The following is a 72,089-nucleotide window of genomic DNA, read 5'->3' on the forward strand; positions in this document are numbered from 1 at the left end:
TGAGATATTCAAGATGGCCACCAAAATGGCCGCCAAAACCGAAAATTCCCACGTATTTCCTTCTAAATGGTGAGATATTGAAAACAATTGATGAATTTACCCTATATCGAGGGTGCTGAATCCGAATCTGGATGATGCAACTCTTGCATCCTTGAGGATTTTGAGATATTCAAGATGGCCGCCATAATGGCCACCAAAACCGAAAACTCCCACGTATTTCCTTCTAAATGGTGTGAAATTGGAAATAATTGATGATTCTTCCTATTTGGAAGGTGCTGAATCCGAATCTGGATGATGCAACTCATGCATCCATGAAGTTTTTGAGATATTCAAGATGGCCGCCAAAATGGCTGTCAAAATGGCCGCCAATCAAAACCGGAAATTCCCATGTATTTCCTTCTGAATGGTGAGAAATTGAAAACAACTGATGGATCTACCCTATTTCTATTGTGTTGAATCCGAGTCTGGATGATGCAAACCTTGCATCCTTGAGGGTATTGAGATATTCAAGATGGCCGCCAAGATGGCCGCCAAAATGGCCGCCAATCAAAACCGGAAATTTCTATGTATTAGCTTTTAAATGGTGAGAAATAGAAAACAGTTGATGGTTTTACCCTATTTCGAGGGTGCTGAATCCGAATCTGGATGATGCACCTCGAGATAGTCAAGATGGCCGCCAAAATGGCCACCGAAACGGAAACTCTAATGTATTTCCTTCTTATAAATGGTGAAAAATTGATAACAATTGATGGTTTTCGTCAATGGCACAGTTTGACCTTGCTGTATATACAGTGAAACCATCTCTACTGGAGTCTTTGAGTTGGTACGATACAAGTGTGCCAGCAATTAACCTTTCAAGACTACAGATGCGGTTGAATAATTGCAAGATTACACTGTTTCCTCTACATATAATGGATAAGTTTTGAACACTAACAATTATGGACAAGACATGAAGAGTTTGTTTGCAAAAACCGATAAGTCCATTTTTGAAGATTTTAATAAGTACGGTCTCTGTCATAGAGTACAAAATAATACCTTTTAAATGATATATTGGTCACTACATATAAAGGTATAGTTTTGAAGTTATGGTCAAAAGAAGCAGAATTTTTCTTATTATTCCCGTTATTTTTCTTGACCTTTAATCGCAAATATCTCCATTTGACAAATATGGACTTATCGGTTTTTGCAAACAAACTCTTCACATGTTCATCTAAATCATATTGTGATAGTGATGTAGAGAAGTGTACTGAAATTACAGAACATTACCTGCCTTAATCCATGAGCAGTTTTAATCTCTTTATTCATGAACACTCAAATTGGTTATTTGGTTTATATTGGTTGTCTTAATGACATTGTTGAAGACACGAGTGGGACATTTTTATTGTTATGCTTCAATTTTTTCTTCAATATGATGTAACATTATGTATGTGTAATCTATTACAAACACACACGAGGGGACGGACAAATCACAGTTAACGCGCCGTGAAAAAAAACTAAATAAAAATCAAACGACAACATGGAAGGTAATAGTTGATAATGCAGTACTTACGAATATCATAGTCGCGCAGAGTGCTTTTGAAATTACCCTTATTGATATCTACTATAGTGGTCATGGATGCAACCATTTCCAATGACCTAATCGGAATATGCGACAAGTTTCACAAGAATACGAGGCGAGACTCGTCAGAATACAAGACAAAATTCAACACCAAATACCAACATGCCATAATTTAATTCTACTCTATTGATAGCCGAAAAGGATTAACTTTACATCTATGGAGCCATATTATTGGCGACCACAAGCATCCGACAAGCATTATTTCATAACAATTATGCATAAAGACATTTTCAGTCGTATCTTTCTTTACGTTTGTACGTTTCAGTATGATGTCAATATCACTTTTTTTTCCAGTACGTGTTAAGTTCCGTTTGAGACATATCGGAATATCGCAGTATATTACAATACCATTGTGACAGTCATTTTGACTGTCAATAAATTTTGGCTGATTTGACAAATTCGCTCAACTGAGTTGAATTCAAGAATACGAATTATTGCTTTTCACCCTGCATGGGTTTAATCTCCCGCTTCGCGTTGGAGCACAATACTTCACCATTTCAGTATAAGAACATGTTAAGGAGTTTCCATTCATACAGGACATTTATAGATGTCCGAAAACCTTCAAAGACCTTCAGCACCCTCGAAATAGGGTAAGACCATCAATATATTTTAAAATTTTTACCATTAAGAAAAAATATATTAACATTGGAATTTCTGCCACTTATTTTGGCTGTCATCTTGGACGTCTAAAAACCCTAAAGAATGGACGAATTTCAACAACCAAGTTTCGAGGGTGCTGAGGAATAGGGCCTAAAATTTACAAATTTTTGACAGTTATTTTGGCTGTCATCTTGGACATCTCAAAACCCTTAAAAAAGAACACGAAAGTTGCATCAACCAGGTTCGGATTCAGCACCCTCGAAATAGAGTAAAGCCGCCAATTGTTTTCAATTTTACACCATTTAGAAGGTAATATAGGGCTTACATGGAAATTTTCGTTTTCGACGGCCATTTAGGGGCCATTCTGGCGGCCATCTTTATTATCTCACAACCCTCAAGGAAGTAAGAGCTGTATACTGGAGCTTCAAATTCAGCAAACTGAAAATAGTGTAAAACCACCAACTGTTTTATATTTTACACCATTTACAAGGAAATAGGGGGTCTACATATGAATTTCCGTTTTTTCGCGGTCATTTTTGGCGACCATCTTTATCATCTCAAAACCCTTAAGGATGCAAGAGTTGTATCCTGAGCTTCGGATTCAGCACACTCAAAATAAGAGAAAAACCACCAATTGCTTTCAAATTGTCACCATTTGGAAGGAAATACATGGGAACTTCCGTTTTGGGCGGCCATTTTAACGGCCATATTGAATATCTCAAAATCTTCAACAATGCAGGAGTTGCATCATCTAGATTCTGATTCAGCACCCTCGAAATAGGGTAAAACCATCAATTGTTTTCAATTTCTCACCATTTAGAAGGAAATACGTGGGAATTTTCGGTTTTGGTGGCCATTTTGGCGGCCATATTAAATATCTCAAAATCTTCAAGGATGCAAGACTTGCATCATCCAGATTCGGATTCAGCACCCTCGAAATAGGGAGAATCATCAATTCTTTTCAATTTCACACCATTTAGAAAGAAATACGTGGGAATTTCGGTTTTGGCGGCCATTTTGGCGGCCATCTTGAATATCTCTAAAACTTCATGGATGCAAGAGTTGCATCATCCAGATTCGGATTCAGCACCCTCGAAATAGGGTAAAACCGTCAATTGTTTTTAATTTCTCAACATTTAGAAGGAAATACATGGGAATTTCCGGTTTTAATTGGCGGCCATTTTGGCGGCCATCTTAAATATCTGAAAAACTTCATGGATGCAAGAGTTGCATCATCCAGATTCGGATTCAGCACCTTCCAAATAGGGAGAATCATCAATTCTTTTCAATTTCACACCATTTAGAAAGAAATACGTGGGAATTTCGGTTTTGGCGGCCATTTTGGCGGCCATCTTGAATATCTCAAAAACTTCATGGATGCAAGAGTTGCATCATCCAGATTCGGATTCAGCACCTTCCAAATAGGGAGAATCATCAATTCTTTTCAATTTCACACCATTTAGAAAGAAATACGTGGGAATTTCGGTTTTGGCGGCCATCTTGGCGGCCATCTTGAATATCTCAAAACCCTCAAGGATGCAAGAGTTGCATCATCCGGATTCGGATTCAGCACCCCCGAAATAGGGTAAAACCATCAAAAAACATTGGGTGGACGGTAAAACAAGGTTCAGCCTCTGGCACCCAGACTAAAACAGATACAAGAAATTTCGTCTACATCGTTTTACGTGTATATGTATAGATGGTAGCTGTACATCAATGCCAGAAAGCGTGTGGGTATCTCCGCCCTTATTGCGGTATTTGTTCAATTCAATTAGATTTTAGTATTATTGAGAGTTTCTCCACAAAGAAACTGGCATTTGATAGATGTTTTGCTGGCCTTTTGACTATATTAGCGTATGTATATACAGTATACTCATGTGTGTGTGTGTGTGTCTGTGTGTAGAGCATCCGTAGTTCCCTAATTGCAGAGCCTTTCCCCATATAAGAGAAATATAAATAATCCGTTCTGTTAATTTCCGCACTTCATGTAGAGCCCTGTTAATCAAGAACTGATTTTCAAAGGAGCTGTATTACTAGAACAGCAAAGTTTTTATCTAATTAAGGCTACAGAATCAAGTCTGCCTGTTACTGGGGTATCTATAATTACTATAACTATGTTGTCGTTATACCTCTAGAACTGAATGTAAAACTGACTTACATAGTAGCTAAACAACGTAATCTGAACGTATATTCATGTATTTTAATTTTCTCGTCGCTCGACGTATCTAGTCACTCTTTGAATTCCATATTGATTGATTCGAGTCTTGCATGTCTTAGCGCGTACAAAAGAAATTTGTCTTCATTCTATCCCTCAATTCGAATTCTGTATAGCGACTGGCATCAAGCACATGTTCGTGGAACATAATTACACCATGTCTTTCAAATATGACGTCGGACATCCGCCGAAGCCATTGCTGCAAGTCGAGAGTCAGAACTCCTGCGGGGTTGGTCTAGTTTTCAACGCGGCGCGCGGCTTTAACCTCGTGGATATCATGACTAACCTTACGCACGTGGAACGAGTTATCAGCGGTAGTCAAACATCTTGGATAGAATCATACCATTTCGTGGAGAGCACAGTCTTTTGGGTAGACATTGTTACTTGGTTAAACGAAGAATTTTCAGGGGAGGATAGTGATGTGTCCGGGAATATGCACCTCTACAGTGATTGCGCAATAGGTAAGTCAACACTTTGAAGATTTCGACTTTAACATCTTAATAATTTCGCTATCTCCTCTCTCTTCTCTTTTTACAAATATGCCTCACAAATATATACAGTTATATGCCTGGTTTAGGGAAAGGTGCATTACAATATATTTTGTTATATACATTAGTTTCAATACTTTGGCAATAGTTTCACAAATGAAGTCGCATGTAGCATCTTGTTTTGGATTTTTTTTTTTTGTCTAGTGGGCATGTCAAAGTCATTTGAAGAAATAAAGTAGAAAAGTTGTAAAATATTTGAAACATATTTAGAAAATTGTTTCGGAAATTGTTTGTTTGAATCAACTTAAGTTAATGCATATTTTTACATAACTTTACATATGTACTTTAATTTTGTTTTGCTGATTTTGTACGTAGTGTCTTCTCTTCAATCATTCCGTATATATGTTGTAATCCGTCAATTTTTATCACCTCTTTTTCTCCGTTATGGTATCAGCATTTCACTTTGGTAAAACATTGTAACGATACAATTCCATGACCTATGAAGAATTTGTAAACATGTGCACACATAACATTCTTTAAAAAAATGAAACAGTAAACATACGTTAACAAGAAAATACAGGCAAGTGTATAACAAAACTATGCTTCTATTTGGAGCGAATAGCGAGAGCAATGGTAAAGATTAGTTTTCAGATAAAGAGAGAGAAAAAAAAAACATTCAAAAAACTGTTTTTTTTGTATTCATTTCCGTATAAAGTCAACATAAAAAATATACAAACGATAATCAAACAGTATTATTTGGAATACGGCTGGATTGCTCTGTTCAGCTGTGCCCATACAAGACACTGCTGTTCTACCGACGGGTCCAGAAAACACATAAATAGCAACATTATGCATAAAAAAAAAATGAATTTTAGTAAACGGTATTTCTGATTACGTTTTGCTGTACATTGTGTACAGGCAAGGAAGAAAAAATATTTTGTTAACATCTTATGTATATATGTATGGCACCATCAATGTATGAATATTAAGGAATACATGTACATTTAGAACATGCACAATGTTAACACAGGAGCCAAAAAATCAAATCAAATCAAATCATATCATATGATATATGCAGCCATAATCGCTAAAAGCAGGAAGGACATGCAATAAAAATGAATCAGATATACTACGCCCCCTCACCTATACCAAAGCTAACTTTGAACAAAAATGAAAATGCCATATGTTGTTTAATCATTGATGAAAATATGTTTCGATGTCGAATAATCACAGAAACATATGTTTCGATGTTGTCGAATAATCACAGAAACATAGGAATAAAATTATTGATCACTTTGTTCAGAACAGCAGACTGCTAAACTTGAACAAGACAGCATTGTGGCGGTGAATTATTGTAGCTGGTACTTCCCCTTTGCATAAAACATTCTTCTGCAGTATTCGGTGTTGGACTTGAATCATGAAAGATTTCCAATCGAACGAAGGGCGTATAGATATATGCGGAATAATTTTGAACGAGTCTTTCCGATGGGAGCATTTAAATCACGTAGACAGTTAGAATACCTGTGCCCATGGAATACCTGTGCTTGTGCGTCTTGTCTTTAAACACATCCAGTTCAACTTTTGCTGAATTTCCTTATTCGATTAATGTTAAAGTAAGGACTTATTTCAAGGATAATCCTACCTGCCCTATTTTGTAACTTTTGTAATTTCATGGTATATCTCGTATTTGAATCAAATCCGCCTAGTCCACAATATTGGATGGATCAAAAATATTGTACATCAATATTGTACATCATTGCACTGAAACATTTAATGATTTGTGTAATGCATACTTTGCATTTTATTTCACTAGAACTTGTTAATAATAGTAATAATACGAACACTTGTAATGCGCCGGTATCCATCATGGATAGATGCTCATGGCGCAAGAAAGAGAGGCAGAAAGAAAATATCAGTGAAGAAGAGGTTGTTGGATGTAACCAAATGATAACTGAATTTGAATAGGATACCAGTATTTGCAGAAACCAATAAATTATTGAGTAATTTATATGAAATTTCCCTCGCAAGTCACTGGCAATATAATCAACAATGCTATGGTATTTTTCTTACGAAACACTTCAGAGATTTCAAGGTGAATATTCAAAGAAATGTCTGTATATTAGTTTTGAAAGACTGGTCGTTCGGGTAAACCTACAGATAAACGCCAACTACTCTCGTCACTTTAAAAGAAATAGAAAATAGAATATTAGGTATAGTGGACTGAAAATACAGACTAGTAACACGACCGGCGAGGAAGGATTAGCGTCGACTTACTATATAGCCTGGTTTGTAACGGATATTATGCTAGATCAAGGTGAAATATGCGCCTAATTTACTTCACAAAATATTTTCCCTTATTGCATTGTCAAAAAAGCTCGGGAATGGTTTAAAATCGTTTTTGTTTTCATTGTCTACTCTCAATGGAGGACCCCCGTTCTGCACCCACAATCCATGTGGTCTGAGTGGACAATGCGAAGAGAGAGAAGGAGGATATGAATGCCATTGTCTCCCAGGATATGGCGGGAAAGCATGTTTGGGAGGTTTGTTATATAATATACATGCGATGTCTTGAAATGGATTAAACATAGAATATATAAACATAGAATATGTATATATATAATGTAATATGTTATATATTACATTAATGAGAATTCAAATATATTATGTATGAATTATATTATTACTATAATTATCATTATCATATTAACACATAATAAGTATATAAAAAATATGTATTATATATATATATATATATATATATATATATTTACAGTGTATAACATTTCACAACTTACTCGCAGCAAAAAAAAAAAAAAAAAAAAAAAAAACCTTGCTGAAACGTGGGGTTGCTTGATACCTTTCAGAGAAATTAGAGAATGTCTCCGAAAAATTACACGTGTGTTTATACAGTATGTATCTATGAAAGTGTTAAAGAGTATCACCAATAAACAAGGAAGCAAAAATATAACTCTGATGGTACATGGAAAAGAGCTCTCCGAACCCAACAATGTTGCAGAATGTTTTAATAATCATTTTATTGATTCTGTTAATGATTTAGTACAAGAAATTATTGATGATGAAACCTCTCCGTCAGTTGTATCATCACATTACAACAATTATGCAGAGAAAGATATCAAGTATGATTTACCCGTTGTTTCACAAGACTTTGTTGTAAAAATGATTAATGAATTTCCGTGCAAGAAAGTTACAGGATATGATATATCGGTCAAACTCCTTAAACGGTTAGTCAATGCTCCTTATGTTATAGGTACACTGGTGCATATATCAAATCTATCACTCACTGAAGGAGTGTATCCATCAGACTGGAAAATAGCAAGAGTTCAACCAATTCCAAAGTCAGCTGATAAACATTGTGTGGAAAATTATAGACCGATAGCGATTCTTTCCGTGCTCTCAAAAATTATTGAAAAAGCTGTTGCTTCGAGCTTCCTTGAATATTTGATAGCAAATGATATATTATCACATCAGTTTGGATTTCGTCCAAACCACTCCTGTGAGATTGCTTTACTTTGTATGGTTGACGAATGGTCCCACCACGTAGACCAAGGGAATATGAACGGAATTGCTTTCATTGATTTACGCCGTGCATTTGACACCGTAGATCACTCTATTTTGTTAGCTAAACTTAAAACATGCAGTTGTACTGCACACAGTGTGAAATGGTTTGCATCGTATCTAAGAAACCGCAAACAGTTTGTCTCAGTTGGTAAAGGAATATCCTCAACAAAGGAAGCAAACTTAGGTGTCCCACAGGGCTCAATTCTAGCCCCCACTTTGTTCTCATTATTTATAAATGACCTTCCCCATTATATCACAAGAGCCTCAATCTACATGTACTGTGTATGCCGATGACACAACCGTGTCAGGGCCAGGCAAATCTAAGGAAGAAGTAGAGAGTAAACTCACCAAGGCATTAAATGAAACCCAAGTATGGATAAGAAGAAACAGGCTAATTTTGAATTTAAAGAAAACAAAAGTAATGTTACGTGGGTCAAGGCAAAGATTGAATTCTATCCCTGATCAATATTTATCAATTGATATGAATGGGCATGTATTGGAATGTCTATGAAAAATGTCTTGGTGTAATGTGATTGATCATTATTAAGATTTTAAGAAACATATTGAGTTTGTAGCAACAGCAATGAAACAAAAATTAGGGCTTATCCGGAGAATTAAACACTGCCTTAATGATTCTCAACTGATGAGATTATACTGGGGATACATAATACCCCACATATTATATTGCTGCAATGTATGGTCTAAACAGGCTGCATAAAAGAGCAGCATATATGGTAGCGAATTGTTCATGGGAAACCCGCTCTGAGGAGGTCTTCAGAAAACTTAATTGGCCCCAGTTACATCAAATTTTTCGTAGGTCCTCCTGCTGTTTGCTGTATACAAATGTGTATATAAACTGTCTCCTGTTATACTAGTACTTTATGAGAAATTCTCATTTGTCGATAATGTGTCGTCAAGAGTAACCCGTAGAACAGATAAACTCCTTTTAAGACTACCAAAATGTCGTACATCCTTTTATCAGAAATCCTTTGTTTATGCAAGTCAGAAAACTGGAATAGGCTCCCCGAACCTGCCCGCTTCACAAATAGCATATATAGCATCATTTAAATACTACCTTAAACACACATAAAAGGGGTCGCTTAATCCCTGTCCCCGATCAATTGTTGAGCATCCATTGTTTGAGTATCTCATCACCTCTCTTCTCCCATCTCTTCTATAACGTACATGCGCTTCGGCCACAATATTGAAAGGAAGCAAATATTTTATCCCTGTAAGGAGCAGATGTTGCATGATTGAATTAACTGATTCTAAAGTGTGTTGATGGCAATTGAAAGCATTGTACTGATAATTAATGGGACCCCTGTTTATAACACACATTACCTCGCGGTAGAAGAGCGGTATGAGTTGCAGCCGCCTAGTAGGAGATATTGAATCATTTCCTCTCCTCTTTCTAGATGTTATTTTCTTTTATCGTATTTCCAGATATTTGTACATGTGCGTTCACTTCATTTTTATATTTGACTGTATTACGTGTCCCGTTGCTAATCTGCCACAATTATCTATTTTTAAACAAATCGTTTTCTTATTGTTGGTGTTGTTACCGTTGTTGATGTTGTTGTTCATGTTTCATGGATTTTTACGAAAACAGAGCCCTGAGGAAGACCGGCAGCTAGTCTATCTTAAATCTGCATGATTGTATGATATTATGTTATTTAAATACTTGATGTGTGTGATTACTTTATATTGTTTTGAAATGTAATATTTTATACTGTTATATATTTCATGCTGATCAGGCTACTCTGGATAAAGAATTGCAATAAATAAACAGATAAAATAAATAAATGTCCCAAAAGCATACAATTAGATTTCCGGATTGATGACTTTTCAGATGATTGAACTGTCTTTATGCTATTTCAGGGTGAAAAAGTCTGACGTCTTACCTATGTTTTGCAGAAAACCCCATTCAGTTTGGATAAGTGGCCACAGAGAAATTTGGATCATTGTAAAGCATGTCATGGATCTTTTTTTTTTCCAAATCGTTTAGCACTTGGATGTTTCTAAATCAATAAAACATTAAATGACAAGGATCTATTTTAGGTGTTATAATAAAACAAGTAATCAATGTTTTTCATTCGGTAAAAAATGAAATCTTAGATCCATTCAACACGGCTGCGCCTCGTTGAATGGATCATTTCATCTTTAACCTCATGAAATATTCTGTCCATTGCACTCATAAACATTCATTAGGCCCTATTTGTATGTTCTTCTACGCTTTCACCTCTGTGCACGATTTTTCGTAATTCTTTTCAGAAGTGAATGTCCAGCATTTGAGTTTAAACGAAACTCTTACGAAGTCTATTCCTGGAGAATTATCAGCAGCTGAAGGGGAAGGAATTGCATGGCGAATTGATGGAATACCTGACTGTGGGATCGGCGCGTTCATAGAAGTCGTTAACTACGAATACCGGCGACTCATGTTCAGGGACAATCTACATGGACCTAACTTAGCTCAATTTTTCAACGGCTCGGAAAGAATGTACCTTCATCGACCGAATCCCATTTTCTGGGTTCATTCAAAGACCGTGAACTTTCAAGTCGACTTTTCAGTATCCTGTGCGAAAGGTATTGTTATCTCCATGTTGGTTTGTTTTTTACAGAAATGTAGAGAAATGTATGACACATTAAAGTTTTATGTTATCCTAGAATTTGTCTGAATCTTGAACATTAAAACTTTTGTTTGCTTACGAAGGAAATAACTGATTGGGAAAGTTGATTTCAATATCCTAATTGTCAGTTAGGTTGTGATGATGGTAAAAAACGTTTTATATATTAGTACCTACAGATGACTTGATGTTCATAAGTTTTGTGAAACTCTTATTTCAAATTGGACCATGACTATTTGCTCGATAAATTCAAAAGATTCAAGGGGCCCTGTGTGTGACACGGTGTATTATAATTGATATTAGTATCAAAATAGTCACTTTGAGAGTAGCCATGAGAAAAAACAAAGAGTGGTGACATCATTGAGAAGTAATTACAAGCACTTTAAGCTACTACTATACTGCTGGATATCTTAATGAAATTCGAGGGATTTTATTGACTATTATTGTGATACAGGTAGGTGAACCACAGCAGCATGACCAATGAATACACTACTAAAACATTCCTGTTAGATTTAACACCATGGGTGTAAAGTCTAACACCGATCAAGAGTTCATAGAAGACCAGACCGACAGGTGTAAGAAGTTTTTGTAATGGTGTTGAGAAGTGTTCACTTGGCATTTTGTGGTATTAATTTGACACTGGCATGGTGACATTAATTAATTTGATATTGCTAGTGCTAATGTCAATGGTGTAACACCAATCCAGTGTCAATATAGAAGACTATACCAACTGGTGTCACTGTGGTGTAAATGTGTTCACACGCAATTTTTTCAAAAATCAAGTACTTACCTGAAAGCTCTTGATCGTCTTGTTGACGGTAAAAATCAACAAGAAGAACTATAACTAAATATCTATTCGAAAAACAGTTTTATATTTTGAAGTGACACCCGGAGGTGTTAATCTAACACCAAAAACAAGCACCGGAAAATTAACACCAGCAGTGTTTAATATCTAACACCGGACTTTTTGCAGTGTACGTACAGAACACATACACACACACATGAACACACACCCAGACATAATATACATTATATAAAGACAGGCTCGACATTTGCCGTGACCCGGAGCAACCAGAAAGAGAAGTCGGGGCACCACCCACTTTTTCTTCTCTCTTTTTTTAACGAAAAGACATGTTTTTACCCACAGACATGTTTCCGTGTATATTGTTTTTTTGTTTGTTTTTCTCATCCAGAAAATGGTGCACACAAAAATCACCCGAGTCAGTTGACTCATTTTAGGTCAAATCTACTGAGTCATTGCTGTTGTGACACACCTTTTAAGTTCTTCTGAGTAAAAAGACTCGTTTTACCGAATCTAACGAGTAAAATGACGCACATCGAATTACAATAATGAGCCACGAAATCGATGACTCATATTGCATCATCTCTATTTGACTCAGTAACTGTTATAAATGAGTCAACCGACTCATTTTATGTGACATGTGAGTCCATGTAACAACTTCAAGCAAAAGAATTAACTATTTTTCAGAAAATATTTTCTGAAATTTCTGATTTTGTCGCGGATGGTAAATTGCGTAATTTTTAAATATTTATGATTTCATATAATTTATGAAATATTCAGCTCTGTTATCAGAAGAGAAGTCTTGAATAAATGGATAGAAAATATATTTCAAAACAGTAACCACATACATAAATACAATTTTACGACATGGGTATATATTAGAAGCATTGTCTCGTGATGTGTAGTTAGGTGTTAGGAATAAGTTAAGAGTAGGTTAGGAATAGCTAGTTACGAGTAGGATTATAGGCTACCACAAGATATAGGATCTGATTCCTATACTCCGTCTACGGTCGTGCTGCATGCGTAGATCAGCGACTGGATCAGCATGCTGAACACAAGAGACGTTTCAATCATTTTGCGTTTCAATTCTCGCACAGTGAGTCGCTTGACTCCGCATACTGAGTCACTTGACTCATTTAGTGACATTACTGAGTAAAAAGACTCAATATTTGGCAAAAGTGTGTCACCACACGGACAAATTGAAGACTCAAGCAAAGGAGTCATTTGACTCAGCTGTTTGACTCAGCTGTTTCACTACTGAGTCAAGTGACTCAGTAAGCGTGAGTGAAAAGACTCAATAAACGGAAAAAGTGTGTCGCCTCACGGACAAACCTGAAAACTCACGCAAACGAGTCATTTGACTCAGATTTTTTTTTTTTTTTTTTTTTTTGTGAGTGTGGCATTATTTTCGCGACTCGGTGCTACATGACCGCGCACATTGTAATTGTGAATAGCTGCCGCAACTGGAGTTGGAAGATAGTCTTCACGCCAAAAAACAGTGATTTTATTTTACGGTCGAATTCGGCCAAACTATTTGTTTTTTTTTTTTTTATATTCCATCTAAATTCAATCAATCCAATTACGAAAAAGGGTATACCCCGGTAGTTAATTATAATAATGTCATGAATATATGGTGTAATGGAAACCATGTTGATACAGAAATGTATATGTAATGGAAACTTGATGACAGCAAGTAGCATTTCAAGCCCTTTATCTTTCCCGCCAATTTTTACATAATTAACAGAGTTTGTAATCATTTTAAATGTTTTATAAATTATCAAATTTTATACTGATGAGCTCAAGACGCATGTGCATTCAAAAAAATGTACAAATTTTCGGTTGTATCTTCATGTATTGTGTTCATTTGTGTGCGTACTTGTGGATGTTCTCCAAAAAAAAAAGACAAAACTCTTTCTGAGTTGATGTAAGTAGCATTTATGTCTTTCTCTTTTAAAATTCCTTTGAACAGAAGTAACTTGCGATGATAATCCTTGTCCATTCGCGAGTGTCTGCACTAATGTTTTTGGAGGATACGGGTGCTCCTGCCTACCAGGTTTTCTGGGTAAAAACTGTGCGGATGGTAAGCTGCCCTACGTGAAAGGAGCCTTTCTTATAGCAAAATCTACATGGCCAGAGTGGGAGAAAGAGAGAAGAAAAAGTTATCTGTTAGTTGTCACTAAATAAACCCCATGTGTGAAAGTGAACATTATACAAAATACAATTTTCAAGAAACTGCAATGTGTTATTCTCATCCACGCACAAATACACAGGCACACATAGACTCATACTATTATCTGCAAAGTGCTCCTCTCAGGGGCTGTGCATTTTTGCATATTTTCATTGAGTAATTGAATGATATATATTACGATTATTGTTTGCGTTTACTTTTGTAGACACTTAATTGGAAAATAATGTACATTTACATGAAAAATTTACTATATTTCAATGATGATATAATTCACCTTTTATCTTGGTTTGACTTTTAATATTAGGTCTTCCCGGCCAATTTCGAACTTTTGTCAGTCCATTGATAGAAGGTTCATTCAATTTAGCAAAACCCCTCGTTATCGCACAGTCTGTCTTTCAAAATTGCGACTTGTGCGGTCAATTTACCATTTCGATCAATTAAATCTGCGCATGTGGCTTTCGGATTCGTGAAAAGGGCATTCAAATTGGCTGGTACTCTACATTCATTTACATTCGCCACCACTCGCCGAAAAGGGTATTTGAGTCACTCAATTTCGCGAATAAGCAGTCAAATTCCAAATATTTTCATTGAAATTAATACTATGTCATTTTCTTTATTTTTTGAAAAGGCGAAAACATTCAAACGTGTGGATTGTGCTATATGAATTTTTGTTTCATCCACACACTGTTAAGCAGTAGAAGTATCATTTTTGACCCGATATAACTCGAGTTTGTTTTGTGACTCCCCTTTTCTTTCGTACATATAGGCGTACATGTACCAATACTACAGATTAACTTCATCTTCTTACATTCAGGACAGTACAGGTTAGATAAAGACGTACATCTCAAGAAGACAGAGAAAGAATTATAGGAACATTTGATGATCATAACCATGACTTCCTAGAACTGGCCGACACACTCGGAATAAAGCGTTCAACGGCCAGATAAGTTGTGGCCACATGTTGCACTATCTTAGGACTGATAGACTATTTTAAAAAAAAAAAACTGTTGCCAGAATCTCCAAAATAAATACGAAAATATGAATTGTAATGATGCTTACAAAACAATAACTATGTTGTATGAAATAAAGAAAGAATCAAAGCATAAACATGACTAAATTACTAAATTGACTGCAACAGATGTTAAATTGGATGCCCAAAAATGAAATCAAATGAATGAGCGCAGCATATACGTGATCACGTGACCATACCATTCTACATTGAATGAACGAATAACGAAATGGTGCTTGTTTTACGAATTTGAATATAAAAAGTGTTCATTAGAATGCGGTTAAATGTAATTTGAACGTTCCAAAATGAATTTGAACGTTCCAGAATGAATTTGAACGTTCCAAAATGAATTTGAATGAAGAGATGATAAAACTGAAATACCGAAGTCATCTACGCTAAATTTTGCTAAATTGAGTGTAGCAATATTGAATTGGACTGACAAAAGTGCGAAATTGGCTAGTAATAATAATAGTGGCAGCTATATTACTGGTGTTACTAAGCGCACTTGTGCTATTTATACAACAAGAAGTCTAGAAAACACATTTAGCATTAGGACAATGCAAAACCAAATAACACTAACCAAAGAAGAAGAAAAAACAATACATCCGGAATATATATATATATATATATATACATATATGTGTATGTATATATATATATATATATATATATATATATATATTATACATATATATATACACACTGTACTTATATTAGTTTTACGTGTGCATGTATATATACATATATATATATGTGTGTGTGTGTGTGTGTGTGTGTGTATGTGTTAGTGTGTGTGTCTGTATTTGTTTATTTGGTCTACTTATAGGCTGTGCGAGTTTAACCATACATTTCACTCTTTCATTCGTTTTTGTTTTTACATTATTCTTATGTAGGATCAGATGTTCAAGACATCTCGCTACCAGCGACGCCAAATATAATACCTCTGAACAAATGGGACTGGCCACTGATTTTCATTACAACTTCGAGGATTGTATGGAAAGTCAATGTTCCTCACGCCTGCGCAGTAGACGTTCGGGCCCTTCGAAGATTCCCGCCAGACACATTTGCCTACGTCACTCATTTCCGATCTGACGGAAGCGCGCATAGCTTGTTGGCCTCCATCGCCACACGAGCAAGCTTCTTTGCGCGTTTTAAGATGAGGACAATTTGGATAGAGCTTGAGCACCAACATAGTTTCGATGACTTCACAGTTTCTTCCATCTGCGAAAAAGGTGAATTTTCTTTTTATTTGTTTCAGTTTGAATAGTCTGTAGCTCATTGAATAATCTACCTTCTTTTTCTGCTTGAAGTTGCTTCTGCTATACTTTAGAATTAAAAAGAATCAAACATTGAAACCGTTGGCTTAAACTTACATGAAAACGATTGTGACCCCCCCCCCCAAAAAAAAGAAAGAAATTACACAAGCTCACACGAATTGCCTTGAGTTTGAGTTTGAGATTGAACCGATGACAAACCATTTCAAACCAGCTTGCTATGACACTCACTTGAGTTGGAATACGTTTAAATTTGAACTATTTACGAGCCGATGACACCTTGTTCACTATACAAACAAGCAATTTTCCAAGTAATCATCTTTGTTTTCCTTCTGAAACCTCACATGCTCTTCTGCAGAGCTACGGTCAGGCTGTTCTCAGGGATTGTGTGGAGTCTACAGCGTGTGTCTTGATTACCAGAACGGCTTCATTTGTGATTGCAGCTTTGGGTACTCTGGTACTTACTGTCTCCATGGTAAGATTAAATATATGCACTCACACACACACACACACACACACACACACTCACACAAGTACATACATACACATGCAGTTAGTATAGCCTTTATGCATATATCTATATCCGTCTATATAATGAATTAGAGCTTGCTTCCAGAAAGCGCTAAATCCATTGAAAATGATGGATTTAGCGCCTTTTGGAAGCAAGCTCTTCATATATAAATGTAGAAATGTAATTATAAAATATAATTATATTCATTATACTTCAAATCTGAGGTTTGACTTTCTTCAATTTGTCTCCCTCTAACAAATGCCACATAATCATAATGTGTGATATATCTCTGCATATGGAACTTCATTGCAATAATTATATCAAATATTATAATAGGCCCGTTACCTAATCGGACAATGTATTAAAGTCATGAGCAAAATGCTTTAACGCGTTCAAACTGTCGTCTTTGTGCGGGAAAAAAAACTTCGAACAAACAAAATCTCTATAGCAATGAGTTGCGTATGATTGGAAGAAATCAATTGTATTGCGAATGTTTGTTCCAACGAGATTAATTTACACTAATCCTTGCTTAACTCTTGTGCACTAAATTCATTTTGAGAATATGTTGACGCAGATGTCTACTTTCATTGTGTGATTTGATCCGGATGTCTGATGTCCATTACCTTTGCAGCTGACGAAGACACGCTAGCTACCATTCGAAATGTCAGTGACAGCAATTTGGACGTGATGGTTTGCAAGTCTTCGCAGTTATGCTCGCGGAAAGGTTGTGGAACTCAGGTCAGTCTTTATGACCATCTTGGGTCCTGCAGTTGCGACAAAGACTGTCAGGTTTTCAATGACTGCTGCTGGGACTATACCTCCGTATGCCAAAACTCTGATCACGATGATTCGGACCAGTCGGGTGGAACTGGCGCGTTTGGAATCGCATTTGGTATTGCAAGTGAGTTTGGAATTGCCGGCGGTTCGTCACTTTCTGCTCGTGACGTCGCTTTCTTAGAAGGATACGAAATTCCAGACACGGTAAAACCCGAATTCATATCCTGTTTGCCAGCCAAAATGTTCTCGTACTACTTTGTGAATCGTTGTCCCGCTGACTGGCCGTCTGCCGAAGAGAGAACTAAATGTGAGTTGCTCCCTGATGTTAATGACACGCTGACGATGGTACCTGTTTCTTTGGGAGGCGCTGTCACTTTCAAAAATGTTTACTGTGCTATATGTCACGGTGTGTCTCCCCCAGATCTCACAGGATGGAAAGTGAACATTCATTGTGGAACGGATGTTCATCAAGACGACACAGATGTAATGATGGAGCGTTACAGGCAAGGAAAGTGTACCTTAAGCTTTGATGACGACAGTGTACGTTGTGACACATGCTCTGCTCTTAGACACTGCTTCGCTGCTGAAGTACGCACGTGCCCCACACACTACGAAGGCCTGGCGGTCAAGGAAGGGTGCGAGCGATTCCGTGCGCCTTTCGCCGACTATAGAAACCAAGAAACATATGAGAATATTTACCGTAATATGTATTGCTTCGAGTGTAACAATCCCAATCATACAAGTTCAGGGGTCGAAACATGCATATCTCCTGCCGTGATCGCACGTGCGCCCATCGCAGGTTTTCCACTAACAATTCTGGTGAACTTTCAGGATAGGAACATAGTACGAGTAAACAATGGTGAAGGTTTCGTCCAAGACGATCATGAGTTGTGTGACGAAGGACAGGTGTTTGACGTGTTTAACGGTGTATGTCGCACAATCTCATGTTCTCCGGGATACCAACTTCTTAGAGGGCAGTGTGCGATGGAAGTCAACTGTGACACCGCCAGGTTCAACTTTGAAATCAGTTACAGAGTGCAAAATTTGACTCAGTGCGACTCGATGGTACACGTGGAAAGAGTTGCCGAGTGCTTGGCACACACAGTAAGGATTCCATTCGAGAATATTTCCTTCGTTCTACCATCCAGTAACGACTCCACTGCCAATTTCTGCTTTCCGCCACCTGCAGACGTGAGACCATCTCTTCGTTACAAAATTGAAACAGTGCTATCGGTTGCAGATTCTATCAAACGTATCGTCCGTTTAAACACTCAAAACGAGAGTGTATGCGAAGGACATGGCTTGCAGTACCACGTCATATGTTCGACAGCTCATGAGAATATACAATGCTATGGTGACTGGTCACCCTTGGCAACAGCCACCGATATGGCATTGAAAATGGTTGGTGATGGACAGTACTTGCTATACCGACGGAATGAAGACGGACGAATTCCTGCAAACATGGCAGTGCGACTGGTAGGAACTGTTGGGCCTGATATTGATGAAGATAGACAAAATTTTCACAGAGAAGCACTTGAAATCTGTACGAATACGACCACGATCGGGCGATTTCCTCAATCTTTATTTTGTCCCATTTTGACACTCAGTATGTCCGACTTTCTGGTGCTGATGATAGATAACAAGACATTGCTTTTACACGTGAAATCAGAGAGACTTTTCGACTCTTCGGAATTCAGACTTGTCGAGAATGAGACTGTCCAAGTGTGCTCCTTCATGTCCAGTGAGGGGCTTAGGAACGACTCCCTGACGACGAACTTCTTGGAGTACACCGACGGTCAGAGCATCATGAGTACTTTCTGCGTGACCGTATCCCTCGTTTCTGTCGCTGTAACACTGCTGACGTACGTCATGTTCCCATCGCTCCGTAGGCTCACAAGTGCTAAGTTGGTAATGTGCCTCTGTGTATTTCTCTTCACCGGGCAACTGCTGACGGTGGTTGGATCCTATGCACACTTCTCCCCAATTCTTTGCAAGACAGTGTCAGTCATCACACACTACTCGTGGATAGCTGTCTTTGCTCTTACCAACTCTCTGGCGTTTGACCTCCATCGGACATTCGGCGCCAGGAACAACTTTGCCTTTGCCCAAACGAGCTTGCAAGCGCTTTTGCGACACATGATTTACTTTCTTGGTGTGCCAATCTGCGTAATCGTCCCCTGTCTATACTTAGACGTGATCCACGACGGAGGATTCCTGCAGTACACCAGCGGGGAATTATGTTGGATTGGAGACCACTTTGGTCGGTTCATGGCCTTTGGTGTTCCCATGGCTATTCTGTTACTGATCAATGTCGCCTTCTTTTCCGTTACTGCTTTGGGAATATGGATGGGATATCAGAATTCGATAAAGGTTGGAAAAGAAACCTCGAGATCCAGCTATCGGCAGAGGGTAAATCTTCTGCAGATATATGTCAAGGTAATATCCGTTCGTCAACCCTAATCGATATATGGTCTGATTTTCTACATAAAGATATGTCGGGGTAGTGTCTGTTTGTAACCCCTCACCCCTTTTATGTGCACACAACAACAAAATATTATCCACACTTTGAAATCGGTCTACGGCCAGGATGTCCCCTAAACCAATTACTTACGAAGGAACGCATTACTATCGTAGACTCTCCCACCCAGTCCTGAAAGGTGAATATCTTTCCTTCTTCCTTCATCCCCTAGTGGTTCCATGACATTTGCTCCTTTGACAATTGCTCCCACGAAATATCTGCACGCTGAGCCAAACATAAATTGTACCAACAAACATAACCATAAACCCCAATCCTAATCATCACATCAAACTAAACCTGAAACCCTATCAAAACCCTAATCCTAACACTAACCCTAACCCAAAGTCCTTGGAGAACATAAGACCGGAGCAATCATCACAGGAGCAAATGCCGTGTCACCTCCCCCACTGAGCACATGGACAGATACGGCTTGTTGTCACTGACAAATCAAATAGCTTTGAAACAAGCCTTTAAGGAAGGACAAAGATTTATCAGTCAGTCTATCGATAAACATACAGCTCTATTGATAGAACACTCAATTTGATTTTGCTGGGCTGATTTAATTTGGTGTCTATATGCCTCTAAATAGTATTCTTCCTTGAAGTGACAAGTTAAAAGCAGTAAGTATAAACATGTATGAATGCAAGATTGGAACATAGGGCTATAGCACTTATAGCTCCATTCATTGGAAGACGCCATCTCATAATATGACTTTTTTTCTCTCTCTCTCTCATACAAAATGGTAAACTGCAGAAAGAGGAATGCACAAAATTGAGTAAGTTTACAGGATCATGACTATTAATTCTCAATCGTTGATTCAGATTTCTAGTCTGATGGGATTCACCTGGACCGTGGCACTGGTAGTCCCTTTCGTGGATGTTCCAGAACTCTGGTATCTCTTCATTCTCCTCAATGGTCTGCAAGGTAAGATCTCACAGGAATTGGCCTATACTCCTATCACTTTGTACATTAGTGAGCTATAGATCTGGGACGCAAACGCGGAGACGACGCAACCTCTCGGGTCAAACAATAGAAACAGCTATCTCTCACTGTCATGTACCCAAATGGTACATATGTATTACGCATCAGAAGGTGTCGGAAATTGAACAAACATAATTATGAAGGAATTTAGGATTAGAAGACGTCATTTCGACCAATTATCAGTTACATAGAATATTCGAGGACTTTCTGTTCGCTGTTTTGGTGTACATCGGCAAGTTCGAACAATTTTGATGAAAGGTGCAGAGGGCTTACAGTGTATAAGGACTATACGAATGATAAAATAAAGATTACATAGCAAAGCAAACAACCGATGTTTACAAACTGCTCTTCACAGAATATGACAATCTTTCTCGAAGAGTACAAAATATTCTGATACAAATATAGCTATCTCTTCTCGTTTTCAGGAACTTACATATTCCTGGCTTTCATGGTAAACGTGAGGGTGTGGAACCTGTGGAAGAGTCTCGTCACCCAGACTCAAGAGGACCGCACACAGAGTATCCGAAAATCTGGTTTTAGTTCTACCAGGGCGACCTAGTGATTTTTGTTAACCACTTGACGTGAGTTACACGCGTGTCGATTAACAATGGAAACCCCACTGCGTTATATTCACTCTCCATATTCATGATAGTCACTGGTACAAAACGGGAAATCTGCGTTCATATGCAATTATAGAGTCCCACCCACACGAGTGAATACAATGAATCCTTTCACACAAGCAGTTCTTAATGCACGTACTGTGGATGCTACAAGCAATTTACGAAATATCAAATGTATGTAATTGCAGATTCTATTTCAAGAACCAAACGGAAGCATGATACATGATAAAGACATTAATCAAAGATGTCAAAATCCACACGCAACATTATGATTTATTTAGTTACTTGGTTTAAAGTTGTGAAAAAAAAAACACCGGCCAGGTACTTTCGTCATTAGCCCAATCCCTGTTGTTTTTGCCCAAATCAGTAAAATAATTAATGAGTGTTTTTAAGCGCAAATACACCGTAAAGAAGGAGGTAGCAGAATTATGAATAAGTGACAGAAAGCTGACTTATTTCTTGCCAACTAAGTGTAGTACATGTCATTATAAACCTTATTTCGTCTCACTCTCTAACGACTGTATGGAACCTACACTATTTGTTTGCTATCATATAGTTTAGGTTGCTATTTATTGAATAATTCATATTTTGTTGAACTTGTGATTACTGTAAGGGTTAACTTATTTGAGTCAGCATTTAAGGATTATATTAAAGCGTTGCTATTGTAGTCAGGGTACTCTTGTGAAACCAGTTCAAAAAGCTTGTAAAATTATCAACCTTCATTCAAGAATTGCATTGTCGATAGAGCATTAATTTCACTGAACTGTTGGCATGTATCTAACTACTGATCTTATCATCTTGATAATAATAAAGAAATAATAATAAAAAAATAATAATAATAATAGACATTTATAGAGCGCCTTTTCCACCGGATTCAAAGCGCCAAGCGATGTCATCCCTGGTCGCCATAGGAGATAAATATATACAAATTACCAGGCAGTGACATTACAAGTCCAGTGCACATATAGGGAAGTCAAAATAAGTAGGTCTTCAAGTTTTGATGGAAGTGATCCAGTGTTGGTGATGATTTCAGAAGAGGAGGGAGCTTATTCCACAGCCTGGGAGCAGGCTGTGGAACAGTCTTATCTTTGCATTTTTCAATTACGATCACCTGTCTTATGTAAAAAAACCTTTCCTTTGATAACGAATGTATTAGCAAAGGAAATTTGAGACGTGACCACGAGTATTCGAGAACATTTTTTTTTCTTGCACAGACTACGTTGTAAAACTGAATAATGACATATAAAATAATAGTTTAGTGTTGAAAAAAATAATAATCGAAGCACTAAACTTTTTATTTGTCTGTTTTTTCTTGCACAGGTTACGTTGCAAAACTGTATAACAACACATGTTTAGTGTTGGACAAAAGTAACTCTATATTCTAGAGATCACACTCAAAGAAAATTTGAGACGTGACCACAACTTATTGAAGCATTAACTTTTTTCTTTGTTTTTCTTGCACAGGTTACGTGGTGAAAATGTATAATAACACAAGTTTAGTAAAGAACAAAAGTGACTCTATATTCTAGAGATCATACTCAAAGAAAATTTTAAGACGTGACCACAACTAATGGAAGCACTAAACGTTTTGATTTGCTTGTTTTTTTTTTCTTGGACAGGTTACGTTGTAAAACTGTATAATGACACAAGTTTAGTCTTGAACAAAAGTAACTCTATATTCTAGAGATCATACTCAAAGAATATTTCAGACGTGACCACAAGTAATTGAAGCATTAAACCTGTTTCTTTGTTTTTCTTGCACATGTTACGTGGTGAAAATGTATAATAGCACAAGTTTAGTGAAGAACAAAAGTGACTCTATATATTCTAGAGATCACACTCAAAGAAAATTTGAGACGTGACCACAACTAATTGAAGATTTAAACTTTTCTCTCTGTTTTTCTTCCACATGTTACGTGGATGAAATGTATAAAAGCACAAGTTTAGTGAAGAACAAAAGTGATTCTATATTCTAGAGATCACACTCAAAGAATATTTGAGACGTGATCACGACTAATCGCAGCACTAAACGTTTTGTTTTGCTTTTTTTTTTCTTGCACAGGTTACGTTGTAAAACTGTATAATGACACAAGTTTAGTCTTGAACAAAAGTAACTCTATATTCTAGAGATCATACTCAAAGAATATTTCAGACGTGACCACAAGTAATTGAAGCATTAAACTTGCTTCTTTGTTTTTCTTGCACATGTTACGTGGTGAAAATGTATAATAGCACAAGTTTAGTGAAGAACAAAAGTGACTCTATATATTCTAGAGATCACACTCAAAGAAAATTTGAGACGTGACCACAACTAATTGAAGATTTAAACTTTTCTCTCTGTTTTTCTTCCACATGTTACGTGGATAAAATGTATAATAGCACAAGTTTAGTGAAGAACAAAAGTGATTCTATATTCTAGAGATCACACTCAAAGAATATTTGAGACGTGATCACGACTAATCGCAGCACTAAACGTTTTGTTTTGCTTTTTTTTTCTTGCACAGGTTACGTTGTAATAATGTATAATGACACAAGTTTAGTGTTAAACAAAGGTGACTCTATATTCTAGAGATCATACTCAAAGAAAATTTGAGACGCGACCACAATTAATCGAAGCACTAAACGTTGTTATTTGTTTGTGTTTTTCTTGCACAGGTTACGTTGTAAAACTGTATATTGACACAATTTATGTGTTGAACAAAAGTAACTCTATATTATAAAGAATCACACTCAAAGAAAATTTGAGACGTGACCACAACTTATTGAAGCACTAAACTTTTTTCTTTGTTTTTCTTGCACAGGTTACTTGGTGAAAATGTATAATAGCACAAGTTTAGTGAAGAACAAAAGTGACTCTATATTCTAGAGATCACACTCAAATAATATTTGAGACGTGATCACAACTAATCGCAGCACTAAACGTTTTGTTTTGCTTGTTTGTTTTTTCTTGCACAGGTTACGTTGTAATACTGTATAATGACACAAGTTTAGTCTTGAACAAAAGTATTTCTAAATTCTAGAGATCATACTCAAAGAATATTTTAGACGTGACCACAAGTAATTGAAGCATTAAACTTGTTTCTTTGTTTTTCTTGCACATGTTACGCGGTGAAAATATATAATAGCACAAGTTTAGTGAAGAACAAAAGTGACACTGTGATATTATATTCTAGAGATCACACTCAAAGAAAATTTGAGACGTGACCCCAACTAATTGAAGCATTAAACTTTTTCCTTTGTTTTTTCTTGCACAGGTTACTTGGTGAAAATGTATAATAGCACAAGTTTAGTGAAGAACAAAAGTGACTCTATATTCTAGAGATCACACTCAAATAATATTTGAGACGTGATCACAACTAATCGCAGCACTAAACGTTTTGTTTTGCTTGTTTGTTTTTTCTTGCACAGGTTACGTTGTAATACTGTATAATGACACAAGTTTAGTCTTGAACAAAAGTATTTCTATATTCTAGAGATCATACTCAAAGAATATTGTAGACGTGACCACAAGTAATTGAAGCATTAAACTTGTTTCTTTGTTTTTCTTGCACATGTTACGTGGTGAAAATATATAATAGCACAAGTTTAGTGAAGAACAAAAGTGACACTGTGGGATTATATTCTAGAGATCACACTCAAAGAAAATTTGAGACGTGACCACAACTAATTGAAGCATTAAACTTTTTCCTTTGTTTTTTCTTGCACAGGTTACTTGGTGAAAATGTATAATAGCACAAGTTTAGTGAAGAACAAAAGTAACTCTATATTCTAGAGATCACACTCAAAGAAAATTTGAGACGTGACCACAACTAATTGAAGCATTAAACTTTTTTTTTCTTGCACAGGTTACGTGGTGAAAATGTATAATAGCACAAGTTTAGTGAAGAACAAAAGTGACTCTATATTCTAGAGATCATTCTCAAAGAAAATTTGAGACGTGACCACAATTAATTGACGCACTAACCTTTTTTTTGTTGTTGTCTCGCCCACCGGAGGTGAAGGCGAGACTAAGGGATCCAAATGGCGTCCGTCCGTCGTCCGTCGTCCGTTCGTCGTCCGTCGTCCGTCACAAATGTTAAAGTTTACCTGCAAGACTCTCCTATGATGAATAACTTGGCAACTGTTACAGCAATGGCAGCCACACTTGGGTGATAGAAGCACTAGGGGTATCTTCATGTTATGGTGTTGTCAGAGGTCATGTATTGAGGTCAAAGGTCATTTGAGGTCATATATTAAAGGGTATGTGCAAGACCCTCTTTTCTATGTTAAAGTTTACCTGCAAGACTCTCTTTTGACAAATAACTTCACATAAGTTGCTTGGATTACAACCTAACTTGGGTCATAGATGCACTGGGGGTACCTTCATGTTATGGTGCCGTTGGAGGTCACAGGATAAGGTCAAAGGTCATTTGAGGTCATACATTAAAGTTTACTTGCAAGACTCTCTTATCACTCGTATCTCGACACATGTTGCTACAATAGCAATCAAACTTGGGTGATGGATGCACTGGGGGTACCTTCATATTATGGTGCCGTAAGAGGTCACATGATAAGGTCAAAGGTCATTTGAGGTCATACATTAAAGTTTACTTGCAAGACTCTCTTATCACACATAACTCAGCACATGTTGCTACAATGGCAATCAAACTTGGGTGAAGGTAGATGTCTCTTGGGAAGTTGAAGGTAACCACAAGGTCAAAGCTTACAGACAGGGGTCAACGAACTTTTAGGGCCCAATGTTAAGTTTTTAGGGAGCATTTCGTTTATGGCTCATAACTTTTGATCCCTTTGTCCGTTTGTGACCAAACTTGGATGGAACATGGGGAGGTGAAGGTCGTCACAAGGTCAAAGGTCACAGACAGGGATCAATAAACTTTTAGGGCCCAATGTTATGTTTTTAGGGTGCGTTTTGATTGTGGCTCATAACTTTTGATCCCTATGTCCGTTTGTGACCAAACTTGGACGGTAGATGTCCCTTGGGGAGTTAAAGGTCATCACAAGGTCAGAGGTCACAGAAAGGGGTCAACAAATTTTTAGGGCCCAATGTTAAGTTTTTATGGCACGTTTCGATTATGGCTCATTACTTTTGATCCCTTTGTCCGTTTGTGACCAAACTTGGATGGTAAATGTCCCTTAGGGTATTGAAGGTCACCACAAGGTCAAAGGTCATAAGAAGGTCAATTAACTTCTGGGAGTTATAAAAAATATTAATTCCTTGTACGCGAATGGGCGAGACACAATTTGGCGATTGCCTTGTTTTTCTTGCAAAAGTTACGTTGTGAAAATGTATAATGACACAAGTTTAGTGTTGATTTAAAGTGACTCTCTATTCTAGAGATTACATTCTAAGATCACCAATGATTGTCACACTTAGCGTTGTACGGTCAAATTGCCTCATCACTTGAAAGTCAAATCACGTTAATTATTTGAATTTGCGTAGCAGCATCGCTGAGTGCGTCTTGAGCACTTCATTTAATAGATTTGATTTGATTTGATTTGATTCATTTCCGCATGCAATCAAATACAAATTGAATACAACTTTCAAAACACAAAAAACAAAGGAGGATAAATGCAATGATTCAAAACGATATATAGCATACACTTATTGTAGTGAGCAGCATACATTATACAGAAACATAAAATAAGGTACTTTATATAGTATCTTTCAGTAAATAAGAGAGATAACTGAATGCAAGAGACCGCAGTGTGCAGAATACATGATGCAGTACAAGTTGTAAGTATAATAATTATCTTTCTTTCATTTCTTTTTAATGCAAAGCATGGCCGACATTATATACAATGTAGAAGGGCCCACAGGTCTATCACGTTGCGTGCATTGCTGTGGCGACTCCGGATATTCTGTGATTTATAAGATCTTATATATTTGCGATTTGTGTTACTCTAGAAACTCGGCAATGCAGGGCTTTAATTTGGACGGGAATGTTTTGTTCGCGTACCACCGGGTACTTTTCTGTATGCTTAAATAGAAAATAAGATAAGGTGACTAAGTGAGAGAGATTAATACTTTATTTCACTGGATCAAAAAAAATATATATATATATATATTACCATCTATTTCATTTTTCACTTTTCTCATATGGAACTGAATAGCTAATTTTTTTTTCTTTTTTATGATGGATAGTTTACAGAAAGGGAGAGTTCACCGCAGAGCATGCTAATAAGTATTCACGCTCTTATTCATGGATTTTATAAAAAAAAACACCTAAAGTTATAACCACATGTTGCTCAACAAAGCCTTTCAAGAGTCTCCATGTGTGTTTGTGTGTGTGCGCGTGTCTGTACGTCAACTTATGAACCTAAAATACCCTTGCAGACTAAGTTTCAAAATAGTTTGGATTCTTTTTTTATTCATGAGAAATAGGACTACGATTTCTCAGATGTATGAAGGAAAAGAAACCCCGGACGGAAAACAATAATATATGCATATTATATCTAATAATCTGTAAAAAAAAAAAAAAAAAAAAAAAAAAAAAAAAAAAACGAGTGAATATATTCACTCTTTAAGGAGTGTGCTTTAAGGAATGAATACAAAAAAAGAGTGAAATTGGGGTGGATTTTGAGTGAAAATGTTAATTTTCACTCGTTTTAGAGTGACCTCGGAAATCACTCCAAAATAATCGAGTGATCCCTGAGGTCACTCCAAAATGAGTGAAAATATACATTTTCACTCAACATTCACTCCAATTTCACTCTAAATTCACTCTTTTTTTGTATTCACTCCTTCAAGAGTGAATATTTTCACTCCATATTATATATACATATATATATATATAATAGAGTATACTACCTTTGTACCTTTAAAGGGGATGGATAGTAACTGATCAGTGGGAATCAGTGGAAATGCTGGGGGATGATTGTTCCAATCCTTGTGGGATTCATTTAAAAGTATGTTATATATCTATTGTTGTGTGAAAATTATTTGCTTCAGAATGGTCTCATATTAAAGTAATGTTTCCAGGTTAGCATGCCTGTACAGTGACGGGGCGATCGTTAACGGGGCCGTTAACGATCGCCCCGATCCATCACATATATTTTCATTACAGTTTAGATCATTACGGTGTAGAAGTATCTTCTCTGCAACTCTGATGCAAAAACAACACCAACTAAAACTATCACTGATTACTTAAGAAACCTTTTTGTTCATTAATGTTACAAGCCTGGTAAAATTTATGCAACTCCAGAAAGGGACAACAATTCGATAGCAAAGATATTCTAATGAAAGGGAAAATGGCATCTGACGCAGAACATACAGGCGAAAGGTCTGTGTATCATTTGGAACAAGTCTTTCACAAAGAATCCATAACACCAATGACTTTTTTTAAAGTTTGGGCTTAAATATGTAGTGGAAATATCGCATTCATCTGGAGCCTTTAACTTTATTCCATGAAGTTGAAAAAACAGTACTTTATGCAATTGGTATGAAGCAGAATATGGATGAGTAAAGGTGTATATTTCTAAACATTTTTTGACAAATCATGACCTTAAAGGTCCTGTTTACCTTTGGGAGCAGTGACTTAAAAAATGTTCAAGATATCACTTTTGATGCATATGTGTAGGTCAGTTGTATCACAAAACATCGGACCATATATATTTGTTTGCAATTAAGCTTGAAATATGAGGGGATATCTCTATTTTTCTCATTAAACCATAACTGTATACGGTCTAGTCTAGAAACACTTTTATTATAACTATTGTTCGCATTTTGTATATTTAACAATACTTAGATCGATTACACTAATTCATTTTTTTTTTTAGTTGGTTGTTTTTATCGTTAACTCACATTTTAGAACTACATTTATTTTGAAGCACGACATGCTAGGTCTTTGTTTCATCTGTAAATGATAAATTTGGCCTTTAAAAAGTGAGCGATCAAAGAAGATTTAATCACATTTAATGTCTTTTTTTAAACAAAATTCTTATAATTTAGAAGTCAAAGATTTTGATGTCTCTGATTAGAAGTAAAAAAAAAAGAAACTTGAGAGATATTTTGTGAGTTGTGGAACGTCAACACTTGTCGGAGAGCTTAGAGAATTTCAATACAACTAAACTTACGGGCGATTTATACTTACAGTTTAATACAGTCTAACATTTGGTTCTGCTGTTCATAACTTATGTGTTTTTGTTTTTGTCTTCTATGTTATCAATGATCAGAAATTCATCTGCATTTATTTTGGAAATGTATTAGTTTGAAGTGCTGACTTTGATATCAAAAGGAAATGTTGCTTTAGATTATGTTGCACTTCAAACACTTTGAATTTTATGTATCTAAACGAAACTAATATCATTGTCACTGCATTCTATTTGCCCGATGCAACTCCTGTCTATTTAATTGTAACCTAGACCATTCCGAATAAAGCACCAGCGAATCACTCACAGATGATTGCGTGTTGTGCCTGCTTTTTTTCTTAATTATTCTGTGAGGTGTGTTTATCTGTTCAAAAAGTGTCAAACTGTTTTTTTTTTTCAAAATAGTGAGAGATTAATGTACTTGAACATAACTTAAAAATCACGTGTACAATGAATTTGCCTGATTTTCTGTATCTGACTCAACCAGAATTGAATGATAATATGGTTTTGAATTGCACACTGGACGACACTGCCGATCCATGAATATATATCGTAAATCAGCTAAAAACCCACTAAACAATTACTTTATCATAACACATGTCATATCACACGTATCATGCACAGCGTTTAAACAACGTAATTACATTAGAAATAGGAGAAAAGAAAATCTACTCGCACTTCTGCTGGTCCAATATTACATCATTGGAAATGAGTGTGTGTTCCCATCCTCCTTGAGTATTAAACTCGTCATTACAAGCTGAGGTATGAGTGATTACATGAAACCCTACAGAAAATATGAAATCAGTCAGCGCTCATTCAGAAATCTTCATATTATACTGACAAGAAGGCTATAGGGCAAATGAGCATACCAAGTTTTAGGATAGTCAGATAACCATTTCAAAATGACTGCCATGGAGTTTTCTCCTTGTTTCGCACACAGACACATACACGCAAACACACAAACACACTTCTAGAAGACATCTAAGCAATCACACAAATACACTCACACCTTCACACATCAGATCACAATGTATTTAGAAATAAAGGATTGCGATGTAGTATAGAGAAGCTATGTATTCAACAGTGCGCAGCTTTTAATATTTTACCTTTTGCTGACATCTTGTTTAAGTCTTTATAATATGTAGGACATTAGAAATTTCGATTCAACCTCAATAAAAGGAATAGAACGGAACATATCTATCATCCTGTGATCATGTGTTTCCCTCGTCCAGATACTGGACGATTTTAATCGTCCGCATTCCCCACACTAACACATGCATACACATGCATGCACCCACACAATGCGCCAAACCGCTGATTGCGACACTCCACCAATTATTGGTACTCCCGAAAAAAAATTCAGGAGGGGTGATCTTGTGTAATACAGTGTACATACAGACACCATCAACGTACGTCCGTACGTACGCGGGTACACTGCATACGAATACTGTCCAGGAAGTGGACTAGTGTTTCCCTTGCTTGGTTTGTTTTTAATCTCGAGGCCGTAGAAACCATTGCATATTTTCAAAACTACTGTATTTCTATCTTTTAATGTAACATAATACATATTGAATGTATCATAAAAGCAGACAGTCAGACTCTGATAAAAATCATACCCGCCTTTAAAGCAGGTGCTCTGAGCCCATTGGCAGGGGTGGATCCAGGAATTCTGTAAAAGGGGGGGGGGGGGCACTATAAATATTTTTGGTGCCACTTCCGGGTTTAATCAGCTGAGAAGCTCACCCATCCACCTCAAAAAAAAAAGAAAAAAAAAAAGAAGTGTTTAGAGGGTTTTTGAAAATGAAAAGTGGCCTGTAAAAATTACCCTATCACAATATTCTACTACAAAATGCGTTCTTCAAAAACTGCACAAAAATGCAATTTCCCGTTTGTTTAATGATCTGTAACTTAAGAAAAATGTATAAGAAAAATTGCTCTTTCAAAAAATATAAAAAACATATTAAGATTGATTACTTTGACCAATTTCACCTATTTTGACTCCTCACATAAAATCGGAGTGTGTGACTTTTTGTTGGTTTTGTGATGGCACGGTCACATAATACATGAAGTGAGTGAATGCAGAAATATTAGCAGAACACATTGGAGAAATTTGACGAAAAGCAGACAATCCGTTCAGAGTTATGAATTTGTAATGTTTTGGCGCCATCATTGCTGGATAAGAAGATGACAACAATTTGTGATGTCACAGTAGAACAACAATGTCACGAAAATATATCAAATAATTTCACTTTTGATATTCATTTCAACTGTCTGACAGAGCTGAGGGTAGCATAATTCTCCCTGCCTTCTGAAAGAGTTTAACCAAGTGCCCTTTTATTATGCCCGTAAAATTCATCAGTCTCTATCAAATTGTCTGATCTTCCTCAAACTTCACTGAGACGTTCTACAATGTACTCATATCTCCACATTCACTCCATCCACATGTATATTTGGAGTAAATTCGCCTTGAATATGCCAAAATATAGAATACTATTAAACAAACTACCTTAAATTCATAACATGCCTTCTGTATACTGTACATGCTTTCATATTTCTAATATGCAAACTGTTAACATACCACTGCTTCCTGTCTTCTTCACATGCAAAGAACAAACACAAGAATAAGAGTTGATATATTACACACTACTCCTCTGTGAGTCTACTTCATGTGCTTTGGTCAATAACAATTGGAATATCGCACTGAATTCACATTTCACAGTCCCATTGCACTGTAAGAGGGAGTTGTGAAAATTATGTACACACGTACAAACACATAATCGCAATACATTTAGAAATATGAGAAGGCAAAATTTGAAGCTCTTTCAAAAATATTATGAGGAGTTAACTTACAGACCATCTTGCATTACTCACTCTTTCATGAATATTCACTCTATAAAGATTCATGCATGGTTTAGTCCTGCTTTTATACCACTTCACATATTGTTATCCATCCATTTGTTGTTGTTTTTTTTTTCATTTAATCTATTCTTGAGAAAAGAGTCTTAGAGGTAATCTTGAACATGTGACACAGTATGACTCGTGACCTTAGAATGTGACCATGCATAACACTGCACCATAAAGACCCCAAAGATGCATCTGTGATGCACCTAGAACGAGGGTAATGACAGTAAAGAGGTCTGCAGCGAGTTATCATTCTCAATCCAAGACTTCCCAATCGTGCACTGTGTTGCAACATTGTTGTGCCGGTTGGGGTGAAATCTACTAAAGAATGGAGAGAAACATTTAACCTGTCATGATGTGGTGAATGGGTGGAGTCGCGACTACATCTCTGAGCAGAGGCTGGACACAAAATAAGTGGCAGGTGCAAAATCATTTGTCATGAGCAAGTGTTGAAGGCAAGCAGTAATATTTTGTGTCGGATGACAGATGCTGTAAAACGAGGAATGTTCGCATGCATTTTAATTTCGCAAATTTTACGAGCACCAAGATTCGCGAAATTAGAATGCACGCAAAGGCTCTTGTCTACACTATATGCATTGAATGCCAGAGGCACTTCGCAAAAATTTTATGCCATGAAAAAGGCCTTCGCCTCCAATTCGCAAAAATTTTGTGCCGCTAAAATTTCATGTTTCACACTGACCGACAGATGCCATTTTGATTTCAGAGTCTCACCCTCAGTGGGCGAGACAAAAAGAGCCCTCAGATTGATTCTGATTTCTTCTGGAGCCATTCAATTCCTTCATCCTGATTCCTGGGTCAGCATCTGTATAAGCTGTGCCTTCAGGAGAGCTGTCGTCAGCCCCTGAACCTGTGCTGCCTGTCTGGGCGCATCACGCTGGCTGCTGAGTTGGTTCTTCGTCAGGTTCTCATTGATATGAAGAGTTTGTAGCAGGTTCAACGCACTGCAAAATAATTCAGATGTACAGTACAATAAATTCCTAAGTCCTCGGGACCGGCAGTTTTCTTTCCTCATATTGAAATTTTGTTATAACCGAACAAATACACAATAAATATCATAGAGAGGATAATGTTACGGCCTGGATTTTTACTTCGTTGTATTAAACCGGAATTTCATTTTAAGCGTGTTCATGGTAACATGAGTGCACTGTAGTAGCTGTTTCACGTTTAAAGAAAAGGTATCATTCAACACTGCAATCTTGATTTTGAATGACATCTGATTTGATTTGATATAATTTGATTTCTGCATTTTTCACATATTGAATAAACCATTTCCAAGAATACTTCAAGGTACAATTACATAGTATCAAAGGATTAACTGTATACAATAGGTACGGAATGCAATATCATACACGAACACCTATTAAAATCATATATATTTGAAATTATTAAGAAAGAAATGTAGAAGACCGCGATTATAAGCAAAAGTGTGGCTTTGATGGCAGCCTCTAGAAAAACATGCATATTAAGATCTGAAAATGTAAATGAGCAAGCTCTAAACCAGATACTATTGTATATGGAAATAAAATCTTATCCCAATCAATTAGCATATTAAAGCCTTTTCGCAGTTGTTACCGTGCATGTGCAAGAATGGCTTGACTACGCATTATATAAAAAACAATGCCTGGTAAACGGGGTGATGTGTGAGCAAAATGTGTACGACAAATTTTGATGAAGAAGACACCAGTGAACAAATAACTGCCAAATTTTGCTGACTTTTTTTTTCTTTTGTGAATGTTGATTCATGGTGTTTGGAAATCTGTTCATACACGTGTATATCATATACTTCTGTACTGTGAAAGATATTTGTTTGTTTTCTTGCTTTGTAAGAACTTAGTCGATCCTTGATCATGGGCCAATACTCTCGGGTTACTAACTCTTTCTGTGCCATGGTATAAACCCCCTGTGTGCCACATTATTTTGAGACACCAACGTTGTCATGCTTTGGAAAAACATTCTGTTTTTCAAATCCATGTTCCCTTTTATAGATTGCTGTTTCACTGGACCTGTAGTGAGCGAAGGTGCAGAGAAAATACCAACCTTTGCTTTGATGTAAATTGTATGACAATATGTTATTGGTTTTCTTTCAAATGACCAGGAACTACATTATTGCAAAAAGGCATGACTTTTGCACACAAAATAGTGACAGAAATTTAGATTTTACACAGAAATTCGGTAAGGGAACACCGCGTGCTAGTTAATCACCACATAAAATGTGAGCTATATGTGAGAGGAACGAAATCACGAGAAAAGCTTGCATTGTACTGTAGCCTCTGGTGACTTATCGATCGGTTTGGGCGGGTTTGTGCGTTTGAGCAGAATATGTGAATTTGGCATGCCGTCGACTGAGTCAGGCGTGCGAACGTAACGTGCCACATAAAGAGTTTAACACTTACGAGACAGATGATGGAAGACACGCCCACAGATCACTGTTGTACCGTTGCATGGCTGAGCTGTCCTGAAGGAGAAAAAGAGTAGGCATACTTTCAGTCAACACTTGTGTCATTTCAAATCTAGTGGAAACTAGAAGTAAGCTGGAAGCAAATAAGAATAGATATTTGAAATTTATGAAACCCAGAAATCAACTGAAACTAGAAATGTTGGTGTGGTCTCCCATTATAGTAGGTTTGTAGTACGGTATCATGACATTTGCTCCTGCGGCAATTGCTCCAATGAAATATCTGCATGCTGAGCCAAACATAAATTCCTCCCACAAACATAACCCTAACCCTAAAATGCTCATCCTCACATAAGAATAAACTGAAAACCCTTTCACAACCCTAACCCTACATCCTGGGGAAAATAAGACAGGAGCAATTGTCGCGGGAGCAAATGTTGTGTCACTCTGTAGTAAATCTTGACAGTGTGAGACAACAGTCTCTCATGATTGGTAAAAAAAAAAAATTTCAAAAAAAAAAAATGAAAAAGACAGGTCTCAACGTTTGATACAACAATCCCAAATGTACTTAGTGTATATGTGACCCTGCACCACAAAACAAACAAAAAGTCGCCAGACATGGATTTTTAGTAAAGAGCACATTCTGATAGAGCAGAGTTTTAAAATGATGTATAAGTCAATTCAAATGGATTCTCCTAACCTATATAAATATTGGAAAGAAAGCCCACACTCTGGAAAAGTTGTAACTGAGAAAAGGGGCTCTGAAGTACAGGGTCTATTCAAGCGCTTAATCTTTACTAAGCCATGCTACCTGTGCCATGAATGGGACAAAAAAACATGATGTAAGCCAATGCAGCAACACCAATGAAGGGATTATCGGATTATGCTGGAATTAAGCATCTTCCATTAACACATTCTGTCCACAGATAATGCCAACTTTCAAAGCAGTAGCGTCATCCTTTCAAAAGTTATTAGAGTTGGAAGTAAAGAGTGTGCAGAGGATTTTCAATAAATGAAAAGTAGCCTCTAAGAAAAAGCTGATCACACTTCTCTACCAAAAGGGGATGTAGAAAAACTGCTGGAAACCCACTTTCCCATTCAATTTATGATCCCAAACTCAACAATAATGTAGAAAAAGAGTAGTTCTTTCAGAAAATATGGAAAACTCGAAATTGACTTTGTTGACCCATTTCACCTTTCTTGAATCCTCACGTAAAATCAAGGGGTGCGACTTTTTGTTTGTTTTGTGATGCACGGTCACATATATTTATTCCTTGATCTAGATTTCAATTGAAAGGCTATGATTGTTTCATCCTAGACATCTTGAAATCTTAGCCATCCTGACTGTGTAGATTTATTTAAAAGAAATATTTTTTTCTGTTGGCTCACTGCGGGAGCCAACCAGCGATGTCGTCCAATAAAGGATCCATATGATCATTGAGAAAGGAAGACTACATACGTGCCTAAATCATCAATTTCTTGAGACCATGCCATGAAAAAAGGCCCCTAGTGTTCAAAGATGTAACCCAGTGTGACACACTCACGGTCAAGATGGCGCAGAGAAGGACGTGGAACAGCTCTCGGTGAGACAAGTCATTCTGCGGGACGTGGTGCTTTACGACGTCGATGGCAGCCTCCCACATGGCATGGCTGAGCAGGAGTTGTAGCGCCCTCATTGACCCATGATCTTTATCACTGGAAAGAACCAAGAGGTCAAAGGTTATGAAGGCTGATAAAGGTCTGCACTTAACATGTCAACACGCTTCAAGAAAACTCAATCCAACTTGGACCCTCTAATATGAGAGTATAATCATAGGATCATTATCAAACTGGTCTTAAATCAAGTGTCTTGTTTGGAATAAACTGCAAAAAGCAAAATGATAAGAGATAATGTGCTGCGAAAAAATAATTTTGAGTTACTGATTTCCAGAAATTGAGTTACTTTATAATACACGTCTATGAATCGTGGCATCAGCAATTCTAAATAGGAGCAAAGAAGATAGCTTAAATTTTATCATGGTTTATTTCTCTCACATATCACAAGTAATTTGTGAGATATTGAAGGTGGCTCTTCACCCATCCTCTTTCTCTGAGCCAAAGTCAATCACACTCTCACATTCAAGTTTGCGACCAATCTGGCAAAATGAATATTAGGGCAAATTTCCCCAAACTTACTGTAAAGCAGGAAATTTTTGCAGCATGAAACTCTAACAGAGTGGATCACAGCATGAAAGTTTCCTGAACTGTCACTAGCATCCAATGTAGTTTTAGTGTAGACAAGACCTTTCGTGTGCATATTAATTTTGTGTATTTTGGCTCTCATGAAATTCGCGAAATCAAAATGCACAAGAAAATGTCTGATTTTATAGTAGGAGCTACAGTGCTGGGTGTAAAAGAAAGTCAGTCAAACTAGGTACAACATGTAAATCTCAATCGTGCACATCACAATTTTGCAACATGCTAGGTCACAAACAAAGAATTCTGTAAAACCAGACATTTTTGTGTGCATTTTGATATCGCAAATTTCACAAGAGCCAAGATTCACAATCATAATGCACTTGAAAGGTCTTGTCTGTACAATGTAATGCTATGCTTTGAGTGCCTGTGGAAATTCATGAAAATTTCATGCCATGAAAAATGCCAAGCGTTGACTCAAATTCGTGAAAATTGCATCCAAAGAAGATTTCTTGCTATGCAGTAGGACCTACCATTCTAGGTGTAAAAGAAAGTCAGTAAAACTACGTACACTGTACAGTGGATTCCCATTATAGCGAAGTCCTCGGGACCAGCAGTGTTCTTTCTTTATATCGAAATTTCGTTATAACTGAACAAATAAACAATAAAAAAACATAGAGCCGATAATTTTGCGACCTGGATTTTTATTTCGTTGTAACCGGAATTTTGTTATAACGGAAGTGCACTGTACAAGTACAATCATAACCATGTACATCACGGTTTTGCAATGTGCTCACTCACAAACCACAAATTCAGCTCAAATGTACCTTTGCCGAATAAGGTGCGCAAGGGCCTCCACTGCCTCGGGAATATTAACAGATCTGGTGGGTTGAGGGAGTATATCCACCAACACCCCACTCAATGAGATCTGTGGAGAGCAGAAGAGGGACAGAAGTCAGCTTCCGGTGATTGCTCGATATCACACCACAGTGATTCATGCCAAACATAGTCATAGATAGTGCATTAGCCACACTATCTGTTTATTTTTCACATACCTGTCACATCAAATCATTCAGCTCAGAAACAATTGTGCAGTATCACTGCATCACACGCTAATGTTCATGCCATCAGCCTTGTCAGAAACGTTAAGATGTTTGCTTCCTCCGTCAGCCTTGTTTATTTGATATGGGCCCTGTTTCATAAAGCTGTTTGTAAAGTTATGAACAACTTACAAGAATGATGTGCTATACTTATCAGAATTTCCATAATTCAGCACAAGAACTAATCACCAGTCGCTCGTAAGTTGTTCGTAACTTTACGAACAGCTTTATGAACCCCCCCCCCCCCCCCCCCCCCCGTCTCATACCCAAAATGAACACTTTAGTTAAAATTCCAAAATGTATGTAAAACCCTGCTTTGATCACCTCTTTTATTTCATTCATTTGAAATACAAAACAGAACACTTTATAGCTTTTAAAAACAGGAAGTTAGGCACTCACATTAAAAAAAAAAAATGTTTTCCTACTCTGATTGCTTGACTAGTATGTACAATACTTATGACTATGTGTAGTGTATGTGCACGTGAACCCTTTGTACAGTTTTATTGTACAGTTGAACCTCTCTTATCCGGCCTCCCTTTATCCGGATCTCTCTATTATACGGACGCAATCTCGCCTTGATTTTTTTTTTATGATTACGGAAGGAAAGGGGGATTCCCAACTCCTTGACAACTCCTACACAAACACACATGAATTACATATACTTGATACATTTCTTAATAGTTATTTAGGTAAATAATCCCAAGAATTTATAAAAGAAAATGATTTCATTCTTGCAAACACGAACCTCTATTTTGGGGTCTGTTACTGAGTGTAACAATGAAAAGGTTGCAGTATACACATTACTACATGTGGTACTACAATGGGCTACTGTACATGTGTATGTAAATTATGTACATGTATAAAGCATTGAGTCTCCCGTATCCGGCCAAATCCCTTATCCGGATGAGCCCCGGTCCCGACTTGTCCGGATACGAGAGGTTCAACTGTACTTGAAAAGAGAAAAAAAATAAACAGTAGGAGTCTCAAGACGGATATAAACAAGTTTACCAACTATGCACTTGTCCATCCTGCTGCATAATATACATGCATGAAGAGTTTGTTCGCAAAAACCGATAAGTCCATTTTTGAAGATTTTGAAGTATAGTCTCTGTCATAAAGTACAAAATAATACCTTATAAATGATATATTGGTCACTACATATAAAGGTATATTTTGAAGTTATGGTCAAAAGAAGCAAAAATTTTCTTATTATTTTCTTTATTTTTCTTGACCTTTAATCGCAAATATCTCCATTTGGCAAATATGGACTTATCGGTCTTTGCGAACAAACTCTTCACATGTAGTATCTGCACAGGAGTGTGTGCTGTACACAAAATTTATGTTTGGTCACATGACTAGAATAATCACATGCCATTGGCTACACGCTTGAACCCATCCCATGGCATGCCATATATACCCCACGTCTCTTCCTCGTAAAGGCGGTTGTATCTTGGGCCGTCTGCTGGGACATCTGAAAATATTCCACAGCTCGAACCTACAGAAAGATAGGACAATAATATCAAACATGAAGATTCATTGTTTATTTACAATGTATTCCGAGTTTCTACATTTTTAAAGCAAGAATCATTATAACTACATACACTTTTAGATAAATAGTACAACGGTATAGATAAATTCAATCCAAAGAGTCCCACCTACTGGTGTGGAGCTAACATACAGTTGTATGACACTGCAATGACAGTGTATGTACAAGCCTTGTACATCTACCACCAGTTTGATCCATAGGGTTCCAGTAACATCGGTATTGAGCTAGCGTACGTATGGTACCGCATACACACTGTACCACCTGTTTGACCCAAAGGGTTCCAGTACCACCACCAGTGTGGAGCTATAGTGCATGACACACTGCAAATCACTGATTGAATCCACAGAGTCAATCTCTACAGGATAATGACACTCACTACATCCTTCTAAACACCAAGTTCTCCTCTTACCAGTTTGGCAGGCTGATGGAGGAAGAGCAGTCGACACAGGAGCTTCAGAAAGCGGCAACCCTCCTCAGTACCCGTGCTGCAGAGGGAGGCGTACCTCAGACATGACTGAGGAGCCCGCTCACTCCACAGATCAACAGTCCCACCTGGAGATTCTACTGGTGGGAAGAATGATATTGCATGTTAAATCAACCTCTGCAGTACAATGGGACCTTAATTGTTATAAAGAGGCCACATATAACATGACCCTCGTACAATAAGGTGGTTTTGTAGATTCCAACTCTAAGTATTTCTTTGTTTTCATACCCTGGTAAAGTGAGAACTCTAATACAGCAAGGTACAGTGTAATTGTCATGGATTCTTATGGTCATCATAATACATGGTTCACTGTCCATACAATTTGCTGGCTATTGTGGCACCTTCATACTTCATAGTGGCACACTGCAAAATGACACAATTCCAAAAGCAGAAACTTTACCTAAATTACCCTGAAGTTCATCTGCAAACTTCTGGCTGTTAAGAATGACTATTAAGCGCTATATTGATCAATCAACACAAAATAATATCACAGTCAGCGCCAGGAAACGACAACCGACCAGATAGCCTTGCAATTTGTAGTCTAGGGGCTTGATTGTACCTCCAGACCACTTAATACACAACAGGCTCAATGCCATCTCTCCTGCCCCCCCCCCCCCCCTCCTCATCAAAGTTAAATAAAAACAAAAGATTATCATGATAATTGTTATCATTATCATTATTACAAGCGTTATCAATATCATTATCATTATTATTATCATTATTTATTCTTATTAATATTACTATTATTATTAGCATTAGCATTATTATTATTATTATTATTATTATTATTATTATTATTATTATTAATATTAATAACTGGTACTAGTATAATTATATGAAGTATATGCTACACCTTCTGGTCTCTTGACATTCGTATATCAAAATCATTGTCACCTTTGCTCAAATAGACTGAATGTTAAATCACAGTGATGTGAAGTCTGCGCACTTCTGATGTACAGTGTAAATATAAGAAATTATAATTACCTGTGCACCAATGTAAAATTTCGATTCTTGTACAGATCAAGTATGATACAAGTGCTTAATGGGCAATACAATGCTATTATGTTTTGCCTTCAACTATTTATAACTTTGCCTGTAAAAAAAGGAAATTCAAAGCAGAACGGTATGGAGATATATCTTGTGGATACATAAGAACACACAGTGCACATCACATGTAACTTAAAAAAAAAAAAAATAAATGTATCTCTATAGAGAATTATTACTGAATGTGAGTAATACCCACACCTAATACTGAGGGAGTTTTAATAGCTAAACCCATATTCAGCTTGCACGCTATTCATTCAAAAAAAAAAAATGCTGTTACCATGGCAATGCATAATTCAACATCGAGTATTAAAGACATGTTTTGCTCATTTAAAAATTATGTTAGTCACATGTGCCATATCTCAAGTGAAATGCTCAATATCTGTGGGAGTTACAGGTGTGTAGCTGAATCCACAATTTTTAAAATATTATCCTCACCAGTCTCCATTGCTTTTTCCAGATCAAGCTCCTCTAGCAGACACTGAAGCACTCTCCCTGGAAACTGCTGAGAAATGAGCTCCAGTCTGCCAAGCCTAAGACCTGGTTTAGCATGCCAACAATATGAACAACAAAATTATAACACCACAGCCCATTGATACATGCTGCATAAACAAACACACTTAATGGCTTGCACAATACAAATACCAGGGCTATCAAAGTTCCCAGAATTTCATAAAGATACTTTGAGCCATTTCTGAGGCATGAAGAAAAGAAGTGAAATTTTACGATTTTCACATGACCTTTGACCCAATGGCCCACAACTGTCATTAGAGAATCTTTATCTAGTGACACTTTATCCAGTGACACTCCATGATGGAGACATAACAATCATTGTTACAGTTGAACCTCTCGTATCCGGACAAGTCGGGACCGGGGCTCATCCGGATAAGGGATTTGGCCGGATACGGGAGACTCAATGCTTTATACATGTACATATACATACACATGTACTGATGTAGCCCATTGTAGTACCACATGTAGTAATGTGTATACTGCAACCTTTTCATTGTTACATTTGGGGATGTTTGGGGATGTTAAAATGTCTGAAGGTAAGCAATTTGGAAGGAAATTTGATGTAATGTATGTTAATCATGTTGGAAGTAATATGTAATTCATGTGTGTTTGTGTAGGAGTTCTCAAGGAGTTGGGAATCCCCCTTTCGTCCCGAAATTATTTAAAACAAAATCACGGCGAGATTGCGTCCGTATAATAGAGAGATCCGGATAAAGCGAGGCCGGATAAGAGAGGTTCAACTGTATTTATAACAGTGAAAGACAATTTGTCAATTAGTTGCAATGAAAAAAACAATTTGCAGCAAAAATTATCAATTTAACTCCTAATCTTGCTGATATTGTCCTGTCTTTCATAGTCTCTCTCAAGCAACAGCACTTGATAATCTGCATGACATTGCCATGTTATCACAACAACATATATTACCAACTACAATTTCTTTCAACATCTGGATTATAATGGATGCTCAAACATGAGCTGCTTTAATGGTAAAAACGAGATTCACAAACATACATACGGTTACATAAAAGAATAAAATTCCTTAGGACAAAGAGAGAGTTGAATTACCCAAAGGAATTGAGGAGTCCTCGAGACAGCTCTTGACTTCGCCAGCTACCGTTGGCCCACATCTTGACCGAAGTCCATCCTACATAAATGATTGGATGCAAGATTCAGAACACGGATTCACAATATTATTCAATACACCAAAAGAACTGAAAAAAACAGAGTACTAATCATGAACAAAGGAGAGTTTAATTACGAAGAATCACTTCCATTCATTACTTATTGGGACAAGCTTTAGAATAACTTTCTTCTATGTTTCATTACGTTGTCGTGTGCCCACGATAACAACACGAAATCATGCGATTCAAGGAAGGTGAGAAGAGGAGAACGACGCCAACACCGGCAAGGCCCATACATGTGAAGTATAACATGTGCCTTAAATGCCCCCAAAACAAGATTCTTTTTGCAGGTTTGACAGAAAATGGACAGGTCGGTAATCCACCTGTACAAAAGCAGTCAAGTGGTGCATGTACTCCCTTTCCAAGGTCAACTACATGTACCATTAAACAATGGAAATATCAAGGTATGAACAGAGAGTGCACTGATCAGCCCACAAACTCCTTTGTCATACACAAGAGACGCACCTGAATGGGGACAGCAAAATCAAATATCGACTGAGCTCGCTTTGATCGCTATGTACATCTCTATACGAGTTTTACAGCAAAGCAAGTGTACACTACATTAGAGAAAAGGCAAATAGTACTGTGATACATGCAGTTTTTATTCATAAAGAAAACAAATATTGATCGAAGAAACTCTTATCTTAACCATCTTTCTGGGCAGCATAACTCAGAATAACATGAATTAAGGCCACAAATGCAGGCACTCCTGTCTACGCTTTGGGAACCTGGTACACCAGGTTCCTGTTATATCAGTTGATGCCACAGGAACCTGGGACCTGTTTTATGAAGAGTCATAATTGATTATACAGTACGTTGAGTTCTATCATAAGTCTATGGCAGCCTGTGTGGTAAGGAAATTTATAATCAATTGTATCTTTTGACAAAACGGGGCCTGGGTATATACCAAGTTCCTGTAAGGAACAGGTTAATATACTTGAAGAGTTCACTACCTTTGCTGTATCGTCCCTCTGTTTCTGAATCTGCCAGAAATCATCCAGTAAGGGCAGCATCGACTCGTTGAGAGTGGTGTCTGGTGTCCGATCCTTTCTCTGCTCGTGGTCCTGTTGCAGCTCTTCGAGCCCCTTTGCAAAATCAGGTTTGTGATGTTCTCCTGCCCCCTGCTGAGAAATTTACATGGATGGTATGGTTTGGGGTTAGATGGGGCTACAGGCTTCCAACTTTGGTGTGTGTGTTTGTGAGATAATGAGAAAACCTTTTGGGAAATATGAAAGAACATGAAATTCTTAAGAGGAATTCAAAGTTTATTTGATGAAAATTGGTTTTGAAATGGATGAGATATCCAAACAAGACGATCCTAATAAAATGCTACAGGCCATATGTGACCGTGCACCTCAAAACGAACATAAAGTCGCACACACTGATTTTGCGTGAGGACTGAAAATAAGTGAAATGGGTCAACCTAGCCAAACTTGACTTTTTCATATTTTCTGAAAGAGCGGGTCTTCTTTTACATTATGCTAAAATTTGGTATCATAAAACGGGCAGGAAAGTGGTTTTTTTTAGTAGTTTATCTCGAACATTTTTGGTAGAATAGTGTGATTAGGTGTGTCTTTAGAATCCCTTTTTCATTTCTGATAAACCTTGTCCACACTCTTCACTTTCAACTCTAATAACTTTTGAAAGGATAGGACTACTGCTTTGAAAGTTGGCATTGATTATGGACAGAATGTGTTAATGAGGCATGCTTAATTTCACTTTAATCTGATAATGCCTTCATTGTTGTTACTCTGGTGGTTTACTTCCTGTCTTTTGTCCCATTCATTGCACAGCCAGTACGGCTTGGTAAAGATTAAGCGCTTGAATAGACACTGTACTTCAGAGCCTCTTTTCTCACTTCACACTTTTCCTGGGTTTGTGCTTTGTTTCCAATATTTAGGTATGTTAGGAGAGTCCATTTGATTTGAGTTACACATCATTTTAAAGCTTAAAGTCTGCTCTTTCAGAATATGGTCTTAATTAAAAATTGATGTCTGACGACTTTTTGTTTGTTTTGAGGTGCAGTGTCACATATGGCCTGTAGCATTTCAAAAAAGTTTATTGAATGAAAATCAGTTTTGAAATGACTGAGATATCCCAAAACAAGGTAAAACAAAGCGATCCTAATAAAAGTCATCATTCGCACTGTCATCCCTGACGAAGGGGGAGGCCCCCGAAAATTCGGATTTTGAATTAAAATCAAAGAAATTGGCATTTAATGCATTCCTCTATTGTGACATTATTATTGCTATTTCTAGTACTGCCAATACGCGGAGCGACTACAATGTTTGGAACAAGACTCATATCCATATGATATTGATGTGCTCGAAAATTGAACTGATCTACTTTGAGTGTGCTTTTATATACAAGCCTTGTACACCCTAAGTTTGCAAAACTGTTTTTGCAGTGTACCTGGTATTTCACATAATGGATTATGGGGGGAAAAAAGGTTTGGTTGTGTGCAAAGAAAAAACAGGGCTTCAGGATTGGCAAAAAAATTATAAGGAAAAAAAAAAGCATTGTGGGGCTCCTTGTTGTTGTTATTGTTGTTGGCATAAGTGTTGTTTTTTAGTTGCAGGCTCTTGTAATCTTTTTAATACTGCCTTGTGGGCCCTACCTGGAGTAGGTTGACTAGCAATGCCTCATTCTGGAAGATGGCATCGTCACGGAGAATTTCCAGATTGAGCCCTGCATCCGAAGCCCCTTCCTCTCCTCCTCCTCCTCCTCCTTCTCCTCCTCCTCCACTCTCATCCCTGGACAACTGGGAGTGCGCCCTCTCTAGTTCCAGGGATGCAGCCATCCTGCCCAGGCCATATTTCTGGAGCTGCTCGGTGGTGCTCGAGGCATCCGCCTTGGCCGCCGCGGGGGCAGCATGCATCTTGGTGTAAGGGTGAGATGCAGTAAATGTAGAGGAAAAGTGAAACAGCTGATCCCATGTATGCACTACGTGCTTTCTGTCTCACTGTAGTACATATCATGTTATTACAAGCTATAGAACTTTATATAAAGCTCCCTTTCTTCCATTTGTTGTGTATCCTTCAGGGCCTGAAGATTAATCACACTGCAGAGTGGCGCATGCACATCAGCCAAGCCATGAGCACAGATACAGTGTACATGTACAAATTAGGCTCTCGGTGCACATATTTACTGACAGATCTTGGGTATGTTTCACGTGTACGGTAAGACATAAAATGATACATACCACTATAGTTTCTGTCAAAATTCAAATGCTCTGGAATTACAAAATGTAGATGTCGGCATTTCAAGACATGCCCTTTTGGACCTTCATATCATTATCTGACTTCTGGAAAGGTTTATGTAATTCTGATAGGAGAATTATACAGTAATTGCAAAATGAATAAATCCCCTAGTCTTATACATTGTAGTATTGCTAAAGATTTTGAACAGACTGTAAAAGTGAATACTAATGCAAACAAAACATTTTTCTCATAGTGTACTCTTTTGCAGACAGTTCAAGTCATATTCTAAGCATTCGTTTAAAAAAGATACTTTTTGTTGATGTTCTTTATTGTTTAACACATGCGATCTCATGCAGAAACATCCATTGTAAGAATTTGCAGACACTCTAAACAAGGATGTATCTGTAGCAACTGCTTGACAAAGTGCCCTTCATTGATGTAAATTTTTTGTCAACAAAGGGCAATTTGTCAATCACTTGCGATAAAAAACGATTTGACATAAGAATTCATTACAAGGATATATTTCATTCATAAGATCAGGATCCTTCAGTAATATGAGATTCAGCATTGTGTGGGTATGGTACAAACTGCTTAAAGGGACTGTACAGTACTGATTGATGATGATGATGAAGTCTTGTATAGCGCCGGTGTCCACCAAGTCAGGCGCTCATGGCGCTTGCTCCAAAATAAATACATAATTCAGCTTAAATTTCATGGGTGCACCGCTTGTGATATGACAGTTAAAATAAAAAGAAATAGTTCCAGGAAGTAATTGTCTCCAGATGTGTAAACATACATTCTTACACATTGGCTAGTTTTTCAATTTGAAGAGATGGGTCTTGAGGGCTGTTTTAAAAGATTCTGTGGTAAGAGCTCTGCGGATAGACTGTGGAAGGCCATTCCATATCTTTGCAGCAGCCACGCGGAATGAACGAGCTCCCCAAGAGTTGTGTGCTCTGTGTTCCACCAGCAGGTACTTGTCTGCAGAACGTAGATTTTCTCTTGCTGGGACATATGGCTCTAGTAGATCACATATATATGATGGAGAACTGCCATTCAGTGCCTTGTACACAACCAAACTGATCTTATACTCAATCCTCTGTTCAACACATAGCCAATGTAGCTTTTTCAGAAGAGAGTTGATGCTTGTACTCTTCCTGGACATGGTGACAACTCTAGCTGCGCTATTCTGCAGGCGCTGAAGTCTGTGTATTTGTGATTTATTCAGATAATACAATACTGATTGGGGTGAGGATTTAGGTTTTTATATATATATATATATTTTTTTTTTTTTTTTGTGTGAGGTAATGAGAAACCTCTTTGATATGAAATATGAAAGAGCATGTAATTTTAAGAAGGATGCAGCATTTATTTAATGAAAATTGGCCGTGAAATGGCTGAGATATCCAAAAAAGCAATCCTAATAAAATTGACGGGCCATGACTTTTATTAGGATCTTTGTTTTTCCTTGCTTTTATATCTCACTCATTTCAAAACCGATTTCATCAAATAAACTTTTGATTCCCTTTAGAATTGTATGCTCTTTACCATTTCATGGAGTGGTTTCTATGTATATCTCGCAAAACGTTACAAGCTGAATCCTCACCTCAACCAGTACTGTCCAGTCCCTTTAAAACAGAGTTCTACACATCGCAAGAATTTTGGTTTGATATCACAGATCAAGAATTGTTGCCGATACCTGTAGAATCCATATGCCATTTTCGCTCCACACTCCCAGCCGTGGGACACTCCCTGCTTGGTTCCATACATGAACGACCTTGGTGGAGGTCACTTCAGAGAGGCTGATTTCTTGCAGCAAATCTCCACATTTTGAGCTAAAGACTCTATGTTAAAAAAACACACAGACCATACCATGGTTTGAGAAGTGCAGAACCTCAAAGAACAATTTGTAAATAATCAAAAACCATTCATAGGGATAATGTACATTTTAGACCCGCTCACATTTTGTTTATATGGCTAATCAAAAACATTGATAACATCAATGACAAAACATAGTTGTTTGATGTAGAAATCTACTTTTATATAAAAAGCATGCAATGTCATATACTACAGAGTGCAGATAGGAACCTCACAGATCACTGCCTATCATTAATATTTCTGCCTGAAAAATGAAATAAAAACATACACTTGGATACCCATCATTGAACAGATGTGTATACCTAATATAGGGCTGCACACTAACCCATTTTCCCTACTGGTCTGAACCTTAAATTAACTAGTCCTGTACTTTTTTTTTTTCAGCCGGCCCCGACAATGTTATTTTTGTTATTTTTACCTGTCATATCGGACCAGTAAATTTCAATTAGCAATCCCTGAAATTTCTGTTGGTCTGACAGTGATTTTCCCTTGTCTGGGACCATTGGACCAGTATCAGTGTTCAGCATTGCCTAATATTTGCATCTAATTCTGCTAACATGGAAATGACATTGACATGAAGGTGCAGGTCCTGATAGTCATATTTTATGGCTATCTCTTGAATGAACAAAATTAAAAATTAAAAAACAAAAACAAAACAAAAAACAAAACAAAACAAAAAAACTAAACAATGCACAAATGTGACAAACCATAATGGTACTCTGATAAAATCACAGACTATGGAGGCACTAGAATTGCAGAAGACAGTGATTTGCCTGAAAAATACACACTTGAATCTGGTTTAAAACTAAAAATGTTGCTATTTCCATTATACTACATTGTATCTCCTGTCCAAATCTTACAGTCAGAGAATGCTTTGAAATTTGGTATTCTTTTTTGTTATTTTTTGAAGTATTTTGTAGCTATCGTTAATGGTACAAGTTCCAACCTCAGTCAGTATTGTCAAAACTGAGCTTGTCTGGCTGCAAGTTCTCTTGTACGTGATAGAACACTGCACATCACTGGAAGATTCAGAATTAGAGATTTTGAAAAGACCATGATAAATAAATACAACTCTTTAATGTAAACCCAGAAATTTTTGCATGCATTTTCATTTTGCAAATTTTACAAGTGAGGTAAAATACTCAAAATTATAATGTAAAAGTTCTTATCTCCACTACAGTATAATGCATTGGATGCCAATGGCAATTCGCAAAAAATTCATGCCACTACAAGGAAGTTAATTCCAACTCATGAAAATCAATATTGCCGTGAATATTTCTCGCTCTACGGTTCTGCGAGTTTATCAGGGTTTCAGGGTGACAAAGCGCAAACAAGAATCTATTACCCACTCACAAAATTACACAGCACACTCATGCACACATAAAGTACTGTATACGCCGAATATTTCACGAGGTTTTTATGTTCGTGAATTTCGCGAGTCAGCTGCTATTCGCGAAATTAAAAACACGCAAAAATATTGACTCTGGCGCCGATATGAATGTGAAGAACGCGTACACATTTCTCCGTTCAGTACAGACTCCACGATCGCGACTTTAACCACTCGCGAAATTGTCCGGAAGTTCCCATTCGCGAAAATTTAGACTCGCAAAATATATGGCGTATACAGTATACAATGTACAGTATTCATAGTCACAACTCCCTTTTGCATAATCACCTGCATGACGCCTCAAGTGAAACACAACATGTACCTGATCATTGCCTCATCACTGAAGACAGCACCAAGTAGGAAACGGTAGGCAAACCAGGATGAGGTTGCCATGACGTCAACATCCACCATGCTGAAAGATGCCACCACTTCATCTATGCAGGCAGAAAAAAAAAAGGTAAGGACAGATCGGTCATATGAGCACCTCCAAGATGGTTAAATGATATGACTTTTAAATGATAAGAGGTTGGGAAAAATGGAATAACTGACGTTAACCAATTGAGGACAAGTCCCGAGTATACTCGGGCAGGGGTCTATGGGAAATGCATGTTGAAACAAAATCAGCCTGTCTTCAACGGGTTTAAAGACACAAATATGAAGGACACTGGTAAACACAGTGTCTGACAATTTAAGAAATTGTCAGACATTACTGACTATAACCTGTAGGATGATGTCCTAATACATAAAAAGACACTTCAACTCACAAAAGACTTGAGAATTATGTTTTCATCACAAGAGATCGAAGAACAAATACCATTTTCTTCATAAGTAGTTTAGCAAATGGTTAATTGTAACACTTTTGTCTATATATGCACTATTGAGTATATATGGTAAATGTGGTAAACTCATAAAGCATTACTCTTCGGAAGATTTCAGTGTTCATTTCATCTAGTCTTTACGAGATTCATGTCAACACAATATCGCACACTCTGGCAGCATCTAAGAGTAATTCATCCAAGATAATTCAAAACCATTGCTTGTAGTGTATAAAGAACATTGTAAGTTTCTCTGAGTTCAAACATGGTACACCCGATGCCAACACGCAGTGAGTTAATTAGATACCTTTATTTGCATGTAGACATTGACTTCTATTGATGTATTGCATCTAATGTGGACCTGATTGAGCTAAATGCACATCACATATCTTTCTACCAGTCTGTGTGTTCTCTACTTTTGCCTCTTAACCCATTGAGGGCGGGCTGGTTTTACTGACACGCATTTCCCATAGACACTTGTCTGAGCATACTTAGGACTCATCCTCAACAGGTTAACACCCTCTGTAAATATCTTGGGAAAAAAGATCCTGACACTTTGATAATAATTGCATATCATGTATGGTCTGAAAAGGCAGTATACTGTTGCAGAATTCTTACAGGTGTGTAGATACCATTTGTAGCTTGTAGTATAAATTTGTATGATAAGATATCACATACCTCCATCATGTGATATTGTGTGCACAGTTGCATTGTCTGCTATCAGGAACATCTGACCAGTGTGTGGTTCCATTGCCATGGCAACCACATTGCTGTGCTTCTCTCTAGAAAACTGAATTCAAATACACAAATATTCAAACTGACATGTAACAGACTGTCAAATGCAATTAACAAACAAATAAGAACAAACATTAACAATTTACCCACAAAAATGAGACAAAATAAAAGAAATATACCATGACAAAAAAAAAAATATATAAGACACAGTTTTATTCGGTTTGATAGCAAGGGATAAAGAATTTCCAAAACAAAGAAGAAGGAAAACAAAAACAACACTGATTGACCTAGCAGGAATGATAACTTGGCAAACAAAGTGAAAGGAAATAAGTCCGATTAAAAAAAAAAAAATGTATAACAATTTCCATCATACTTTTCCTTGTGGTGTCCACATACTTAATGGCTGTAGTATATCCATTTTGATGTCAGCTAACATCACCTGGAAGAAGTTGTATCTTACTTTCTCCACTTGGAAAGGAGGCACTTGCTAAAAATGATGACATATGAACTCAACACGGTGCTGCAGTGATCCAGTTACAAGCCTTGTCATGTGATTATATCAAATCTAGTATGTCTATTATGGCTAAAAACTTGGTGTTAAAAAATCAGTATTCAGTGTGTGTTGGGTGTATGGACACTATCAACAAAAGCCTCATTTAAATACCTCACAGATTGCTGATGTACATATAGAAACTGTGAGCATACCAGAAATTCTGTGTTATTCTCTTTTCATATCAAACATGCCATCATTATCAACCCCTTTGCGCTCAGAACCTGGATGTGCCACACTATAAAACCTACTGGGGATCATCACATCAATGAAGGAAGAATATGAATGCAAGTTTAATGCCAATGCATAAGCCCACACACATATCATTCCATTTCAAGTTATTGTTCTTTAAACTATCAAAGTATTCACATATTGAAAAACAAGAAATTTTTGTGAACTGGAATCAAATTATACCTTTTTCATAGCATGAAATTCTTGCAAATTGCCACTGGCATCCAATACATGACGGTATAGACAAGAACTTTCGTGTCCATTTAGATTTGTGAATCTTGGCTCTAGTAAAATTTGTGAAATTAAAATGCAAGCAAAACCTTCTGGTTTTACAGTAAAGGGGCCTACCTCACTCCATCTGTGTATCAAACTCTCAGCATGTTCTGTGAAGTCTAGAGGGAAGACAGTGTCCCTCCTCACACACCCCTTTCCAAGAATGGAAGAGGCAAGCTCTACTGTTCTCTCTCCTGTATTTGCATGCACCTTGAAGTAGAGTCCTGCTGGGCTGGGCTTTCTGCATTGTGAAAAATAGGGGTGGATTTATGTATATAGTAAACAAATAACCATCACCTTTGAAATGAAGCAAAAAGTCAGTAAGTCAGCACATACATGTACATTACAAATACCTATAATCATAACTACTTGCCTACAAACATGTTATGCCAGATTTACAGACTGTCAGAACAGAAGAAGGTAAAATACACTTACATCACTTCATTACATTTTATCTCTTCTAAAATAGAACTACAAGTGTACTAGTATTGAAATATGAAGTTTTACCATATTTGATTTTAATTAGACAATGCCAAAACAACAAAGGGGAAAACTTGAGGAGTGTTCTCTTTGAAGCAATGTTTAACATAATTTGCTTCTTTTACATGTTCAGATTATTCCACAGTGAATGTGTGACAAAACCAAATTTCCATGCCCTGTTTTTATATATACCTTGGACAAATAAAGAAATGAAGTGAAACGAAATTAGATGAAATGAAATATATAACTGTACATGTTGTACAGTATCTACTAATGTTTCTCATACCTAGGGTGCACCAGAATGCAGTCTCCTCCGTACGAGGCAAAGATCATCAGCTCGGTTGGGCAACGAGAGAGTAACACTGTGGGCGACTTGATGCCTTTGCAGTCTATAAATCAAACATGAGAATGATAATGATGATGTTGATGATGATGACGATGATGATGGTAATTAATGATAATCACAAATATTAATTATGAAAATAATTAATTATAATCACAATGTTATAACAATATTAACAAAAATACTGATATCAGCAAAAATGGCATGAATAATGACAACAATAATGATAATAATATAACATAAATCATCATCATTAACATAATCATCATCATCATCATAGTGATAATAAAGAAGTAGAAGTTTAAAGTTCCAGCATGGAACTTGACATATATGATATTGATCTCCAAGAGATATCTTATGATGATAGAGACAATGATAATACTAGTAACTTATAATGATAATAATACCAATAATAAGTGCAAACAACAAAACATACTACATGTATGACTATATAGTGATGATAATATTATCATTTTAAACAGAACAAACTGACTCTTTCTGGCTCATCTGGGATACAGATAACATCAGATGTACACTGTATGTCTGGCATAATCTTAAGAATAAAAAATAAACTATCTTGCTGACAAAGAAAAAAAAAATGCTGTACACAGACAGATCATATTCTTAGCACCATTCTTGCATGCATCAACTCTAATACTTTTCAAAGACAAAACAGCACTGGACCTTCGCACAGGAGTGAAAACGCAGCACGATTGGATACGAAACGGTTCACATGGGAAACTTACAAGGCTCCAGTTCAGCACTCAAGAGATTGAAGAAGACGCTCTCCGCCTCTTTCCTCTCCTCGACCCACACCAGGCTGTTGCCATGGTGACGGCTGTAGGTGGCGCTCTTCACGCTGACATTGCTGCCGCTCGCACCCAGGGTGAACTGCGCCCTCTTCCTCCAGGGCGGGGTGCTAGAGTCTTGGGGGCGGAAGTTCTCGTAAACCTTGACCAGACCGTTCTTGTGAAACTACGAACATTATCAAAAAACAGGAGTCATTATACCTCTGTAATCATTGAAATGGGCGAACTGAGTATATAAACGATGTAGACCTGTTGTATTTAAGCGGCCTGTCCCAATAAGAGCATAATAATGTTCCAAAACACCAAATTTATGATTTTCAGCCCTTTCCACTTTATGATTTTGACGAAAGAATACTCACTTGATTGAGCAGAGTTGTTTTGAGAAAACATGAATACACACTGTAGCTTCGAAGTTATAAAGCACTTTCCAAATTTTATCACTTTTGCCATCTTTGCATCAGATACATAACTCTCTTCTGACCCATCACATGCTAATCAACTTAATTAATTCGGAGTCAAGTATCCAATCATTTCTAGTAAACTTGGGATTAATTGTACTCTGAAGATCTGAAGATCAGATCACTTTCATTCTCTTTTAGTTAACATCATATACTATACAATATACACTTCATATTTTGCAATTATGATTTACTGTAAAACTAGAAATGTTTGCGTGCATTTTAATTTCGCAAATTTCGCGAGCGCCAAGATTCGCGAAATTAAAATGCACGCGAAATTTCTTATCTACACTATATGCATTGAACGCAAGAGGCAATTCACGAAAGTTTCTTGCCACGAAAAAGGCCGTCGGCTCCAATTCGCGAAAATTTTGTGCCGCAAATATATCATGTTTTACAATATTGCAAATTGGGACTTGTAAGACAATTTTGCAAGAGTTGAATTTGTCATCAAGAACCACAATATGATGAAATGATACATGGGTATCACAGGTTTCTCAGGAGAAAACTAATACTGTTTCCCAGCTTGGCTTCTAGTTTGCAGGGTAATTGGGTTTACAGGAGGTAATATTTTTGCGAATCTATAATCTGCAAATATGAGTCAATTTGTGAAATAACATAAAAACATGACAATAGTTCAAATACACCAGGGGACTACTTTCATAAAAAAGTTGCTCTATTAGCAATGGCTGCTGCAATAGCAAGTGTCATGTCATAGCAACCACTACAAAAGAATCCTGTTTCATGATTGGTTGTCGCTACAAGAAGTTGTCATTCTAGCAAGAGTTGCTATCCCAACACCTTTCATGAAATGGGGTCCTGAGGTAGGACACTATAACTGTAACACAAACTTTCCTTGCGATACCTTTGACATTGTCACTGCTCACTGATGTGCGTTTTTGAAAGATTAATCATCCTCATATCACTGCATGGCAACCACTTACCACGAGAAGAACATCACTGGTATCCTTGGCGAAACAGAGCTGGACAACAGGGGACACTTTGGCCGAAACCGTGAACTGTTTGGCGGGCACTGACCCTCGGACCTACAAATATGACAAGGGAAAAAAACAGCAGTGAGGCAACGATGATAACAGATGATCAAGCTGCGTTAATATCCGTGAATTTCTCTCCTTTTTTTCCTGCAGAAAATGTCATATCAATCATGCTTCATCGGTGTAATCTTCAGGCTAGCATAATGAGACAATGTTGGAGGTGAATTACTATTAAATACCAAATACTATAGAATACAGTCACTATAAGCCAAAGCAATGGACAGTCTATTAATACATGCCTTATCTTTTTCTCAAAAAGATGAAAGTTTTGTCCATGTTCTGATACTTCCTATTTAAAGCTTTTCCAATTTAATTTTGATTTTGTTTTTAACTATAATCCTGCGGATACATTTAGTCAACATAAGTGAGACACATTAAATCAATCATTGCCAACATAAATTGTGCTCACTGAAAGTTTTCTGCGTAGTTACATACTCATACACCGATTATCCAGCGAGATGAGTACTCCTATTGTTTAAAAATACCTGATAGCCTCGAATTTGGGTCCCTCCATCCAGGGACAGAAAGACATGCCCCTGACACCCCCATACGGAATGGATTGTCCTCTTTAGCACGCCCTCTCTGGTGAAGATAGCATGAAGGTCCTGGTGTGGGAAGGGTGGTATAACAGAAATTGGTATGATCAACTGGTGTACCATTTTCTTTTTTTCTCTCTTTTTTTTGTGTGTGTGTATATCAACATACAAATTTGTCAAGTCCAATATCGTTGCTGGTGACAGGACCTTGTATCTCAAATTTTGGTGAAAATGACTTATTTGATTGATGGTCAGATACATGTAATCAGTTGTGATGTCCTGTCCAAGTCCTAGCTGTCTATTTAAAACAAATATGACACCACCACAGCATGTCAAAGGAAAGACTATCCCATTTGATACAGTGCTTTGGCTGCCATGATCTTTCTTTTCTTTTCTTCTTTTTTTTTTTGCTCTCCTGTCCATTTGACAGTTTGTAGATAGAAGGTCTTGTCTCCCCAGCGATATGATATGACAGAAAGATAGATAGATAGATAGATAGATACAATGTAGATAGATAGATAGATAGATAGATAGATAGATAGAGATAGATAAATATTGGAAGTGACGCCTGATTGGGCTTTTCCATCAATGAAGGAAACGGCCCCTGCTGCAAATAGGCACCCTTTACAAGGCCTGCTTCAAACAGGGTATTCTACCCTCTATACATGTAGATAGATATGCTGATAATAAAGATTGATTGATCATGGATAGATTACGGGGATAGTTTGATAGATCAAGTAATAATGTCCAGCGCTTTTAAATTGAAAAGCAATTTTTAGTGAATAGACATATTTTGAACAAGATGGTGTACAATTCTATGTAACAAACTTGCAACACAAATTACATTTTTATAGCAGGCATACCCAATTGCATAGTAAATTGCTACGCAATATCAGGAAAATTATTTCCTTTTGATGTAGAGATGACATTGACAATAAAAGGGATTAAAATTGCATAATTTTCTCTCTGAATTGGGAGCTTTATAACCCTACAGGCAAATGCTATACAGCTGTACTGAAAATGGTGCTGGGGGCTTGGTATTGGTATTTTGTGCTATGAGATGTTTATCTGATCAATTTAGGCTATAAAGATATTGGACAGTGGATTTTGACCATTCTGATGCATTTGTCACTTTGACGATACACACTAAATCTCCATACCACATGCAGTGTAGCAACTAACATCAAAGTATCCATTACCAATATCATCAGTACTACAGAGCCCTGTATTATCACCATAATCATCAATAAAACCATCATCACAAAAAATTGCAAATATCAGTATCCCCATACATAATATTCTATACTGTATACGCCATACACATGTATATTTCGCGAGTCTAAATTTTCACCACTCGGGAATTCATGACCATTTCGCGAGTGGTTAAATTCGCGATCGTGGAGTCCTGTACTGAATGGAGAAGAGTACACGCCTATATGTCACATTCACATCGGGATTAGAGTCAATATTTTCACGTGTCTTTAAATTCGCAAATAGCACCTGACTCGCAAATTTTGCGAAAATAAAAACCTCACGAAATATTTGGCGTATACAGTAATCATCCCCATCATCATCACTGATAAGTTCAGACTGTACATCATACATGCTGTTTAGCTTGACATACTCCAACAACATTCACATTATATCATACACGTATTATACTTTGTATACACGTGAGAAAATCACACCATTGGTCTTGTGAGTTCTGCGTCATACTTTGGACGTTTAGCTCAAATGCTATTTATTAGGTTAACATCAAAAGAGTATAATAGACGGTACAGTCACATTATTAACATTATGCACTGGTGTATTGTTGATGACACAATCCGGAATGAGCATTCTACACATCTGCGCAAAAGAGAAAACATGCAGGTCCTAAATCATTGTAACAATATAATTTGTAACACTTTAATCCATGCAGTTAAGGTACCAAGTCTGTCTGTTTTAGTTTTGGAGAGCATGCCCTCCCCCCGCCCCTCCCCCCCCCCCAAAAAAAAATAAATAAATAAATAAAATAAAAAATAAATAATAATAATAATAATGAATAAATAAATGAATGAATAAATAAATAAATAAACAAAATAAAAAAATCAAGCAAATGAAAGAAAAGTGTACCCCAGCCAACACCAAGGTATTTCTCTTCTTCCCAACTATTTATCAGGATCAAAACCAGACCAGTGTTCATAAAACAGGAATGATGGAAAAGCAGTGTTCTCTGACTCTATATTGTTGATCAAAGTCTCAAACCAACAAGGGGAAAAGTACTACTGAACAAATAATACAAAGAGTGTACTGCGTACTATGCCAGGAGACAAAACATGCAATGTACAGCACTGTAAATACTGTACCTACATGTACATACAATGCACATGGTAACATGGTACAATGTGTACAATATATTTTGACAGATCAAGATTTAGCGTTTTCATCACAGAACTACACCTGTATGTATACCACTGACATTTCAGCATACAAGTACATACACGATATGCTTCATGAGTTTCTCTCCTTCTGTGGCACAAATTAGATCAAATTTTCATCCTCGCAAACAGTCAGGGTCACACTGAAATTTGTAAAGATCGCAAAAAAATCAAGCCCGAGAAATATAATTGCCTTTAGACAACATAATGATAAAAATAACTTTCATAAGAATGTTCAGGAGAACCTGAACGATGAGAAGAATAAGCACAAGTAAGATCACAATGAGTGCTCATCGAAAAGCAAGCTCCCGAGGCAACCAAAATAATTACAGAAACGAAGATATATCAATTGAGAATATATGTAGATAAATCGCCATCCCACGATGAACAATGTAGTATAAACACATTCAATATGATATACACTGTACATGTATGCCACAGATTTTAATGGATAATAGTTTTACTGATATTCTGGGAGGTATCTGTAGCTGTCAATGCCTCATTTTATGGGCAAAATTACTAGAGCAAACAGCAAGATTCAAAATCTTATCTACACACTTATCCAACTGCAGAGGAATGGGTAAGAAAATCTTCATAATCACATAATGTACAGTGTAAGTCAAATTCAGACATTGAGTCTGATTTAAAAGTCAAAGTCAAAACATACAGTTTGAAAGTGTGATCGAATTTTATGAAGAAAAGTAAATTAAGGTCCAAATTGAGGTTTATACTCTCCAGTCCTGACAAACTTGACCAAATAGTTTTGCTACATATTATATACTGCTCAAAAAAATGTCCAGTAATTATTATCTTGATTCAGCAATTTAATCAAAAACATGCAAAATTTATCTCACTTGGCTGAGCATGAAAATTGAGTCTTAATGCAAAAAAATATCCACTTTTACATCATTACAAGCTCAAAGATACTAAAATGTAATACAGAATGTCACTGAAGAGTGTACTGTAAAATACCATGGTTCCTGAGCTGAAACTGGAGAGTGAAGTCCTTGCTCTCAACAGCTAAACATTAATCTCTCCCACATGCAATGGCAGTATGCAATGCTATCAATCAAATGCTGTATGTTACGAAATCAAAGTTTCTTGGGGGCTTCACATTGCAAACTCATACATCAGTAATTGGGTATTCTAAGCTGTGCACACAAAATGTAGTGATGCACGAGCTGTATTCCAGCATAAAAGCTCTTTTCTCCGTATGTACAGATATTTTTGCGATTGAGGAGGTGACAGACATTTTCCTGAGGTGCTGTTTTCGCGAATCGACACCAAGGCTATTGTAAATGCACCAGTGTACCCTAGCACATGGTAACGTTTTTGCGTTTTGTTAAATTTACTGTCCACCAGTGATTTGTGAAATTTGCACAAATTAAACCCTCAAGAAACAGCTTTGTACAGCACCACTATTTCTATTCACATTAAAATGACAGAATGTGATTTTCTACAAAACAGTCCATTAGATCCGGGTATGGTTTCTATTTAGTGACCATGTCATGGACAATGCAAATAAAGCATGGTGCATCCACACATCAGTAAAATAATGCTGGATATCCTCTTAAATTGTGAATGTCATCACATAGTTCACAACTGAAAATTACCTGTGAATTAAAAAAAAAGAAGAAGCAGGAATACAATCCTATACTGTAGATGTAGCTGCACAAGCTGAAATTTCTATGCAGAAATGGCAGTTCTAGTTAAAACAGGGATCCCAACACTAAACATTAAAGATCAGAAAGGTTCCAGTGAAGATTCAAGGAGAAACTTAACATTTCGTCGGCCTCATGCCAAAAGGGCCTTAACACCATAGACTTTGTATTTAGTGTCCTTTTGGTATGAGGCCGATGATATTATTCCATGCAATACATAATATTATGTACACATAGGTGATGATAATTTCTGACTTTTGGAGGTTTTTTCATCCTCCACTCTTGTGTATCAGGATATGAAAAGATGATATTCATCATTTTTTTTTTTCAGAAGCTTCCTGCAAATCAGAGACATTATATACATTTAAAGGTACATCCTGTATAAGGGCAAGTCCAAGATAAGGTCCCCTCAGAAGGCAAAATTTCATCTTTGCTCAATATTGACATATTTGGTATCATTTTGAAGCTTATGAGTTGAAGTTTTGATTTCCATGGAGGAAAAAATGATATTATGTAAATTTATGCAAATTTCAAGGGCTTCATTTGCATAAATGTAAAACACAGCGTTACGTATGGGACATTTATAAAAATTCATATTTATTCAAAGGAAAGCAAATGATATTTGATTAATATGTGGACATAAGAAGTTCATCAAATAGTTTAACTTGGTATGAAAATTTAGGGATTATGCAAATGATTATGCAAATTAGCTCGTGTCCTATCATGAGATGTCCCATACGTAACAAAATGAGGTCATTTTTTTAGGTTTTTTCTGAGATTGCTAAGGTTATCTGAATGCCCTTTTGGAAAGTTCTAATTTATTGTTTAGAGAAATTAAATACCATAGAAAAAAGAAAAAACAGTAAAAGAAATGTTCTTTATTAGGCATTGAAATAATGTTACGTATGGGACAAATGCGTTATGTATGGGACATCCTCATATATATTGCATGTGAATGCATGTAGCTATTGTAGCTGGGAAGGTCTCTCAGTACACAAATGGTCAATCATCCTGGAGAAAGCATCCCAACTTTATAGACACTTTAAACAATACATGTACATGACTGAACAATTTTCAGAAAGGGGGAGGGGAAGATGGCAAAATACACAATGAAAATCAGCATTAAAGGGATGGTATACATTCTGTAGAAATGGGGATTCAGTTTCCAACATTTTATGAGATGACTGGAAACCAATAATATGAATTACGAAAGAGCATACAATTCTACGACTAGAGGAATTCAAAGTTAATTTGATGGAGATCCAATTTGAAACGGTTGTGATATTTTAAAAGAATAAAATAAAGTAAAATGATTTTTTTTTTTAATTGCAAGTGATACACAAATTGTCCTTATTCAGTTTTCAATAGTAGCCACAACAACATTCATGGGTATACATACTGAGGTGTGACTCAAATCATTGACCTGACTGCTAGACAGACATCATACATCTACTCAATTACTGGAATTCCACACAGCAGGTAGTGCTTATCTATTAAAATTAATATTTCTTGTGTCAAGTTATTTTTTATTGAAACTAAATGGCAAACTGCCCTTCATCAATGGAAGTAAACACTTTAAACTATTCAATTTTTTAGTAGTAACTATTCTGATAAAAATAGGGCATACATACTCAGGTTGGTCATAGAAAATATGGAATATTATTGAATATGATTATGATGGTAAATATTTGGGGGATGTTGTTCCCTTGACAATCTGGATCAGTATTTGAGTAATTTCAACTGATTCCACCTCAATAATTATGCAAAAATTTGTTTATGGGTATTTTGCAAAATTATTTTGCAAAATACCCATAAACATGGTTCTCCACACACTAAACGAATGGGGGACAAAGGGCATGCATACTCAGGTTGGTCATAAAAATATAAAAATATGATTGAATACGACTATGATGATGAATATTTGGGGAATATTGTTTCCTTGACAATCTGGATCAGTATTTGAGTAGTTTCAACTGATTTTACTTCAATAATTATGCAAAATACTCATAAACATGGTTCTCCACACACTAAATGAATGGGGGACAAAGTGTCCCATACGTAACTGTCCCATACGTAACACGTCACGTCTGTCTTTAATTAGAACCTGTAATTAGAGCTTTTTGCCTAATGACATGAAACTTACCTGTGATAATCTTGAGTGTTGTGACTTTCATCACAGTGAGTTACAAGTTGCAGAATGAAATACTTTCAGAGAGTTTTGAGGTTGAAAAAAATGTTCCAAAAAACAAAATTTTTCTGGTCCCATACGTAACGGCACATATTTTCTCTTCTAGAATATAATTGTCAAGGTCATTTTTCTCAATTTTTTACATGATTATACTTCTCCTAGATATCAATCACCATGATAAAGTTCAATATGATCAAAGGCCATTAACACTATTTTTCAGGTCATAAAAGTCTCTGAATGTCCCATACGTAACGCGCGTGTTATCTTGGACTTGCCCATAAATTATGCTCAAAAGTTTTGTTAGTTTTTTCCACCTCTTGGTACCACATACTGAATTGCTGCCCCAACTCTGGTCATCTCTTCATAAAAGTTTCTGCGCTATACATGTATTTTGTCCATGTACCATGGCACATTGCAGGTTTATTGCGAAATTGATGGAGGCAGGAAGTAGCCATCTCTCTGGAGATTCTTGATGCTTTGGTGCAAGGTAACACCCTTGGCACCCAGGGTTGTTATCCAGGAGTCATAGTTATGGAGGTGGAGATCCTTCTGCAAAGTTTGAACAATCTCAGTCTCGACGTAGGGGGGAAGAATGGCAAACACGCAGCCTCCCCCTCCAGCACCTGTTAGCTTGACATGCAAATCGTAGGCTGACGCCGATCGGCAGACATTGTTGATGGACGGGTGCGAGACCCCAATCACCTCCAGCAGTTGCTGGTTGATGTCCACGAGACTCTCCAGGCTCTGGAAGGCCACTTCCAAGTCCACCTCCCCGCGCCCCATTGCTTCCAAGGTTCGTTCGCACTCCTGTGATATCTGCTCAATCGACTCGAGGATTGGACCGTAGATCTTGGGATATCTGTCATGGCGCTCCCTAACAGATGCCACCAGTACTTTTGTGCTACGAGGGACCTTGGTGTACACCAGAAGTACAGACAGCTGGGGTACATTCTCCAAAGGCGTGATGACTTTTGCCCTGTACTGAATAGCCCCACCGTAAACACTGACCGAGTTGTCAATGCCGGAAGGGTTACCATGTATGATTCTTTCACCCTCGTACGCCCACTTGTTGATGAGATCGAGGTCCGCCTTGTCCCAACAGAAATCATTGTCACACGCAGTGGGACTTGCACTCACTGCATTCGTCATGGACAGCAGTCCAGCAGCCAGACAGACCGAGAAAGCTGCTGACGATCCCAACCCTGCTCCTGGAGGCAGTGCGGAGGACACTGTCACCTTGAAGACTGGAAGCATCCCATTCTTACCGGCTATGCACATGTACAGGTACAGAAACGCTGCCATGGCCAGGCTCTTGGTGGTCTCGGCATCCCCAAGACCGAGGAACAACCGCAACCGCTCGGTCGTCTCCGGATCTGGAGGGGAAGGGCTGGTGACGTCGCTCCTGATCAAGTTTGGGAATTTGTCCTGCAGCTCATTAACATCCCACGCCCCATCGAGGTCGATGTCTGGGAGATGCAATTGGAGCTTCCCCCGAACTTTAGGTCGCAGATGGAAGTACGTCCGGAGATTCAGTCCCGCAGCGAGGGCCCGCTTCCCATACACCACTGCGTGTTCGCCGTGAAGGATTATCTTGCCCGGAGCGGAGATGAGAATGGCCGGTCCAGCAGCAGGCGACTCACATTGCTCCTTGGCAGCCATCTCGTTTCAGAGCGCAAAATGTTATACAGAATGCTGGGAAATGAATAGAAGAAAGAAAAATCCCCTTAACAGCTTGATCACTCTTGAAGTGAATTACACTCATACATTTAAATGTGTAAGTTCTACAAAACTGGCAGAAGTCTCTTCATAGGATGTAGGAAACTTTGACATTTAAAGATCATTTTACGCACACAGAAAAGACGTCTGCCACATTTTTTTTTAAAAATAAATCTAAGTTTGAAGGGGAAAATGGCATTTTCATCTCTCTATTAAGGGACAGATGACTATTTTATCTTTCCTGCCACTCAGACTCTTGTGTTCATTTATTGCCCGTCATTTAAATGTCTGCAAAATGATTATAAAGAAATAATTTTGTTTCAGCGAAAACAAAAATTAGTTTTAAAATCACGCACACATACATTTAAGTATGTATACAGGAACAGTAGTGTGCATGCTGCTAGTACTCTTTGCACTTTATGAATGCTATTAACTCAAACTGCAAGCTGCATAATTTGCTGGACTTCTTTCCTAGGTGTTTGTCTTTGTTGAGACTACAATCAATTTTCCCCCTCTCTTTCCTCTATATTTTCCCAGCATTCCCAACATCTTACCTCTGAGCTCTGGAGATGTTTTAATTTCTCATTCACGACACTCTTGACATTCAGTATTCACATTATCAAGTTCTGGTCTTTCATCCTATTAAATAGTACCATAATGAACTTAAAAACTGTTTTCCTCTATGATTTCTTTGAATGTAGGTGCTAGCTGTAATCAAAGTTAAATTCACCGAGATGTCTATAGTGTACCAAGAACAGAAAAAAGAAAACACTGTATAATTAAACACAGTGTAAAGTTCTGGTTTTATATTTCTCTTTACGAATCTTTGTAAAAAAATGATGTCAGACTTCAGCTTCGTGGGGCTGATTCGTGCATGGAGAGGGGAGAGCCACAGAAAAAAAGCACCAAAAATTTCGAGTTTGATCAGGCCGATAGGTGAGGCAGCCCTGCATTGAGCGAACCTGCTGGTGCCTGTGTTTCGATGGGTCACTGCACATCGATTGATTAAAAGAAGAATTAAAGAAGTGAACTGGGGACCTCATCAGCAGCTCACCCCAGGCCGGGGGCCTCATCAGCATGGCCAGGGTGCGCATGAGGTGGGGGGATCCTTATGAGTGGGAGCACCTCTCATACACTGTACGGGTTTCCCGGACTGACCCTGGTCCAGGAAGAATAACACTTGAACAGAGCCATTGTCACAAGTTGAAAGGTAAACATTACCTTTCAAGTGCAAACCCTGTGACCTAGTAGTTAGTACTAGCAAGGGCCTAAATAGACTTCTCTATTATAAATAGATTTCTACTAGCTCGTCATCTTCTTTTGTTGACTTCCTCCACTCAAGTCCTACTGGAGAACTGCAGTTGATTCGCAAAAAGAAATGTAAGGATACGCTGCCGCGTCACAGACAGCAAAGAATAGAAAAGATAAGGAAGACATACAACTGTACAAGTTAGCATATACTCCTAGTAGACCTATCATTAGTATCAATCATGTGTATTGACCATAAGATCAGTCTGTATAGTGTCGACTCTATCTGGTCATCAGGGATATGTTCCACAGAGACTGTGTCTGGCTTCACAGATCCCCTCTTGGTGAGCACATTGTATTCTAGGCAGAAAGATCTGTCTGTCCGGAGGAGTCTTTTATTCTATATACACTTGTAGTTTTTTGTTTTTTTTGGACGTTATCGCTCTCCTCCGGAGACAGACGGAAAGTTGTAGTATACCTTGTTGTAGGGAAGCTCTTAACCACTGTCTTTATGGAGAATTGGGTGAGGTACCTCACCCTTCTCGATTGTGTCTAATTCAAAGTCCTAGATCGGCAAATTCAAATTTGTATAGCAAAATCAACATTTCAAAAATGCATTGCACTCACCAAATTAATGAATTGTCCAACGATCAACATTTTGGTAGTATTTTCATGAAAAAAGATGCAACTACCAGCCAGTCGGTACGATCGTAACAGCTCTTCAACATATGAATCCATTAGTCAATCACATGCGAGGTAGATTTCTATGTGTTTTACTAAATGGGTACCTCGCGTGTGATTGGCTAATGGATTCAAAATAGCGACTTACTGCTAGGGAACGGCAATGTTGCGATATGGATACAAATTTCTGCGATCTCACCAACTGCGAGTATTTCGATTTGCACAATGTGAGAAAGTTACCCAAAACATTGCTGCATAATGTGTCATGTCATGTCAAACTTGTTTGAATGTAAAAAAGCTGTATGAAATTGGGCTTATCATCATGTTTGGTCTGTGTGCGACCGCTGGCAGATCATCCCTACAGGAGCCAGCATCATAGCCTTGATCAGTCTGTAATCAGAGCTACCAAGTCTCACGCATTGAGAGTGAGACTCAAGCATTTAGGCCTAGGGTCTGTCTCACGATCTCACGCAATGGGAGCATAGCTTAATAAAAAGGATTAAAGTGAGAGTTGCAATTCAAGGCATATTCCCCTTCTGTCTTTCAAAATAATTTAACAATAGTCACTTAAAGGTGCATGGTCGCGGTGTTTTAGTCAAATGCGTACGCGGGCGCACGGCGCAAGTTTCCTATAGAGACCCACGTGTACACTATCGACTCCTCTTTAGCGCTTATGCTGTGGCCCACTTCCCCGAGTCCGAAGAAGTCCGATTCACTGTAGTCAGTGGTCCGATCACAGTTCTGCTCATGATTCGGCTCAGGTTGTTGTTGTTGTTGTTGTTCATTTTCCATTTGTGAAGATGGCTGGATAGCCCATATTCAGCTACACTAAGCTGGTCTTCCATGGGGTCCAGTTGGTTGTGGGGTGGGACCACTTCACCGGGTTAGACACTCTGCTCTTTGCGATGAATGAATGAAGCGGGATCTTTTACGTGCATGAGCTGTGACTCTCTCATACACGGGACCTCCATTTTATGTCCTATCCGAGGGACAGAGTGTTTTGCCTCTTGCTAGAGGGGACGGTATGTTTACACACAACATTGCTCAGTCCAGACTCGGGTTCGAACCCGGGCCGCGTGATCGTGAGGCAGACGCGCTACCGACTGAGCCAACTCACCGCCCTAAGGTGGATGACAGCTTTAGCAAACTTTTTTTGCGATGTCATAATAAGAAGCACATATATGCACGCACCCTGGCATTACTACAGAATCGTGCAGAGAAGACAACGGAGGCAACATTACAGCTACTTAGCAACACCTACGCACTTTACTCTTGATGACAGCCTAACTTCGGTAATCTTCGTATCAATGGTGACGGTGATCAGCAGTATCATCAACAGCGCCCTCTACACTACCGGGACTATGCACCTTTAACTCTATTTTAACGGGGGGGGTTTCTGCAACGCGCAAAGATTTTACCGCGTCATTTCATGACTTTTTTCATTGAAGTCTCCCACATATTTTGAGACCAAATTTGCGACGTCCGAGTACACCATTCTGAAGTTACGCCATGTTTTGCATATGTCAACCGGAAAACAGTTCAAATTCATGATTTCGTGTTGAATCCAATGCAAATTGTGTTTTTTTGTTTAATTGATAGAAATTCGATTATTTCAACTTTGAACCATTGAAATCAATAAATTCTGTAGATAAGCTTGAAAAAGTGCCTACAAAAAATTTTGGCAAAAAACAATAAAAAACAAAAGATCAAAAAAACAATAAAATACATGTACATAAGAAATTAACAAAACAATAAAAAACAAAAGAAACTGATTTTGATTGCACTAATTTTTTTACATGCAAATTGTTTGATGTGTCTTGAGGAACTCTGACACGAAAATTCAGCAATCCTTCAGTCTTTTTGATGGAGTTATAGGTGAAAATATGATTTCATGCATAAATTTGCATAATTAGTTTTATATTAAAAAATATAAAATCAACATTTTTCTATTGTAGGACCATGTAATCTTGTAGTTGACATCCGGCTCTATATGCAGGCAAAATTTTGCGGCGATCGCGCGATCGGTGGCCGAGATTTGAAGGGGGGGGGGGGGGGGGGGGGGTCACATTGACCCCCCACCCCCCAGTAAAAACTTGGTCTCAAATGGCCCAGTTTGTGTAGGGTTAAGTATGCACCTGCTTGCTTGCTAAAAATTGAAAAAGCTCCCTACCGCGGGAGGGCGGACACCCCCCTCCCACACCCTCCCCTCGCTCAGTCGCTTTGCTCCCTCGCTCACACACATGCGCTCGTGCCAAGATGCCGAGTCATGAAAATCTCACTCATAGACCAGTAGACCCTTGTTAGTCATAAAAAATTTTTAAAACTTGGCATCTAGACGTTCTATGCTGTATTAAATAGGAGGGGATCCATGATCATGATGAAGCCAGACGCAGCAGTCTCTGCGAACATATCCCCGACGACCACACACAGACTGATCTTTCGGTCAAATTGTATTCATGAAATGTTGATTTACTCATTTATATATGAGTTTAAATTTGCCAATCTAGGACTGTGAATTACACGCAAATTGCGAAGAGTGAGATAGGCCTATATGTATATAGTCAGGTCTAATTATTGGTACCGGTACCTCACCCACCCACCCATGGGCCACGGCCCACCACTAACGTTAAACCCAGGCCCAATTCTCCATAGAAAAGTGTGTCTCACTCCAGTATGGGACTCCATTCTGTCTGTCTACGAAGTGAAGGAGAGCCGATAAAGTAAAGATTTTTACCAAGTATTTTTTATTTTTTTAAATGATAAAAGACTCCTCCGGACTGACGGATTTTTCTGTCTATTAAGAATAGATTATCTACTAACGTTACACTGACTAGTCTAGGCTACCTACCACTCAGTTGAGTTTGCTACTTGTTGTAGCTGTTATTCTGTTAAGTGTTTAATGTTAGTCGTTTTAACGTCGTCAGTATGAGTAAAATTAGGCTTACAGATTGTGTGTGACTGTAATTTAAATACAACGTTAACTCACTGCAGCGTGATCGAACTGGTAGCACTCCCTGATGTCTTGAAGGGAAGTGATGCTCTCTGCAGCCATCGGGATCAGGCGAGCGAATCGGAAAGGCGTGGAATACGATTACGAGATCAGAAGTCGGGCTCTCATTCCGTCGCTTACCACTACGTACAAGTTCAGTGAGTCGACGTGCTTACACATCGTACGATGTGGTGGGACTGTACAAAGATTCTACACGGTGATATGGTACGATCAAGGCCGTACTAGGCCCATTAGCCGCTGGCCCATCCCCTTTTGGCCCACAGCGAACGTTGAGGGCAGCAATTAATTCTAGTAAACACGGATATTAATTGTGTATCCCTCATTCTTGTACGAATGATAAGTTGATATTATCTTAGGAGAAAAAAAAAATCGTTTTGCATTCTTTCTAAATACATAAACAAACAAACAAACAAGCAGATTCACGGGAAATCAAATAATTTAGACCAAACCTAAGCAACATATTAAAGCCACTTTTATGCTGTCATTTGTAAGAGTGGATGGGGATGTACTAGGTGAAATACCTAAAATGTATACTCATTAAAATTATTTTTGCACAAAATCTCTTTTTTTTGGGGGGGGGGGGGTAGAATGCTAATTGTTATTTGTTATCATCATCACCATCATTACAATTTTGATTGTTACGTATATTGTCACTTGTTCGTACAACTATTAGTAGTAGGCCCTAGTAATTTGGTCTGTATCGATCCATTGATCACTTTAATCTATACACCCAACGGATCCTTTTTGACATAATATGAAAATATAATTAAATTTCTTCATTGTATGAGACCCAGTATCACTGGCTGGCTGCTTTCATGGGAAAGGTGCCTTCAGATCAATTCATCAAAACTATGGTTTGTGAGCTAATACATGTAGAGTCCAGAGACGTGGCAACTATTCTGAATACATTGTAGGCAATTTTTTATAGTCCTCTTTTGATAAATGCGTGATGGATGTCTTCTTGCGACCAACATCGCTTTTAGTTCGGCGAAAACATGAAAGACAAAAAGCACAGGCCATCTATCCGCACTTTCGCATTACGATTTTGATAAAACTAGTTATTTGATTCACTGCTCATCTGACTTTCTATTAAAATAAATTGCCAATTCGATTTACATGACTGTGCATTGGCCTACACATGGTACTGTCACGGTTTTGGAACCATACTATGCGGGCCCCTGGGGCCCGCTGCATAAAAGTTACAAGTATGGTAACTTTGCCATCCAGTGGTAACTACCATGGCAACAATACTCAACAGCCAATCAAAATCAAGAATTCCATGGAAGTTACCATTGGATGGCAAAGTTACCGTAATAGTAACTTTTATGCTACGGGCCCCAGACCTCTCAGTGAAATCTGAAGCTGTTAAAACTTTTATGGTCTCGACGATTAGTTATACACCATTCAGCAATATGTGACGAGTTATAATTAATTTGGAAGGAGTTCTATATACTTAAATTGTAATTCCCATTCTTGAGAAATTACCATGCAAAACCCTAGCTGCTCCAAAGTTAAACTGTACAGAAGTCAATTTTGTAAAGATAAAATGCGCGTATGAAGGATACGATAACTTTTTTTTTTTAATTTACAGGGATTGCGCAATATTACGCTTTGATACCTGATACCAAACGGCAGGGGCCGCGGAACGTTTTTCGGGGGGGGGGGGGGGGGTAACGTTGTCAAGGTCATTAAAACGGAGTTGAAGTTTACGGTGATTATAGACTAGGTCATACCTATTATTTACCAAAACAAAGAGAAAGAGAACACACTTCATGTCATCTCCAAGATAGCATTTTGATGGTATTCCATTTTTTTTTTTAATTCATAAACGCAAAGCGTACATGATTTAACTTCCGAATACACGTATTTCTACCATATTCAGATCTATACGATGTCTGTGATGTGACCTTACTTGTAAGTTGTATTTTTCATCCTGCTAGTCAAGGGCGCGCAAGGATGACACAATTTTTCTTAAATGAAAAGTCAGTGTTTGGACTTGTGATTATTGAACTATGTTTAATGAACTAAACTATGTTTAGGGCAGGCCCATTTCCCCCTGCTTTCTAAAAGGAGGTAAGAGTCCGTGGTTGGTGCTCTCTCCTTCTCTCTCATTATGCATAAAAAGTGAAAATAATTCATGTTAAGTTTATTTATATAACCGTCATATCTCATCCAGCGAGGCGGCACTGAAACGGATATAGGCCTAATTGAGTTTCATTCTCCTTTGTTGTAATTTTGGTCCAAAATAAGACTGAATCATTTGTTTTCATTTTCCGATGGAAGAACATATTTGTGTAGATGACAGGAAACGAAAGGGGCTACTGTCAAAGGGAAACAAATTATATGACATTTTCAGGGCAACCAGAACCTAAAACAGCAAACGGAAACAAGTGCGAACAAAATCATTGATGTTAACTGATATGGCAAGCCATAGGAGAAAAAACAAAATATATTCGATGTTCACAAAAAAATATATGCGCAATTAAAATATATTCGATGTTCACGAAAAATTTATGCGCAATACAAATATATTCGATGTTCACAAAAAATATATGCGCAATTAAAATATATTTGATGTTTACAAAAATACATATGGGCTGAAAAACAAAGAGCATCAATAAATGTATGCATTGTGAACAAAGAAATATATGCGTTGTGAAAAATATATGAGCATAGATAAATATATTCGTTGTGCAACAAATATGTGAGCATAGTATAATATACACGTAATATGTTAAAATATATGCGCAAAAAATTGTGAGCATAGATAAATATATGCTGTAAAAAAAAAGGAATGAGCATAAATAAACATATGCACATTTGAAATATATGTGTAAAATATATATTATACAAGAAAGCGATATATGCATGTGTAATCTAACGTTTCCTTCATTTAAACTTCATTTTAACTAGAAATTAGCACTTTTTTGATTCTAGTATCGTTTGGCTTTGTGATATGTGCGCGGGGAGGTTTTGTTCGTACGAGAATTATGTTTGAACGTCTTACAAATCTTGTGCAAGAAAAAAAAATATTCGTTCCGGGCCTCCCCCCCCCCCCCCAAAAAAAAAAAAAAAAAAAAAAAAAAAAAATATGTGCGCAAGGAAAAATATATGCGCTCCCTAGATATAGTCTTTAAATAGGCCTTATTCAGACCCTATAGAT

The 72,089-nt window shown here is 37.4% G+C and overlaps 1 protein-coding gene and 1 pseudogene across 1 annotated transcript; both read right to left on the reverse strand.

Annotated features, from left to right (window-relative positions):
• Positions 1 to 33,472: 33,472 nt before the first annotated feature.
• Positions 33,473 to 56,125, reverse strand: LOC139733642 (uncharacterized). The gene is made up of 18 exons (XM_071644456.1): positions 55,952 to 56,125; positions 55,356 to 55,457; positions 53,891 to 54,119; positions 53,088 to 53,190; positions 52,397 to 52,562; positions 51,211 to 51,322; positions 50,040 to 50,151; positions 48,146 to 48,296; positions 45,870 to 46,130; positions 44,206 to 44,373; positions 43,137 to 43,215; positions 41,997 to 42,098; positions 40,440 to 40,591; positions 39,902 to 39,979; positions 38,212 to 38,312; positions 36,754 to 36,904; positions 35,208 to 35,269; positions 33,473 to 33,755 (listed from the first exon to the last, which is right to left on the reverse strand). Exons 1-18 carry the CDS (start codon positions 56,123 to 56,125, stop codon positions 33,593 to 33,595), a joined length of 2,466 nt encoding a protein of 821 aa, XP_071500557.1. The 3' UTR covers positions 33,473 to 33,592.
• A 6,566-nt stretch (positions 56,126 to 62,691) lies between these two features.
• On the reverse strand, positions 62,692 to 63,957 carry LOC139733643 (mevalonate kinase pseudogene; annotated as a pseudogene).
• Positions 63,958 to 72,089: the final 8,132 nt, after the last annotated feature.

Source organism: Diadema antillarum, unplaced genomic scaffold, assembly GCF_040938485.1.
Source record: "Diadema antillarum isolate AM-2024a unplaced genomic scaffold, OU_Dant_1.0 seq00000485_RagTag, whole genome shotgun sequence".
NCBI classification, from domain to species: domain Eukaryota; kingdom Metazoa; phylum Echinodermata; class Echinoidea; order Diadematoida; family Diadematidae; genus Diadema; species Diadema antillarum.

Bases quoted from the DNA above. Each gene is read 5' to 3' on its own strand.
- LOC139733642 (XM_071644456.1), bottom strand. From the start codon at position 56,125: ATGGTACACCAGTTGATCATACCAATTTCTGTTATACCACCCTTCCCA. The intron at 55,458-55,951 runs GTATTTTTAAAC...TCATATTTGTAG, and splicing joins CCCAAATTCGAGGCTATCAG to GTCCGAGGGTCAGTGCCCGC. The intron at 38,313-39,901 runs GTATATATGGCA...TGCTCTCCACAG, and splicing joins TTACGAGGAAGAGACGTGGG to ATCTCATTGAGTGGGGTGTT.